Here is a 72,089-nt window from a genome sequence, read left to right as displayed (position 1 = left end):
TCTTGTGGCTAAGTACTTAATCTTTGATTATGTCAAAGTCACCCCATTCGTGGGTGTCCACGGCATAATTGGGGTTAAGCCACTTAGTCATGAAGGCAAGTGAATGCGCAACAAGGAATCTCTAATCCTCGATAAGAGAGGAAGAATACTCTAAGATATGATTCGGGAATCTTCGGCCGAAGTATCGAGTGTAATAAAGGAAAGCGTTCCTATACGACTCAATTGAATCATATAAGAAGGAATAATCACATTAGGGGTTTGACACAATATATCCATACCCTAGTAATGTGATTAAGAGTATTGTTTTAGAGAAGGATTGAATTACATTGTAATTCCAACTGAATAGGTTCTCCGAACAACTTCTACATTAGCTTGGGTAGCTATGATATATGGTTAGATGTCACTCATAGCTTGTGAGTTCTTCTAGATGATTAAATGTAGTCATCAAAGAAGAAGGTGAATTAAAAGGAAGTTTAAGTGATTGAATTAAATATAATCAATTGGATTGATGTCAATCACCTTACTACCTTGCTAATTAGAACCTAAAATGATTGTACACCGATACACTCTTGTGAGTAATTAATGGACGATGGAAATAATTAATTGGATTAATTAAGTGTTTTGATTAATTTAGAAAGTCTAAAGAAATCATAAAAGCGATAAAAGATCGTTTTGGGCTTAAAGAAACGTTCGGGTTTAATTGGGCCCATTGGGCCTAAACCCATTGGGCTTTTATTCAAGCATTGGATGACTAGAAATAAATAAAAGCCCAAAGCCCAAACCAACACAAAGGGGCCGGCCATTTAAAGTGGAGAGGGAGAGATATTAAGTCAAGTTGTTGACTAGGTTTCTTTTTGTCTATATAAGGAACTTTATAGAGATTTATTCCTAAGGGTTTTTGTGTGTTTAAAACAACAAAGAGGCAAAAGAAATATCTCTCTAAAACTACACAAAGGCCGGCCACCTTAAGGGTGATTTAGCTAATCCTTTTTCACTCTTTTGGTTATTCCTCCATCCATCTCACTACACTAGTGGGTGTGGATCTTTAGAGGTCTTCTCCTTTGGAGACTAAAGGAGAACCTAGGAGCACTCTTACCAACAAAGTGGAGGAGGCAAGGAGGGAGGCTAGGCTCAAGGAGTTCAAGGAGCAAAGGGCTTGGAGGTGGTCCATCCTTGGTCTAAAATCTAGATCAAGAGGTATAGATCTATTCCTTCACTTTGTTCTTAACTTAAATGCTTTAGATGCATTATATATAAACCTATGAACCTTGAAAGGGATTTGCATGACTATAACTTTGATATTATTTGATAACATGCTTCTGTTGCTTATGTATATTAATTTTGAATTGTATATGCATGCTAGTCATTTCGAAATCCCATATTAATCTCTAAGATTTCCCTTCAATTGGTATCAGAGCCAAAGGTTTATGTATAATGTGTCCTTTTGGATTTTATGCATATGGGTATTAATATTATGTATGACATAATTATTGCTTCATTCAAAATATGTTTATCTTTTGTTTTTCAATAGTTGAAAAATGTTAGTCAATAGTTGAGAAGGATATGTATGCAAAAGATGTTTTGTATGCATGAATGAAAATTGAGTTTTGAACTAGTTTGACATATTATTTCTTCATTTAAAGTATGTTTATCTTTTGTTTTTCAATGGTTGAAAAATATAAATCAAGAGTTGAAAAAGATATGCATGTAAAAGGTGTTTTGGATGCATGAATGAAGAGTAAGTTTTGAACAAAATTTGGGGTTTTGTCCCTTGTGGTAGGCACGGCATTAAGGGGGTTTTTTGGGCATGTGTTTGTGTTTTATTGTAAGACACTCACACATCATTTTAAAGCTAGAATGTAGAGCCCTTGTCACTTTAGTTTTTGGGTTTGAAAAATCACCAAGAATACACAAATCTTGAAAAAGTGTTCATGGTTTTGTTCTTGGTGTTCATGGTTTGTTTTTGGGTGAAAATGGTTTTATTTGGTTTTAATAAATTGTTTTATGGTTTTGGATGATATACTTATCATCCATAGCCTTCCCAAATTTTTTTAAATCCTAGACTTGACTAGGAAATTTCCATCACCCTTTTCACCTAAGTTTTAATGACAAAACCAAGTGACAAGCAAATTTGGTTTTTTCTACCTTGCATTGAATTAAAGCAAGATGGGTGAGACTTCCCATCTCCCCTTAATGTGGCCGGCCACCCTAGTGGATTTATCCACTTGTGGGGTTTTTTGTAATTTGGAAAAAGATATTTTATACTTTTGAGTATTTACGGTTTGACCCCTAACGTTTTCATATTTGCATTTAGGCCCCTACTAACTAGAAAGTTAAAATATTTGATTTTAATTTTGTTAGTTGTTTAAACTCATAATACTATTATGCCCATATGCACTAAATCTAATTGTTTATGTTGCATTCCATTTGATTATTTAATGTGATTAAGTAGTTAGAAAAATGGGTGACTATGGACTTATGCCTTAAACGATAATTGAGCTATGAGATAAGGCGCTAAAATCAAATTGTTTGAACCTTGGGAATGTGTTTTAATTATTGTTTTAATTGGACCTTGTCACGTTTGACATTAATCTATCTCTCCCTCTTAGTATGTGTAATTTGTAGGAATTTGTACAAATCGGTTTGTAATTCTTATTATTTCTTAATCTCTTTTAGTTAGTTGATTCCCTCTAGTGCTAGACTAGAGTTTCTTTAACTATTGGTAAGGAGACATAACTAAAAGAGGGTTTTGACATGAGATTAAAGATTAAATGGGTCCTATGCCCTAATTAGCAATGAATGATTGTCTTTCATTTCTAATGGCTCAATGAAAATGTTTTAATTGGATTGAAAAGCACGTAATTAAATTGACACAACCTCCCCGAGTTTATATTCAACAATGTTGGCTCGTTGTTGCAATAACGTAATAAGTTCATGGTCATCCAAGAGCCTAAGATAACTATAAAGTCTAATTTCAAAGGAATGCAAAAACCTTAGTAGTAGTAGTTACTTCCAATATTTGAAAAATTCGTTTTTGATATTGATTTGTTTTTCTTAAAATAAATAGTGGGAGTATCATACGCTACTAAACTATAATGAATACAATTAGTAGTTATATATATCTCCAATATTTTGAAAAATATTTTGATATTGATTTGTTTTATGAAAACGAATAGTGGGGATATCATATGCTACTAATTTCATTAACTTTGGACTAGTAGTTGTAATAGGACATTATTTATTTGAATGTGATTAAATAAATAAAATTGATGAGACCTTAAAATCCCTCAACCAACATACAATATTAAGTTGAAAGCGTAAGAGTGCTTTGAACACTTTTTCGTGGCCTTCCACCGTGGTAGGCTCCAATCGTTTATGACTTGTACACCGCCTTCACCCTATCATGGGGGAGTGAAAAGTGCATGTTTATACTCAGGAGGAGTTTATTTAAAACATTTGATGAGGTTAAGGTAGGCAACGAGTGTGGCCAACATCGTATCATCGTGAGGTCATGATTGAACCCCTATCTAAACCGGCATGGTGGGAAAGAACTTAACTAAGAAAAATGATGCCAACATCGTATCACTGTGAGCCATTGTTCTCTAGAGGCCAAAAAGATGGGTAATCACAAGAGGTTGTTGTGAATAGGTAAGTGTACCCTCTCATTATTATTTTTGCTAGCCAACATCGTATCATCGTGAGGTGGGCTTGGTAATAGTGAGCCTCCCATAACCCGCTAGGAGATTTCTTTGAAAACTCCCGGATTCCATCTTGAGGGATATGGAATTTGCCAAAAATGGTGGGTGGTGTCATTCGGTTTAAAGACCCGAATCATTTGACTTAATCGACAATCAAACTAATTATTTTATTGTTTATGTATTTAGATATGGTTGGAAGCACACTCGCGAAAATACTCGACAAACATTGCCTAGAGGGGCACAATTTCCCATCGTGGTATCGTAATGTCAAGATTCTCCTAACATTGGAGAAGATTGTTTACGTACTAGACAAGGCTCCACCTCACATACCTCTCGGCCCTGAGCTACTGAGGATGAACGTGCTAAGTATGACAAGCACGTTGAGGATGACACACAAGCCAAGTGCTATCTGTTGGCTTCCATGAATGAGGAGCTACAGAGACAGCACGAGGGCATGGACAGTGCATCTTCCATAATACTCCATCTTACGGAGTTATATGGTGAAGGGACGTGCAACCGTCGCTTTAGCACTGTCTGTGAGCTTGTGAAGACCAAGATGGTCAAGGGGGCTCCAGTACACCAACATGTACTGAAGATGATAGGATTCATTGAACAATTGGAGAACCTTGGTACTCCACTTGACGGGGAATTGGCCCAGGACTTCGTATTGACTTCTCTTTCTGATTCATTCGCGCAGTTCGTAATGAACTACAATATGAATAAGATGGATAGTACTCTCTCTGAGTTACTAAATATGTTAGTAACTGCCGAGAAGACTATGAAGAAAGAGAATGTTGTAGGGACTTCTGCAGTAGCCTACAATAAGCCATCATAGTCCAAGGCCAAGCCGCAAGGCAAAGACAAAGGGAAGGAGAAGAAGTCACCCGCTCCTAAGCCGAAAGGAGGAGTGAAGAAAAAGAAGGCAATGGAACCCAAGGGGACTTGCCACCACTGTGGAAAGGAGGGGCATTGGAAGAGGAATTGCAGGTTATACCTTGCAACTCTTAAGGATAAGCCACAAGGTATGGTTTATGTTCTTATCTTCAATTCTAAATGTTAGATCTTCTAAATATTTATATTTGATATAAAGGGCTAATCACTTGTATAATTGTATATAGGTGGAGGAGCCAAGTAGAAGAGGAACAAGCAAGGAAAAATGTGGAGAAGGGTTCGGCCACTATGTTTTTTGCTCACTACTTAGGAAGTTTGTTAGGCATTAAAGATTGTCTTTAAACTTTCTTATTTTGATAAGAACTTATTATGTGGCTTCATATGATGGAATACCACTATTAGTGCCTAAATGTATAAAGGTATTTAAATTAGTCTCTAAATGTATAGAGCTAATATTTTTTGTATTAAACATTATGAATGTTTGAATTATCATATTAATGTAATGTGAAGAATGCCTTTTTAATATACTATTTCCTTAAAGTAGTGTTATGAATTGAAAATTGTCTTGTTGTATCCTAGATGAGATACAAGAGTTATATCACTTATTGTAATGTGATAACCAAACTTTAGATTTATCAATCATGGATAGATCTCACATGTAGGACATAAAAGGATACAATGAATCTTTAGATTTGGTTCCATTTGTCTACCTATGAGTTCTATATGAATTGACAAAAGTCTAGAGAATCCTTTCTTGAAGAAAAGGAAGATCACATTATAATGATATAAGTAATAAGAAAAACGTTTCTTATATGGTTATCACTTGAAACACAATGATCAAGATCACTCTTGATTCAATTAGTAGTTTTGAACAACTAATTGGGCATTCTTTAAAAGGTTTTAAAATGTCAATTGTGTTAGTGATTAAACCAAGAAAGAAGTGTCTAAATCTATAAAATGTTTAAAGACTTTAGTCACTTAATAACAAGACATTAACTTAGTGAAGATTGAAACAAATAAGCTTGAAATGTTTTAAAGCTACTAAACAATGTCTTCTTCCAATATACTCCACTTTTATACATTTTGAATGTATGAAATGATTTCTCATTAAAGTCATGAGAAATAGTGGGAGGTGTGAAAATGGATATAAACTTGAATGTGATTGGTTTATAGTTGTCTAAAGAATAATAGTACTTGACTATTATTAAAAGTTTGTAATTTTAATTGTTAAATGGACTGAAGCTCTTCAAACGTTAAAATTCTATGTTGTGTGACATTCTAAAGAATAGTCTTTGAATGTTGGTTTCGTCAACCTAGCATAAAATGGTTATATGTTGGGAGTTGTCCATCATTCTCTTTTATGAGAACAAGCTAAATAACTAAGCATATGGACAAGTTGATGAAACAAAAGGGAAATAGTTTCAAAATGAGTCACAACATATGGTTTAACAACAAGACAATCCAAATTCAACATCTCATGTAACTATAACGCTCTATGTAGTTTTGATAAAGAATTATATCAACCACCTAGAAGGAATGGTTGAGTTTCTATATCCTTAGTAGGAGCCATGCTTCCACTAAAGACTTGGATAATTCTTATATGACTACATTAAAGGTCTTAGTATGACTAAAACTTGAAGTATGGTGTATGACACCATATAATTTAAATGAATAGACTTAATGAAACAAGTCACACATTTCAAATGGAATTACTTGAGAAGGAATTCTTTTGTGTATGATTCATTTAAGTTAAGTGGGAGCAATATGCATTCAAATCAAGAAAATATAATTGTTATTTTTGAATGAATGCTAAGTTACAACAAGGCCAGTGGGAGTGATGTCATAATTTGAGTAACAAGATGTGAATAAAGTCTATTTGATAGACTTGATAAAACATAGATGTTACTCGAGAAATGACAAAACATGACACGGTCAATTTTGAAGTATAGACTTGAAATTGGACTTATTGATATAGCAAGGCTATCTCAAGGATATTAAATAGGGAAATTAAATCTCAAATGTTGTAGATTTAAGAAAGCATTTTCCTATGTGATAGGAAATCACTTTCACAACCCTTATAATGAATGTGTCACAAAATCACAAAAGGGACACATGTATGGACTTGTGAAGTAGATATCCAAAAGTGAAGAACCACAGAGGTTGTCACTATAAGATATTACTAAATCCCAGGATCAGAACCAAAGCAACTGAAAGAGTATTATTGCCTTTAAAGAAAGAAACATCAGAGTGGGACTCTGGAAGCGTGCATTCACTTAGGTTGTTAACCAAAGTGAAAATAAGCCATTTTAACAAATGGAACTTCATAATGGATGAAGTACTAATCATATGAATGAATTGTTAGTATTGTACTACAATGGTCTCAAGGTTGGAGCAAAGTTTGTATAAAGTATACAAACGAAATATATGACGATATATTGTTTTAGAAACTGCTTCAAAAAGGTGTTTTGAATGAAGGGGTTCTTATAGAACCAATGATTGAATCCAAACCATAAGGTCGTTAGTAGGATACTACGACGTAATAGGGCGATAGCTCAAGCCATGGAATCAAGGTCTCATCAAAGTATTCAAACACAAGAAAGAGACATCATCAAATGTTTTGGAAACATTTGATAAGTAAATCCCTTTTAAATAATAAAAGGGATTAATACATAACCGAGTTAACCTACGAGCATAAGCTCTCTCAACTAGCATGTATAAGATACACTAGTGATTGACTTTAGTGCAAGTGGGAGATTGTTGGAAATATGCCCTGAAAGTCAATCTTTGGAAGAAACCTTTCAGGACAAATGAATGGATGTATAGATGATTCTTATACATCAAATGGCAAAGATATTAATTAGGACTATCTCAATAAATGATATATGTCCTAAATAGTGAATCCATGGACAATGGATTGATTGAAGAAGTAATCTAATGATGTTAGACTACAGAGACCTTCTTCACATAACCATAATGTCCAAAAAGGTTCCTGGTCATTGGATTGTCGGAGGGATACTGACAATGCTTAGACCGGTACATACTGTGTCTGCTTCAAATGGAAGGATGGAAAGTCTCATCCCATTCGTGTGGTGACACTAAGACAAGTATGTAGGTGCTCATTAAGGGAATGAGTTCACTGAAAACAATCGAACAAGAGTACTTGCATGGAGGTCTACTCACATGTCAAGCAAGTAACTCTAATGGTTGGAATAATGTAAGTAATCCTTTGACCTGAGGCATCGTCGTTGTCTTGTGGCTAAGTACTTAATCTTTGATTATGTCAAAGTCACCCCATTCGTGGGTGTCCACGGCATAATTGGGGTTAAGCCACTTAGTCATGAAGGCAAGTGAATGCACAACAAGGAATCTCTAATCCTCGATAAGAGAGGAAGAATACTCTAAGATATGATTCGGGAATCTTCGGCCGAAGTATCGAGTGTAATAAAAGAAAGCGTTCCTATACGACTCAATTGAATCATATAAGAAGGAATAATCACATTAGGGGTTTGACACAATATATCCATACCCTAGTAATGTGATTGAGAGTATTGTTTTAGAGAATGATCAAATTACATTGTAATTCCAACTGAATAGGTTCTCCGAACAACTTCTATATTAGCTTGGGTAGCTATGATATATGGTTAGATGTCACTCATAACTTGTGAGTTCTTCTAGATGATTAAATGTAGTCATCAAAGAAGAAGGTGAATTAAAAGGAAGTTTTAATTCACTAAGTGATTGAATTAAATATAATCAATTGGATTGATGTCAATCACCTTACTACCTTGCTAATTAGAACCTAAAATGATTGTACACCGATACACTCTTGTGGTGAGTAATTAATGGATGATGGAAATAATTAATTGGATTAATTAAGTGTTGTGATTAATTTAGAAAGTATAAAGAAATCATAAAAGCGATAAAAGATCGTTTTGGGTTTAAAGAAACGTTCGGGTTTAATTGGGCCCATTGGGCCTAAACCCATTGGGCTTTTATTCAAGCATTGGATGACTAGAAATAAATAAAAGCCCAAAGCCCAAACCAACACAAAGGGGCCGGCCATTTAAAGTGGAGAGGGAGAGATATTAAGTCAAGTTGTTGACTAGGTTTCTTTTTGTCTATATAAGGAACTTTATAGAGATTTATTCCTAAGGGTTTTTGTGTGTTTAAAACAACAAAGAGGCAAAAGAAATATCTCTCTAAAACTACACAAAGGCCGGCCACCTTAAGGGTGATTTAGCTAATCATTTTTCACTCTTTTGGTTATTCCTCCATCCATCTCACTACACTAGTGGGTGTGGATCTTTAGAGGTCTTCTCCTTTGGAGACTAAAGGAGAACCTAGGAGCACTCTTACCAACAAAGTGGAGGAGGCAATGAGGGAGGTTAGGCTCAAGGAGTTCAAGGAGCAAAGGGCTTGGAGGTGGTCCATCCTTGGTCTAAAATCTAGATCAAGAGGTATAGATCTATTCCTTCACTTTGTTCTTAACTTAAATGTTTTAGATGTATTATATATAAACCTATGAACCTTGAAGGGGATTTGTATGACTATAGCTTTGATATTATTTGATAACATGCTTCCGTTGCTTATGTATATTAATTTTGAATTGTATATGCATGCTAGTCATTTCGAAATCCCATATTAATCTCTAAGATTTCCCTTCAACGATACCTTCTTCTAAGCTTGGATAGGGCCCATAGCATGGAATTGATCCTTGAATGGAAGGTGATACTTGACGTGATCCGGCAATGGTTTAAATTCTAATGTAGGTGCCTGAATCATCAAAATCAGCAAGTTAGTATAAAATAAAATCGAAGTTTGAGAAGATGGCTTACTTGCTTGCTCCGACACAAACTCAATTTCTAACACCACATCTTTGAAGGTTGCAGGGATATGGGACTTGGCCAGATTTGGTGTTTTGAGAGTTATGACTTGTCCGGTGTCATAAAATCCAACTTCTTTGGGATTTTTCGTCTTAAGTGTATCTTCTTTGATGAATTATAGACATTCCCCATCCACTTCTTGCTCTTGATTCTTTGGAAAGTTTCGAAGATGCCTTTCTTACCCTCTTCTTCCTTGGATTGCATGATCCTACAATGAATAAGGACATTTGGTGAAACGGGGTCAAGACAAATTGAATTTAGGCTTACCTTGGTTATAGTGGACGGCATAGAGGGCATATGGGGCTGCGGCAAGAGTGGTTCTTTCCTTGTCGTGGCCTTGTTATTCTCCTCTTCTTCGAGCAGCAGCTGTTCATCCATGTTTTGGCTTGGTTTGGATGTCTTGGGTTCACCTCCAACCTCCATAGCACTTCCCAAAGTGATAGCATCATGGATTTCAAAATCTTCCTTCAAATTTTCAATAGTTGAGTTGGAGAGTTCACTTTGCTCTTGAATTTGTGCCGTGAACTCCATAATCTCTCCAAGTTGATTTTTCAATTCGCTCATCTCCTTAGCTTGATTGAGCATTGTTTCATTTTGATTTTGCTACCCCTGCACCAAAGAGGTTAGTAATTGAAAATTTTGATCACTATCCGTGGACATACTTGAATTTGATTGGAATTGTTGTAGGGGAAGCTGTGGTGGCTACATAGGTTAAATAAAACTCCTCAGATTGCTGCCAATATCCATCTTGTTGAGCCGACTTGGCTTGATTTTGTGAGCCCTACACCAAAGAATTTATTTCATCAAAAATTCGATCATAATCTGTTGATGAACCTGAATTTGATTTAGCATATTGTATATGAGGTTGTGATGGCTGCATAGGTCTTGAATAGAACTCCTCTTCTTGTTGCCAATATCCATCTTGTTAGAATTGTTGAGGTTCTATGTAATCTGAATAATCTTTCCAATCCGAATTGTAAGCGTTGGAAAACATGTTGTCCCATGATTAGCTATGGCCTTGATAACCCCGAGCATCTTCATTCGTAGCGAATTGAGAATATTGCTGAGTTGGATATCCTTGCCTATAGGATACACCACATGTAAGGACACTTTGCATTGTGGTCCTTTCGGCATATTGTGACAATTAAGAAGTAAGTTCCGCCAATTGAGCTTGAATGGTAGCAAAATCCATGTCTTACTTCTCTAGTACCTGAAATCAAGGAAACAAAACTAAATCAAATATCAAAAGTAAAACAAAAGACATGAAAAAGAAACAACGGGGGATTTGCAAAGTTGCTAATCCTCGGCAATGGCGCCAAAAACTTGATGCACAAATTATCTTAACACACAAATTTAACCCTCTTTTGACAATTGTAGTACAAGTATAAGTAGGGATCGTTCTGGACTGGGGATTAGGAGGGCTTGCTAATAACCTCTAAAATGATTCAAAAACATAAAACTAAACTTAAAAACACTTAACAAAACTCACAAGACTCAAAGTAAACTTAAAATACTCAAAACAGCTTAAAACAACCAAATAAACTTAAACTAGACACTAGGAATGACTTTGGACGAAAATTGACTTTTACTTGAATCAAAACACTTAAAAACACAAACTAAAACAGATTTGAAACATTTTGAAACAAGAAACTAAAAGGGGGGGTTTGATTTGGATGAAGTTGAAACAAACAAACAAGTATGAAAAACTAGATAGATTGTAAAATAAATGTGAGAAATAAGATGATAGATGGGATAGCTAGAGGTTTTTTCTCCACACATGACATGTATGCAAATAACTCGATTTCCAGTTACTACTTCATTGAATTATGAATGACAATGCCCCAAATTAACCGTGACATCACTAGTTAACTCTCAGATTTTCCTTGTTTTATTGGATTGGATGACATCATTCGACAACCCAAAACATTCTTCAAAAGTTCCCTACATGACATCATAATAAAGATACAATCAAAGATCATTACGTTTAATGAATATCATAAGTATTGACAAAGCACTTGCAACTATGACATCATGTCACTTATACTAGGAATTGAACTTAACGCAATCGTTTATAAGCGACCTTCACTATATGTGAATATAAGTTTGTAACGATTTTGTGAAACTTCCTTATATTCTAGCAACGGATTTATGCATGTCAATTAAGTGTCGACCCTTAATTAACAAATGCAAATAAGTTATCAATCAAATAGTTAAGCCAATTGCATTCACGATTCAAGAGTTCATAACTGGAATTTATCAAATTATATTGCACATATAATTATGGCTTTAAAATCACCCATAGCCAAGAAGGGTTTAGTCACTTATATTTACAACAAAACGAAATGAAATGAATTTAAACATTAGAAACAAAAGAAAGAAAACACCTAAACACTCCAACGATCCAAGTTGGACAGCAAGCACGTCCAAGCACTTTCTTTCCCTTCCTTTGCTACGGCACAAGGTGTTGGTGAGTGTTTGAAGGTTTGTTTGTAATGGGGAATGGATGTGAAGATGAATGGATGTGTTTGGATGAAGGTTGTGTTGAAATGGGAGTGAATGATCTAACAAAGTATCCCCCCAATTTATGTTACACACACTTCCTTTTATAAAGGAAGTGCATGGCAATGGAGGGGAACATGGAGTGGTGTAGCAATTGAGTGCAATGATGCATGAAATCTGAAATGATAGAGGGAACAAGGAATGGTGTAGCAATTGAGTGCAATGATTCAATGTAATGATGCATGAAATCTGAAATGATGGAGGGAACAAGGAATGGTGTAGCAATTGAGTGCAATGATTCAATGTATGAATCTGAAATGATGGAGGGAACAAGGAATGGTGTAACAATTGAGTGCAATGATTCAATGTAATGATGCATGAAATCTGAAATGATGGAGGGAACAAGGAATGGTGGAGTGACATCCCTTTATGGCTGAGCTCTTTGTCTTTTTTACATTAATTCTTCTTTCTCTTTAACCCATTCCTAGCCTCTTTAGTCTTCAATTTCGTCCATCCACCTTGCTCCATGCATGTGCTATTCATTCCAAGCCCAAAACTGCTCCAAAATGCACCAAAATGCATCTTATTGCTTTATAAGGCCTATGAACCTACAAACACACGAAAATGGTTTAAAATACATAATTAACTAAGAAATAACAACATAAATGTATGAGAATAAGCTAACTCAGTCGCATAAATATGCTTCTATTACACATCCACCATCAAAGCTAGCAACACCCATTAAATTGTACCTGATCCGGACTGTAGCCCTAGCATCTACCCACAGAACAGTGTTTTTCATTTGAACTGCCATTAATGTTGCCATAAATTCCTTATTTTCCTTCCAATCCGTACTGAAATACCCATTAATAACCCCCATCAGATCGGGGATGGCTGTCCCATCCGAGACGCCGACAAAAGCAGACTGATTAGCAGCTACCTGCTCTTCGAACATCAGTAAATAACAGAGGCGCAACCCCCAGCTACATCCATACCTGTTCTCATTTACCATAGTTGAGATCATATTTACCATAGTTGAGAAACGTACCTCGATCTAGATTGCCGATTCGCAAAGACGTCAATCAAATAAATTACCCCCTATTTGACGGAGATCGACCTTCGCCTTCCTCCTGTTGACTATATCCTCAAGACTTTAATGCTCCAAGTAAAACTTTGTGAATCTGAGGGAGTGATACTTGATCCTTCAATCCACCAACCTGCCGAAGGTGTAGAAAATAATACCGAGGCCGAAAAGAGGAAAAGTTCAAAGGATCGAAGGAAAAGGCAACCACGCACCAAAAGAACCAATTAAGGAAACTAATAAAACGAGGCCCAGACTAATTAGAAGAGTTAAAGAAAGGATCCAAACTCAAAGATTCAGGCAACTCTCACCACGGAGAAAACACTCTCACTGAGTAGAGAACACTCTCATTAGTTGAGGAAAATTTTAGTGAGAAGCAACACCTGCCAATGGTAGACATCTTTGTAGAGTTGAATCTGATGCTACATGCAATGCCATGACCATAGATGTCATAAATGAAATGAATATAAGAGTTTGGTGTGTTGTTTTCTATAAACTATATTCTTCCCTTACACAGAAAAAGGTTTAAAATGAAATATGTACACAATTATGAACCAAATATATGTTCGTTTTTCACATTTCAGTTGTCGTGAAGCTAGTAAAAACTTGAAATTCTTATCCGGTCTAGCTTGTGTATACATGCATGTTTCAAGGAAAGAAGGAAAGAAACATTGCACTGTCAATTATTTACCACGTCTTAACATTCTGATTACAAACACTTTCTATCTGCTATATCGTCATATATTCTAATGAATGGCACGTACCATGCAGATTTTATTATCCATCTCGGGGGCGTCATGACATCCAATAATATAGTAATCAGAAATGCAGGCTTGTATCGGAACATGCATTTGAAACCATGACGATGCAGCATTTGAGTGGCCGATTGAGTGGCTTTCGGCTCCTGGAATTCCTAAAATTCATCGTCCTGTAGCCAATTCATCATGCTCAGGTGAATTACAAGTTTGATATGTTATGTGTCCACAATTTTGATCAACTTGTTTGCTTTTGCTCAGTACTTCTTTATAGTGACTAATTTCTCCACTTTTAGCATTGACGACCTCTTTCATGTAGGCCTATTTCAAAATGTGGAATGGAAACATAAACACATAAACGAAAATCACCTGTGTCAACTTTTTTTCCACGAACATATTCACGTCGAAGTGCCAATTCTTATTTTTTCTGACTGTTCGTTCTAGACTGCAAAATTAATGTTGTTATAAACTTGAATGAAGGCATTCAAATCTGTGTTTGATGAACCGAAAAGCAGGAGACTCTCTATTAGTTTAGGAGTATCAACTACTGTTCAATTAATTCAATCCCTTTAAGTTGTGTTGCCCTCAATTGTAATCATATTTCAAGTTTTGAAACTTTGAGTTTGATCAATGCAAACAAATATGTCAATGTTGTTATAAAGTATGATTATCTCCTTACAATTGATTTAGGTACATTATCGTCGTTTTAGGAGAATAATCAGTAAGAATTGTTAATAATTTTTATACTAGTTCTTTTACAACACCATCTGATTTGTAGGGCAAGAAGATTGTAGCTTCAGGGGCACAAAACGTGTGGAGCTAGTGAAAAATGAGATTGAGCTTAATACGTACGCTATCATATTCTCGATATGGCCCAAAAGATCTTTGGCCTGGTAATCCAACTATGTCCTCCAAGTTTTGTCACCAGAAAATCCCAAGTTTTGTCATCAGAAAATCCCAACTCACCTTCGGCCTGGTATATCCAACTACGTCCTCCAAGATTGTAGAATCCTTACAACTTTCAAATGTATTTTAAGGATTCTTATGGATTTTGATTAGAGACTTGAGAGGATTTCTTATGGACTTTGATAAAAGATTTGAATGAATTTTGAGAGATTCTCTTGTCATTTTCAAATTTATTTTTAAATAAAAAATAAGATTAAACTTGAAAATAAATGAAGAACTATACCCAGTTCATAATCATTCACTCATGAAACCGCATTCAACTTTTGACCTTTCTTTTCTAAAAGGTGATTCCTCTTATTCGCAAGAGAGAGAGAGAGAGAGAGAGAGAGAGAGAGAGAGAGAGAGAGAGAGAGAATGGATGCTGCAAAGGTAGGGAAAATGGAGGAGTCCATTAGCAAGTGCAAGTCAAACCCTTCAATTAGTCACACCCCTTCTATCGCCTTCTTCAAGTCCTATCTCCAAAGGTATCAACTTTGCTATCTTTGTATACGATTGTATACAATGGTATATTGATTGTATATTGAGAGGATGGGGTGGGTGGCTGAGACGCCAGAAGGATGGAAGGATGAGTTTTTTGAAGAAAAATGAGAGTGAGAAAGAAAGCTCAAGTTGCAGTGTGGGGGGATAGTGTAATACCCTGAAAATTTTAAATATATGAATATGTGGAGGAAATAAAAAATAAATTGATTTATGATTATGAAGAATTTAATCGAGAACTTTTAAAGTTTTGTTGTCAATAATTCTATTAATCAACGTATTGTATTTTTGAGCTTTTATATGATTTTTCAAGAATTTATAATAGTTTGTGTAAGTTTAGTTTTATATTAAACTAGTGACGAGGTTTAAAGTTTGGACCTTAATTAATTAAAATACGTAGACCTTTCAATGTCAAAATTTATATTTTTGAATAAAGCTCGACCTCACGAACGCGTAGGCGCAAATCGTTTGTGAAACGGAGTTAGAACGAAGAAGTTATTAACGTCGGGGATAAAATTGTAAATTTACCATTACTAGAATGCTCCAGATTTTTTGAGCCAAATTTGGAAGGCCACATGTGTGGCCCAGATTAAAAGTAAGAAAAGTTAGGCGGTGGAGATGGGAGGTAAAGGAGAGAAATGTTGGAAATGTGCCCTAAAACCAATCATATGATGATACTTTACGGACATTTCACAAGTTAAACTAATGTAGTTTAAATATAAAGGGCAAAGATTATTGTTTTAAGCCGTCTCATATAAATGTTATATGCTTAAACGATAAGTCCAAGGAATATGTGATTGGGAGAATGCAATCTAAAGAAGTTAGATTCATGAGACCATTCTTTCGTATACATATCCTAAACGTTCCTGATCATAGGATTGCCAATTGGGCATTGACAGTCCATTAAGATCAGTACGTGTTGTGTCTTCTCTCAGGGAGAGTGACTAGTCTCAAGTCATTGGTGTGTGTGACATCAAGACAAGTACGTAGGTGCTCAATAGAGAATGAGTTCACTGAACACGATCAACGAAGAGTTCTCATATTCATGTCACATGAGAACTCATGGTTGGGATAATGCAAAGTAGTCCTTTGACCTGAGGCATCATAGTTGTCTTGTGGTTAAGTCCTTGATCTTTGATTATGTCAAAAGTCACTCCAAAAGGAGGGTGTCCACGGCATAGTTGGGGTTAAGCCACTTAGCCATGGAGGCAAGTGAATGCGCAACAAGAGATCTCTAACCTTCAAACCGTTTGGGGGAGAATACTCTATGATATGATTAAGAATCTCTGGCCAGAGTATGAATGAGATTTAGGAAGTCGTTCCAAATCACATTCAAGGTAATCATATAAGCACACGAATTACATTGGATAGTAGACATGAATAAACTATCAAACCAAACAATGTGGTCAAGAGTATTGTATTAGAGAAAGATCGTATTGCATTTGTAATCCTAAACTGAATAGGTTCTCTACCTCTTCTGATTAGCTTGGGTAACCATGATATGCTGCTAGGTGTCACTCATGGTTTGTGGAAGCCCTAAACGTGTATAATCACTAAAGGGAGAATTCAAAGTAAGTTTCAATTCACAATCGATTTGAAAGAGTTCTAATCGCCCACTGCCTCGCTAAAAGGAACCTAATGGATCGTACACCGTGTAAGGTGGAGATTGAAGAAACAATGGAGATGAGTAAGAATAATTAAATGGTTTAATTGTTTATGGCAAGGATTAATTAATATGTTAACTAATCAAACGAATAAGTTCGTTAAAGACCTCGGGATAGTTTTGGACCTTAAGGCCCAATGGGTTTCGAACGTCAAGCCCATTGACTTAAGTTGTATGACAATTTAATGAATAAAGATTCACAAAGGCCCAAAAGCCCAAATCCCTTATGTGGCCAGCCATGTGTGTTGAATTAGTGTTTTTGGTTCTTTAGGTCATTTAAAGAAGTGACTATATAAAGAACTTTATAGCCCAAAATTCATTAAGGGTTTCTTTTAGGAAATTGGAGAAAACACAAAGCTCTCCTTTCTCTCTAAAGAGGCCGGCCCCCTTGGAGGGATTAGCTAGCAATCCCACTCCTCCAAGGTCACTCATTTCTTCTCCAATCTAACCTTGGTGTAGACACTTAGAGGTTCTCAATTTTGGGAACTTGGAGAACCATATTCTTCCATCCAAAACCATGGATCTAAAAAGCAAGGAATGAAGGCCCTCTCTTTGGGTGATTAGCCTTTGCTTATGCAAAGAGGAATCTACAAAGGTATAAATTTCTCAACTCACTTTGATTTGAGTTGAGTCTTGGTTCACCAATCTACTAGGCTTTGAATTTCATGGGTAATGTTTTGTTTTTGAATGCATGCAAGCATGATTTGGCCTTTTAATTGTTAAATGCATGCTATAGATGTTATTCAAATGAACATGTTTTCACAAAATCATCCTTCAAGAAAGGAGGGAGAGAGGAGCCAATCAGAAAAGGGGAGGATGAGAGGTGACCAATGAGAGAAGAGAGAAATGAGGAGAAAGGAGAGAAGAGAGACACGGGGGATCGGGACCTGGGTCTTGGTGACCCGACCCAATCAGCGCCATGCACATTTTCGATGGGGTTTCACCCCTTTTTCTGGTGAATTGCATCAAATCACCACTTGGAAACCTCGCCACGATCTTCCCTCTTCCTATTACACCCCAAAAGTCATGTAATTTGGTCTTGAAATTTGGGAAACAACACATCGGTGCCGCGACCTTCTTTGCTCGAAATCCATCAAAATCTGAAACATTTTGGTTAAATTACAACCACCTATAGACTCCTTTTGAGTTCTAGAACAAAGCCCAAGTCTTGGTTGGAGCGGCGGAGTACCGGAGATAACAAATCGGGGACACCCAAATTCTAGGGTTCCGACGGGTTGGAGGCAAATTGGAGCCTTTCCAAGCCAAATTGGGCTTCCGCCACAGGTATAAAGTTTGCTCTACTCTTTGAGATCTTCAATTCTGTATTTTTTGAGAATTTTTAGAAATAGTTGGAATTTCATAATTAATTGAATTTGAATTGGTGAACTACGAATGGCTTGATCTCTATTGAGGGTACGTAGGCAGTCTAATAAAACGTTAAATGCAACCATAAAATTAAATGTGTTTAAGTATTCGAGAATTAGTATATAGATGGATCTTGATCTAAGAGACAGAAATAGTTCTAATTTGGAAGCAAGATTATATATCTCGGTAAATGAATATTATTATCCAATATATGCAGGATGAAGAGAATGATTTGGAGAACGATGACTAATAATAGTGATTTTAGTTGTTAAATTAAAGGTATGTTTGGCATTTAAGAAAATATGGATAACTTGTAATAGTAAGTAATTTGGACTTAGAGGGATGTTATGAAAGAAAATAAATTAGCTATGTTAATTTTAGTTAGGTCTACTATGATTATTTGCCGAAATATATAAAATAAAAAATTCGGGGCAGGGGCGTTACAGATAGAGAAAGAAAGTGAGGGTTGAAAAGAAATCCTAGGGGTGAGGTAAGATTTTGTTATGCTTACAATCCTTCTCAAATCGTATAAAATCTCTTATTGAAATAAATCTTTCAAAATCTATGAATTTTTTAATACGTATAGATTTGCATGGGTTCCATGGTATAAAATATCGATGATATTGGAAATATCGGTAGTCCAAAAACATGGAAATTTCAATGGAAATATCGGGATATTATCAATATCGATAAAAATTGAATAAAAACCATGGAAATTGTAAGAAAAACTTGGAAATTTTTATTGAAACTTTGGATAATGTTTATTTAGTCAATTATCTATTAGTTTAACAAAAAAAAAAAATTAGAAGGAAATGCATTACATGATGGATTTAACTGATTTAAGTTAATTATACAGCGAGCTGGCAAACACTGTGAGTGTAGAAAATATGTAGTAATTAATGAAAAAAAAAATTAAACACACCATAATCATTTATATATAATGATTTACTACAATATTTTACACTTTATACATTGCATGGTAAGATACATGAATGATTTAGTAACACATAAAGTTCGTATGAGGTTCAAAATTTTCACTATCTTCATCATCTCTATGTGTAGAGTAAGTTTTTTGTGAAGAGTATTCATCAAATGATAAATCCCCAAAATAGTTTTACATGTAATTGTTAACATGCCACTTATATAAATATAAATATTTTAGCACATTATCACTAAAACATAAGTGATATATGGTGGTTACGGTGTTGGAGGAGTAAAATAGGAGGGGTTCAAATCCCCTTTGTGTTTTTTTTCCCTTTTTTTTCTTCTTTTTCTTTTTTTTTCCTTCCTTTACATCGATATTTTCGATATTTTAGCCTTTTTTTTTTCCTTCCTTTACATCAATATTTTCGATATTTTAGCGATATTACACCGATATTTTGACAAAATATTGCTCAAGTGTGAGTGAAATTATCGACATCAATATTTTCCGATATTATCGTCGATATTGTCGATATTTGTACGATATGTACATGGATATATTCCGAAATATCTGTGATTCGAAAAAACCGAAATATCCTCGATATTTCGTCGATATTATCAATATTTCAGACTATGATGGGTTCTATAGAAATTTTTTTAAATTCTAGTTGACTACACCATGATTCTAAAGTATTTTAAAATCCTTTAAATGATTACCCCTGTATTTGAATTGACCCTTGTTTGTACCATACTTGACCAATCCCGAAACTACTGAGCATCGGTCAACGTTATACCGTCAAGGATCCAGAAGAGTTTCCATCCAACCAGGAGGCCAATCACAGCGCGACACGTGTCGACATCAGAAGCCAATCATAGCGCGACACGTGTCAACATCAGAAGCCAATCACAACATGACACTTGTCAATGTCAGAATGAAATTAGAAACTCTCTTCTATAAATAGAGATCATTCTCTCACAATATTTCCTAATGTCATTTGTACTACATCATTCACTTGTACTCACTAAAGGAGAGCTTGAACCTATGTACTTGTGTAAACCCTTCACAATTAATAAGAACTCCTCTACTCCGTGGACGTAGCCAATCTGGGTGAATCACGTACATCTTGTGTTTGCTTCCCTATCTCTATCCATTTACATACTTATCCATACTAGTGACTGGAATAATCTAGCGAAGGTCACAAACTTAACACTTTCTATTATACCAAAGTCCTCACTAATTTTGTGCATCAACATTTGGCACCGTCTGTGGGAAACAACACTTATTCTCACTCTCTTCAGCTTTGCCAAGCTGGTTTCCACCATTCGTACACTCTCTTTTGACCAGGCATCTCTCTCCAACATGGGGAGCAAAGGAAGCCACAACACATAGAATGACACCTCTCTTGCACCTAGTGCGAAGCAACGAAAGAATGAAGGAAAGAGGGTTGCTCTTCAAGCTAAAGTTGATTAGCTAGAAGCTCAGAACAACAAGATAGCAATGAAGAATAAGGTTATCTAAGAGCAGTATGAGAAGCTCTTTGAGACGCTCCACGAAACTAGGCGTACTCAAACACGCGAGCTCGTTTCTCCTGTGGACATCAACCATCATCTGGGTGCCCCCTAACACGGAGGGTCACCTCCCTTCGACATGGGTATCCCTGATGAGAAGCGAGCTAATCATCAAAACATTGATCAACATGAGACTTCTCTCAACCCAGATGCTTTGACTCGAAGCATGAGAAGTGGAGGAAGACACCTCCTTGCAGAAGGGTTGGAAGGATCGAAAGCCGTTTATCGTGACTGCCAAGGCTTCCTAAAGCAACATCAAGATAATCCCCTCCACATATGCTCGAAGATCAATGACCCAAGGGTTTCTGAAAGAATTAGTCTCATCCCACGACCCAGGTCAGTTGCCAATCTAGGGAAAGAACGACAGGTCGCAGAGGAACATGAAGGTACATGGGACATTGAAGTATTCTGACAGACTCACCCTAGAAGTCAGTACAGCGACTCCAAGGAAAAACCACACGCCCTTGCTCAAACTTTCCTACTTCCAAGAGGCGATGAAGACTTACGAAAGAAAATTCTAGTGGTACATGACTCCACTCAGGACCCTCTTGTCCTACAGCTCCTTGAGGAAGTAAATAAGTTAAAGGCCGAACGTCAGGCCGAGATACCTGACTGGAACTAACCCAAGCTTGGCCCTCTCATAAGGAGGATTATCGACACCCCTTCAAGTTAAGACAAAACAAAAGCTTGGTTTACAACTCTATACTGGAAGGGAGGACCCAATTGAACACCTTAACCTCTTTGAGTCCACCGTGGTATATCAGATACACACCGATGAAGAGCGATGTCTTCTCTTCCTCTCCACCCTCTCTGGCGGAGCTCTAAACTAGTATTGTCGTCTTCCACCTGAGACAGTAGACTCGTTTGAGGAATTAAGGAAACTATTTGTCTCTCAACATATCTTCCAGACCGATCGCTTGCACTCTGCATGTGACTTGTACACTATTCGTCAGAAGTCGGATGAGTCACTATGAGAGTATACCGGTCGCTTTAGCCATGAGCATTCTCGCTGCGCTGAGGCAGATGACAAGACCGCCCCAAGGCTTTCACGGTAGGCCTACGTGATTGTTTCTTTAAGTACATGATCAATACCAACACTTGGAAGATTTACTCTGAGGTGATGGTACATGCTTACAACCACGCCCCCGCCGAAGTAAGGACATACCAAGGGAACCCCCATATGGTTAACCCCTATCAACAAGTGGGAAGTGGAAGTCAAGTTCTACCAAGTGAGGAGATCTTGGCCATTCAGACCCTCATTGCATCATCTCCTGCCTCATTTAGCTACTCGTTAAGTCACCAAACGTATATGTCTCTTGGTAAGAGGAATGATTTTTACTCTCAGCAAGCCCATTACAACAAGAGGGATAAAAGTTCGTATCAAGACAACCAAGGGTGAACGTACCATCGACTATTATGACTATGGGGCCAAGCCTCACTCTTTTAAAGTGGAGGACTAGGTACTGAAAGAAATGTTATTATAAGAAGGCATACACATAACAAATGTTTTGGACTCTCAACCGCTTGAAATCTTTTGTCACACAAGCCATTCAACAAATATTTAAAGAAGAGGGAACTCAGACAACTTCTTCTGAGTCTTTTGCGTTCATAACACTGGAACACTTGGTCTACGCCGACCTACCCTTATACTCCAACTCAGAGCTTCAACATGCGTACTTTGACACAAAGTATGTGATACTAAGTGTTACAACCAACATGGTTCACATATCAAAAGCATGGATCCCTTCATGCATAACAAAACATTCGTAAGTTTCACTCATATCAATCAACATAAACATTATACATTCCAACACATCCATACATAAGCCAACTGTGCTTCGAAAGGGTTCAACATATTTTGTGTCTTCGACACTTGCTACAATGTTCCTCGACACCTTGCCCTTATTCTCACCAACCAGGTGATGAAATGTGAAGAATGAACTCATCTTCATGCCACTAACCAGGTGATGAAATGTACAACCCGTACTCTAATATCATTTGGCAACTTACCACTCATGCCACCAACCAGGTGAAGAAGGAACTCATCTTCATGCCACAAACCAGGTGATGAAATGTACAACCCGTACTCTAATATCATTTGGCAACTTGCCACTCATGCTACCAACTAGGTGAAGAAGGAACTTATCTTTGTGCCACCAACCAGGTGATGAAATGTACAACCTGTACTCTAATATCATTTGGCAACTTGCCACTCATGCCACTAACCAGGTGAATAAGGAACTCATCTTCATGCCACAAACCAGGTGATGAAATGTACAACCCGTACTCTCCTTCATGCCACCAACCAAGTGATGAAATGTACAACCAGTACTCTAATATCATTTGGCAACTTGCCACTCTTGCCACCAACCAAGTGAAGAAGGAACTCATATTCATGCCACCAACCAAGTGATGAAATGTACAACCCGTACTTTAATATCATTTGGCAACTTGCCATTCATGCCACCAACCAGGTGATGAAATGTGATGAAAGGTGATGAAGGAACTCACATTCGTACCACTAACCAAGTGATGAAAGCAACTCACTATTCATTCCACCTACTAGAAGACGAGTGGTACAACTTGTACATGTGAACTCCTAGCATTCACAAATAATCAAAAACCCTCAAGTTTGACAACTCAACTAAGGGAGCACTTATGCCTAACAAGAGTTATAGTCACCAACAAAGTCTTATTGCAAGCCAATAACAACTTCAGTGCATGGCAGACGAAGATCAAGTTATTCAGCCCTCTTGCATTTGCTTCAAACATTTCCCCTCTGTAACAATGCAAACACTACAATTCTCAAAAGTTTCACACACTTTTAATCAAGACAGTATGAAGCAAAACCAATTTATGGTGCCAATAAGAGCTTCATCAATAGAGGGCAACCACAATTCTCAAAAGCTTCACACACTTTTGATCAAGATAGTGTGAAGCAAAACCAATTTATGGTGCCAACAAGAGCTTCATCAATGGAGGGCAACCACAATTCTCAAAAACTTCACACACTCTTGCTTAAGATAGTGTGAAGCAAAACCAATTTATGGTGCCAACAAGAGCTTCATCAAAGGAGTTCAACCACAATTCTCAAAAGTTTCACACACTCTTGATCAAGACAATGTGAAGCAAAACCAATTTATGGTGCCAACAAGAGCTTGATCAATGGAGGGCAACCATAATTCTCAAAAGCTTCATACACTCTTGATCAAGACAGTGTGAAGCAAAACCAATTTATGGTGCCAACAAAAGCTTCATCAATGGAGGGCAACTACAATTCTCAAACCTTCGAAGCAAATTCAATTTATATGGTTCATCCAAACCTTCGACTACTACAAGGTGTGGCTTGCATCACAATCTCTTGCTCAACAGTATGGAAGCAAAATTTGTATATGTTGTCTCTTCCACATTTTCAAATTTCTAGTTTTCCAAAAAAAATAAATAAATAAATAAAAGGGAAATTCAACAAAGCTTCATCAATGGAGGACAACTACAAATTCTCAAAAGCTTCACACTATCTTGATCAAGATAGTGTGAAGCAAAATCAATTCATGGTACCCAACAAAAGCTTCAACTCCAAAGCTTCACCAACAAAAGCTTCAACTCCAAAGCTTCACCTACAAAGCTTCAACTCCAAAGCTTCACCTATAAAGCTTCACCAACAAAAGCTTCATCAATGGAGGACAACTACAAATTCTCAAAAGCTTCACACTATCTTGATCAAGATAGTGTGAAGCATAATCAATTAATGGTACCCAACAAAAGCTTCAACTCCAAAGCTTCACCTACAAAGCTTCAACTCCAAAGCTTCACTTACAAAAGCTTTAACACAAAAGTTTCACCCATAAAAGCTTCACCAACAAAAGCTTCACCAACAAAAGCTTCATCAATTGAGGACAACTACAAATTCTCAAAAGCTTCACACTATCTTAATCAAGATAGTGTGAAGCAAATCAATTCATGGTACCCAACAAAAGCATCAACTCCAAAGCTTCACCTACAAAGCTTCAACACCAAAGCTTCACCTACAAAAGCTTCAACACAAAAGCTTCACCCACAAAAGCTTCAACACAAAAGCTTCAACTCCAAAGCTTGACCTACAAAAGCTTCACCCACAAAAACTTGACCCACAAAAGCTTCACCCACAAAAGCTTCACCTACAAAAGCTTCACCCACAAAAGCCTACAAAAGCTTGACCCACAAAAGCTTGACCCACAAAAGCTTGACCCACAAAAGCTTCACCAACAAAAGCTTGACCCACAAAAGCTTCACCTATAAAGCTTCAACACAAAAACTTCATCTACAAAAGCTTCACACTATCTTGATCAAGATAGTGTGAAGCAAAATCAATTCATGGTGCCCAACAAAGGTTCACCTACAAAGATTCAACACCAAAGTTTCACCTACAAAGCTTTAACACCAAAGCTTCACCTACAAAGCTTTAATATATATATATATATATATTTTTTTTTTTCGGAAATTCTAAAATTTAAAAATTCAAAAATTCGAAAATTCAAAAATTCAAAAAATCGAAAAAAAAAAATTGCCTAAGCCTCATCTTCTTTGGTCCTAACAACTTTCATAACAAATATATATGAAGAAGGAGTTTTAGGCTACCACTTAGAAAAGAAATGCCTCATTCGTCAATTCCCTTGACCGGAGATTTGGGGGACTCCTACCATATGCTACTGCACCTTAATACTCGGAAGTCTCACAACCACTCAGTGACTTGGATTTTTCAAGTCTCCAAACGAGAAGTTTTCCTCACTCGGGAAATTAAGGGAGCACTACCTCAACCTACATACTTCACTCACAAAGCTTCAACATACAAGCTTCAACAAAAGAAAAAATTCAAAGAACTTAGTGAAGGTCTTGGTGTATTTAACACAATATGTTGAAATGAAGCAAAGCTTGTTTATTGATATCTCCGATAAGTTACAAATATGTACATATACATGAATCAAAATAAACAAACAAGAGGGAGCCTTCACAAAGGTTACTCAGGAGAAGTCTCAGCAGTCAGCAGAGCCCCAGAACGAAGAGGCACTAGAGGGTGATTATTCGGAGCCTTAGTACTAGGCAGAACCCCAGAAGGAGGAGGCACCGAAGGTTGATCATTTGGAGCAGCCCCAGAAGACGAAGGCAATAAATGCCTTTGGAACAAACCCACAAACCTCTGATGATCAAGTAAAATCTGACCATCAGATTCCTGCAGCTGGTCGAGCTTTCTCTTCATTTCTGTAGCATAGTCATATGCGAGCCAGTGCAACTATTTATTCTCATGCTTGAGCCCTTTGATCTCCTGTTTAAGACTTATCATTTTAACCACCAATGATTCAACTTGGTAGGTTTGAGCAAATAGGCGTTGGGCAATATTAGGCACAGAACCTGCACACTGAACACTGAAAGTCAGAGAATCTTTAACAGCCAACTCATCAGACCGTTTGGAAAGTAGTCTATTATCTTTGGGAGTGAGAAGGTTCCTGGCCACCACCGCAGCGGTCATATCATTCTTCATCACATAGTCTCCAATGGTAAGAGGACCAATAAAGGATAAGAAGAATGGGCGCCATATGTTGTCTTGAGAAGGCATGGCTGCCTCTTTACCAAAGTTCAAGTCAAAACGACGGTCGGATGGGCCAGACATTCTCAGAAATGATGAAGGAGAAATGAGGTGCAATAAATCTCTGAAGTAAGGAGAAAATTCCTACAAGCAATAACTCTCTAAATGTACTCCTTGCACACAATTGGTGCCCTTATAAAAAAAACGGCAACATGGCCGTTGGTTCAAAAATCGAAGAGGCACCACTCTCCGGATTTCGAAGAGGCACCACTTTCCACACGCAACATCAGCTCATTGGGTACCACATATAACTTTTCCAAAGATCTCTGACAAAGTTTAGGCACATAAATTTTGAAGGTCCAGCTACCCTACTATTACCCACAAGGGTAAACGAACAGCACCACTATTTGATAACTAGAAAGTCCCAATGTGTGTCAACCTCCGTGCTCCGTGGCAAGGCAAACTGGCAAAAATGCCCAACCTTTACTCACATTCGAGAAAACACTCCCAACAAGATTGCTTGCTAAAAAATCGAAGATGAACCACTCTCCGAATCTCGAGAGCCAGACTCCCAACAGGATTACTTTCTTAAAAATTGAAGAGACATTGCTCTCCGAATCTCAAGAGTCAGACTCCCAACAGGATTGCTTTCTCAAAAATTGAAGAGGCATTGTTCTCTGAATCTCAAGAGCCAGATCCTCGACATGATTACTTGTTCAAAAATCGAAGAGGCATCGCTCTCCAAACTTCGAGAGCCAGATTTCCTTGGATAAACTTGTCTGCAATCTTTACACGCAACATCACCTTTCCAGATACCACAGACCACTTTTTCAAAGTGCTCTGACAAAGTTAAAACGTGTGAAGCTTGTAGCTCCAACTACATTACTATGACCAAGAAGGGTAAAGGAATAGCATTATTACTTGCTAAAAAATCGAAAAGGCACCGCCCTCCGAATCTAAAAAGCCAGACTCCCAACAGGATTACTTTCTCAAAAATCGAAGAGGCACCGCTTTCCGAATCTCAAGAGCCAGACTCCCAATGGGATTGCTTTTTCAAAAATCGAAAAGGCACTGCTCTCCAAATCTCGAAAGCCAGATCCCCGACATGATTGCTTGTTCAAAAACCGAAGAGGCATCGCTCTCCGAACTTCGAGAGCCAGATTTCCTTGGATAAAGCTTGTCTACAATCTTCACACGCAACATCAGCTTTCCATATACCACATACCACTTTTTCAAAGTGCTCTGACAAAGTTAAAACATGTGAAGCTTGCAGCTCCCACTGCATTGCTACGACCAAAAAGGGTAAAGGAATAGCATTACTACTTGTTGTTAGGGAGACTCCTATATATGTCGACCTTCATCCTCCACGGACAGGCAGACCTGCAAAAATGCTCAACCCTTCCTCATATCTGAGAGGGCATTCCCAACGAAACCTCTCGAAATACTCAGTTTTCTTCCCCCCAATAATACCTATGCAAACCAGCCACACCAGAGTAAGAGTATCTCATATCATCAGGGTCAAAAGCAAGAATATCCCATATCATGCTTTTTCCCTGTCTTTTCCTTTGCCCTTGTTCTTACCTACAAGACAAGGAGAAAAAGAGCAATCAGTTAGCACTTGGAATCAAGCTTCCAGTTAGGAACTGACTGCCTGGAACCCCTTGCTCGATTACTTACTTGGCATTGCTCTCGAGTACTCATCTTCAACATCTTATGCTTCTAGAAAAGATACCACATCTGCTTGAGGAACAGATAAGGCAAGTGAGAAGGATACAAGGAATCATGGGGAGACAAGCGCAACAGAACACGTGCCGATACATCCATTACTTTGTCAACAGCAATATCCCATATCATCAAGGTCGAATGTACTTTAAATTTGATGGATTTGTTTTGACCCTCAAATTCTTTAGTCAGCCTTATACTTTGGAGGAAACCAGAAAACCCTCTAGTCTAGTTCAAGAATAAGCCTGTGGAAAGTTACTTCTTTAAAAGCAAAAGTATCTCATATCATCTCTTCTCCATTTGCTTCTCCTTATCCTTGTTGCTGTTTACGACACAAGGAGAAGGAGAACAATTAACCGGAAGTCGAAGTCGAACCTCTGATCCAGGTTGATTTCTTGGAAGTCTGATTGCTTACCATGTCTGTTTCCTCTTTCAGTAAATCTTCTAGCTCGGCGACTTGGGGGACTTCTACTATAGGGTTGTATCGCACTTGACTAAGCCCGAAACTACAAGTAAGTTTCAAGTGAAATTGATACATTACCTTTTGCATCTTCATCGATTAAAGACACCACCCCTGGATGAAGGAAAAGTACTTCTAGAGAAGATGCCACATCTACATATGAGACAGATAAGGCAAGTGAAAATGATACCACACTTCGGTACTTAGAAGTTTCGTGATTACTCAATAGCTTGGATCTTGCAAGTCCCCAATCGATGAGCTTCCCTCACTCGGGAACTTAGGGGAGCACTGTTTATACCATACTTGATCAATCCGGAAACTACTGAGCATCGGTCAATGTTATACCGTTAAGGACCCAGAAGAGTTTCCCTCCAACCAGGAGGCCAATCACAGCGTGACACGTGTCGACATCAGAAGCCAATCATAGTGCGACACGTGTCAACATCAGAAGCCAATCACAACACGACACGTGTCAATGTCAGAATGAAACTAGAAACTCTCTTCTATAAATAGAGATCATTCTCTCACAATATTTCCTAATGTCATTTATACTAAATCATTCACTTGTACTCACTAAAGGAGAGCTTGAACCTATGTACTTGTGTAAACCCTTCACAATTAATGAAAACTCCTCTACTCTGTGGACGTAGCCAATCTGGGTGAACCACGTACATCTTGTGTTTGCTTCCTTATCTCTATCCATTTACATACTTATCCATACTAGTGACCGGAGCAATCTAGCGAATGTCACAAACTTAACACTTTCTGTTGTACCAAAGTCCTCACTGATTTTGTGCATCAACAACCCTTTTAAAATCTAATAAAATCGTAGTTGATTACCTTAGGATTCTAAAGTCTTTTAAAATCCTTATATGACTACACCACTTAGTGTTTGACTTTTATTACGCATTTTAATGTGGTCTTTCTGTTGAAACTCTTTCAATAATTTTGTTAGTGTGCAATTGTGACACACATAAAAACATATTTCCAATAACTCTATAATTACCTTAATAATTAAGTTTAATTTCCACAATACATATCTTTTATTTTCAATCATGATATAATTACCACTTAGTATTAGGGTCTAATGCTATTCATTTTTCCTTGTGAACCACATTAAGTTTGATTCTTACAAAAAACGAATTTGAATCATATTAATGCTAGCATATTGTAATATTTTGTCCATTCTCACCCGCTTAGCATAAAATTATAAATAATATTATATTCAGTGTTGGGTAGCATCGGAGAAAAATTGATGAAAAAGACGAAGTTTTGGACACAGGGCCAAGCGGTGGAAGCAGAAAGCCAGGGAGAATTCCGTAATTTCGCCATTTTCCCACCAGAAAGCCACAGCCACTATGAATCTATGGTCATATCGTGAAGGAATGCCGTCTGTCTGCTGGCTGCTGCCCAGTGTAACTCAAGTGATGATAGCTAAACTCTTCTACTTTCTGCTCATCTCCGCCGTCGCTCTACCGACTAAGGCGGAAGAAGGTTGCCATCAGCTACGGTCCACCGCACCGTTCAAGATCGCTCTGTTTGCCGACCTGCATTTCGGAGAGGACGCGTGGACCCATTGGGGTCCACTCCAGGATGTGAAGTCTATCAAGGTCATGTCCTCCGTTCTCGACGATGAAACCCCAGGTGAAGTCATCCATTTTCTCTTTTCATTTCTCATGTGTTGACTTTTGTATGTAGTTTTATATTTAGCTTCCATTTCTTTTGAGACTACAATATCGAGTATCATGTTCGGCTAAGTCACACAATAAGTCAGTAATAATTTAGCGTTGGACTCGTTATTTATGAAAGTCGAGTCTAAGACTTGCCGTTTACAAATGGAGAGGAATTCCAGTAGAGGGCAGTGCTAGTATAAACATGTTCAGGAAAACATGGAGAAAAATGATTTAAACTTGTGGGTGTGTGTTGGTGCTCTATTGTTATTAGAGTATGTCCAGGATTGCTAATGATCCTTTTCATACTAATTGAGATTGATAATCAAAATCTTAACCTTAAATTTTAAGCATATTGTTGCCCTGTGACATGAAATTGGTATTTTGGAAATTGGAAAACAGTGTTAATGTTCAAAATTCGCCTAATCTCGGCCTAGATTTTGGGCACTTTGTTTAGTTTAAACCAACCTAAAGAATGGGCGTTCATTAGGTTAAGTTAATGTTAATCAACATGCGAAGGGCTATCGTTTTCCGGTTTCGTAAAGTTGAATTTGATGATACATATCATCAAGTATATTGTATATTATACAAGATCTTGGTCTGTTCTTTTCCATTTTCTTTGAACCAAATTTATGTTCTTTTTTATGTTTCACATTTCTGGTTGTTGTCTTGAAGCTGGTAGAGTATGAAATTTGTTATTTAATCTAGCCTGTAAACCTGCCTGTCTTACTATGTATTCCCGTTGCTGTGTCGTTATAGATTCTAAGGAATGAAAAGTAAATTGCAGATTTCGTTATCTATCTCGGAGATGTCATCACAGCCAACAATATAGCGATTAAAAATGCAAGCTTGTACTGGGATCAGGCAGTTTCTCCAACAAGAGCTAGGGGTATTCCTTGGGCAAGTGTGTTTGGAAACCACGATGATGCAGCATTTGTGTGGCCAATTGAGTGGTTTTCATCCCCTGGAATTCCTGAAATTCGTTGCCGTGTAGCCAATTCATCATGCTCAGGTGGATGAGAAGTTTTATCTATTATGTTGTTAATTTGATCAATACAGTGAGAAAAACATTTGGATACTAGTTAGTCTAACACAAGGCTGTCTGTTATGAAGGAGAAGAAGAGTGTCGCTTTGAGGGCACACAACGTCTGGGGTTAATGAAAAATGAGATTGAGCGTAACACGCTATCATACTCTCGATATGGTCCTAAAGAACTTTGGCCTAGTATATCCAACTATGTCCTCCAACTTTTGTCGTCCGACAATCCCAAGTCACCTGTGGCATTTTTGTACTTCCTAGATTCTGGTGGTGGTTCCTACCCAGAAATTATATCCAGTGCCCAAGCAGAATGGTTCCGCCAGAAAGCTCTAGAGATGAACCCTGATTCAAGGTAGAAAATTGTGGAACGAACATCATTTTATCCCTTTTTTTTTCACCTTATTGACAAGAGGAACATGGCTTAGCATCAGATTTTTCCTGAGTACAAGTACATATCTCATACCAGAATTTAGAATTTCGACTTTTTTTATTTTGTGCCTGTGCTGAAAGAGATTTACCTGACTGCTTGCCGAGATTTATTGTTCTTCTCTTATTTCTTGTCAATCAAAGAATCCTTATTTGGCAGGGTGCCAGAGATAATCTTTTGGCATATACCAAGTCGTGCTTATAAGAAGGCGGCTCCATGGTTCAGTATACACAAGCCTTGTGTGGGTTCAATTAACAAGGAGAGAGTAGCAACTCAAGAAGCTGAAATGGGTATCATGAAACTTTTGGTTGAAAGGCCTTCTGCCAAGGTGAGTTAGGTCAAATGCTTATCCCTGTTAAAATTTGGCATGCATTCGTGTAGGGCACATCCACCATCATTAGATTACATGTATAATGAAGTTATTAAATATTAACAAACATGAATGTTTAACCGTATCATAAGCTAGGTTTAGTCTTATGAACTTAAATATCAGAAGCTCATAAAGATTTTTTAAATTCAATATTTTCTAAACAAGCTTTGCAACTGCAATATATAAAATCAGGGGCTTCTCGACCCGTTGTGATTTGGTTGAATGCTCTTATTTTAACATTATACCTGAATGTGAGAACCACCTTAGTCACAGATTCTCCATGTTACTGACTTGATATAATTCATGAACATGTTTGGTTAAGTCTTGCCATACATGAGAGTTGTGTTATGTAAAAATTCCAGATGTTAGGTTGGATAGATGCACTGGCCCTAAAGCCTATAGTTTGAGTACCAAACAAGAAGCTAGATTGCTTCTTCCTTGCCACCGTATTTCAAAGTCAATACCCATGGGGCTTGGAAACCTCGTACGTAAGTGGTCATTGGAGTAAAATCAGATGCTAAACCATGTTCCTTATTCTTAACAAAGGCGGTGTCTTGATAGATGTTGAACATTCCCACCTTAACCAATCCTCCTCTGGGGAAGTGGAAGTGGAAGCTGAGGCAATCTTTGTTGGCCTCAATTTAGTGAGTGATACTAGGGTTCTTAATTTGGTTGTGGAAAGTGATTTGAAGTCGTGATTGATTTCATCTCTCGCAAGTCAATCAGGGGCCCTTGGAGAAATTTTCCAATCGTTGAAGCTATCTGGAGGAAAGCTGCATCTTTTACCAAGTGTGATGGAATTCACCGTGAGGCAAATCAAGCAGCTCATGTGGCAGCATCATTGGGAATCAAGAGGGTGAGTTGTCAGTTGTCACCATTGGGCCTCAAGGCCACCTCCCTCTCTTTTGTTGGTTCTGTCTCGAGGTGGCTTGCCATGTCTACCTGTTTAAATCTGTTGTAGAATGGAAGATGGAGTGTAATTCCTCTTCCCTTTTCTTTTGGTTGCCTTTTGGCATAGGTAGTTGATGTTAGTGATCTGTTGGTGTCGTCAGTGACTAGACTGGGCATCACTAGCACGTTCTTTTTTATTGTATCTCCTCCCTGCTCTTTGCTTGACTATGTTTGCCAGATTTATGAAATATTTCCATTGACAGAAAAAAAAAGGTGGGGCGGTGAAGCATCAACACTTACATAAAATGGGTGTAGCGGAGATGAGAATGCTTCGTTGGATGAGAATGCTTCGTTGAAGGAAAGATGAGAGAAAATCGATTACGGTGGTTTGGACATGTGAAACGAAGGCCTACTGACGCTCCGGTTAGAAGATGTAAAGGGACGAAGGGTAAGAGGAAGACCTAGGAAGATTTTGGAAGACTCTAAGAAAAGACGTAGAGTATTTGGATCTAACGGAAGACGTGACACAGAACCGAGTGCAATGGCGTTCTAGGATTCATATAGCCAACCCCATTTAGTGGGAAAAGGCTTTGTTGTTGTTGTTGACCAAAAAAAGAGGTTTAGGTTGGATGTTCCAACCTTAACATCCTTCTGCAAATAGAGGAACATCGAAAGAGAAAAAATGAATACTGAAGAGGGAGCAGCCAACTGAAATGCTCCTATGTAGCATCCAACAGGTCAACTACATGTATTCCTGTGGGGATTGGCATTATGGAATGGACTAGTTGAGTGATCGCTTAGGAAAATCAACTGGATCTGTATTAGTTCCTAAGAAATATAACTAAACCGTTGCTTTAAACTAATTGATGGAGCTCAGGAATAAAAACCAATACACCCCCATTTCAGAGATGATGGGAGGGATGGAGAGTTCTAATTTCACAATCAGACTGCCAAACATTGTCAAATGATAACCAAGATACATTGACTGAGTGTACCACTGGTAGTGAAAAAAACATGGCAAGCGACTTGCATCCAAAGGTATTAGTGCTTAGGTTTAAATTTTCTGTTCAAATCCTAGTTGGTTCTTGGCAATTCTAGAGTCTACAGATTCATGGTTTGCTTTGTACTGACGTTTTTGGTCGAACCATAACTTTCATCATAAGTTTTTGCATGCTGGAGAAGGTGATATCCATCTGTTCTCTAGTGACTTGCGCTGAATTCTCTTTCTTGCTCGACTTGTCTGATATATGTAAATGATAACAGTCTTTGCTTATTGTGTAAAATGCAGCAGTGCAACTATCGTAGCAACCAATTGATTTTCCTATCATGAGAAAACAACGGAACAATTTGGGATAGTTCTATTCAGACACACACACACACCCCTCCCAATTCTATGACAATTTCCTTTAGCCTTTAGGAAACGAATATTTGTTAATAAGTTATTAGTGATAGAAGCATATCAAATTGATGATTCCTAAAGTTAATGTTCTGTACTATTCTATTCTGAATTTCCGACAAACTCAGTCGTGATCCTTCCAGTTGACAATCGTACATTGCAAAAGCATGAAACTTGCAATCTTCTTGCAGTCTTCCTGAAGTCAATGTTGTGTTTCTTTCTGTGTCTTGACTTAGCTTTGCCCCTTAAATTTTATTTATATGATACTCTATATGTTTCTATTTGTTCCCACCTTGAATTACTGTCTGAATCAAGTCACCGAAAATTTATAGAATGGCGAAACGTACCATAGGATACAGTCAGATGATATACTTTTATGTTAAATTGATCTATTCATTTTCTTTGGGTTGTTGCAGGCAATATTTGTAGGACACAACCATGGATTAGACTGGTGTTGCCCCTACGAAAAACTGTGGCTATGTTTTGCTCGGCATACCGGTTATGGTGGGTACGGAAACTGGGACAGAGGAGCTAGAATTGTGGAAATCACCGAGCAGCCTTTCTCTGTTAAATCTTGGATAAGAATGGAGGATGGTAGTGTACATAGTGAAGTTGTCTTGAGTCCTTGAAAACTATTCCCTTTTAACTACCAACAGAAAGAGTAAAAATCTTGAAAAAAAATAATACATGTATATTTACGAAAACCATATTTGTATGTACTTGTATATAAATCAATGTATTAAAAGCGTGAGGTGTGGGTGAGGCGTCCGAGGTGAAGCCCGGCCTAGGCGTGAGGCGAAGCCTTACGGGATTAAATTTTTTTATATATATATGATTTATATATTATACATTAATGTGTAAAAAAATAATACTTTGTAAAATAAACATCCATTCTCAATTTATCATTCAAATCCATAGTCATTCAAAAGATAATATCATCTAAATTTATCATTCAAACGTAATATCATCTAAATTCATCATTCAAAATGTAATACAAACAAAGAAATCAATCATTCATTCAAAAGGTAATTTCTCACCAACAATTTATTAATTTATACACCAACCATTCTGAGTCAAATGTTGCCCCAGATTTATGGCACTAGACAGTTGGAGTCAGAAGCACTTTTCAAGAACTTACCCGGTACAGATGGTGAGAGCAGGTTTATTTCAGTAAAATTATTTAAAGTTTAAAAAGAAATAAAAGAATTAAAAGACCTGCCTTTATCCTTGACTGTTCCATATCTCATACCCAAAACTACTACATTGTAGTATCGCACCTAACCCTATCCCAGAATGCTCCCTCTTTCCTACCCCTACCCCAAATTGCTCCTCAACTCCCATATCAAGCCAAAAGTATTACATCACGACTCATAGTTCACACCAGTGTTTGACGGCGGCGTGGCAACCGTTGCTGCTCCAAGCGGGCGGCGACTGCTGTTTTGGTGCGCTAAAGAAGAGGGTGAAGAAAGCAGAGGATGATCGAAGGTATGTATGGTCCTTGTATGGTGGATTTCTGGAATTAAAACTCAAAACCCTTACCCAAACGACGTTGTTTTGGGTTTGGGTGGTTTAAAATAAAAAAATAAAAAATAAAAAATAAAAAGGGCAAACAAGGCACCTAGACGCCTTGAGGCGCGCCTCCGCTGCCTCAGCGTCTCCAACGAAGCCTTTTGCCCATTCCATCAAAACTGAGGTGTTAGCCTTCACGCCCAGAGGCCCCCTAGGCGCGCCCCAGAGGCTAGTTTTTTAAAACATTGATATAAACTATATTCATCTTTTTTTTTGTGTGTATATATATCAGTGCTTCAATTCAAGTGTATTATTTTACCTTTTTGTTTTCCATTTCAGTATTTTTTGTAGTAAAAAATACCTGCTTTGTATTAAGGGTGATGCTAGGGAGACTAATTTGTAGATCATATATTGTAAACCAAATGACATGAAAGTTTATGATTGGATTATTACTTAATTGTTGATTAACATGCTTATTTTTTATTGATGACATATTATTTAGTTTGTAATTTAATCTACAAATTTCGTCTACATAGTATTACTCTTGTATTAAACCAAAGAATTAGTGGACCACTTGCATAATTGGTTCACATGTACAAAATATTTAAAGGGAACTTTAATGAAAAACTTCCGATATTTGTTCATTTTAACGAAAAACCATATTTTTACACTAAAAAGTCAATCATGGTACTATTCACTTTACCCTTTATTTTGTCTTTATTATTAAAACTCAAACTTTTCAAGCTCTTTTCATTAGTTTTTCTAATATTTAAACCCAATTAGCCAAAAGTTTAATTAGAAAACAACATAAAAAGATAAAGAAAAAGTAGCTTATGTTGCAATCCTATTAGATTAGAAATGTGATTGTGTAAATCCTAGTATATCTTGGAAATATTCCTATTAGGAGTTGATTGCCTATTAAATGTTGTAATCCTAAAGAGAAAGGTCTTTACCTATCCTACTACTATAAATAAAGGCACAATGAGATGGAATAGAACACACCCACAATTACACATCTCTCTCTTCTTCTTCTCCATTGCCGCACATTTTTCTCTCTCTATCGCCTCCATAATTGTTCAGTAAATTATGCCTACAACACGTTATCAGCACGCTCTTGATGTTGTGCTAAAGAGAGTTTGATCTTCAATCAGGGGAGTATTACGTTTTAATCATTCTTTTTATGATTAATTTATTATTTTATTGAATTGAACTACATGCTATTGATTCAATTTAATTTTTCTGTGTTGAACGTGATACAACACTTTGGAGATGCAATTCCGACTTTCCAAGAAGAATCTTCTACAAATTCAAAGGCTTTTGTTGTTTTCTGCCAATCAGGTACGCTTAAAATAAAGTAAGATATTTGAAACGACCTTGAAGCATGAAAACATTCCTGATGATGCATGAACCCCCTATATTTATATTTTTCTTCCGATATATATATATATATATATATATATATATATATATATATATATATATGTCAATATATATATTTGTTTCATGCATTACGTAATTAAATCGCTATGAGGAATTTGTGAGTCAAAGAATCGAAATAAAATAGAAGCAATTAGGGTTTTTCAAACCCTAGATTTTGAAAAAAAAAAAAAAAGGAAAATCGTTGAGCCGCGCCTAGCTAGCCTGAAGCCAAGCCAACTCAGCAGCTCCATTTTTTTTGGGTTTTTCTGTGCACGACACGATGGGCTTTTTTTACTTGACAAACTTGCAGCCTTAGGCTCGCATATCACAAGTCTGCTGCTTCTGATTTTTTACTTTTATTTTGGCTTGCATCCCAGCCTGTCCTGGGTTACACAGCCAGCAACCTAATACTGCTGGGCTACTCCTCTTTTCCTTGGCCTGTGATTGCAGTAATCCTGCAATCTAACTTTTGCAATTTGTTAGGCTGCCTGCAGCAGCCTTACACGGCCCACTTTCTTATTGCAAGCCTGCAGCTTGCACACGCTGACTGGGCTGCCTTTCTTTTTCCTAGGATTTTGGTAGTATGGACCACTAGTCCCCAGAGTGAAAAACTCTAGCAATTCGCTGGGCTGCCTTCTATTACAACCCAAGCCCAGGTTAGGCTTCCTTTTTGTCACGGCTCACAACCCAGTTTGCTAGGGTTGTTATTTATTTAACCCGAGCCCAATTTGGGCCTTATAATTTATTTGTGAGGCCTACAGCCAACATTAAATAATTAATGGGCCTAGACAAATTTTATTTTTTGCTTCTACAATCGACCTCGAATGGTACCGATCTATTGAATTAATTAAAAATGACCTGCAATCCATTAATCTGATAATTAATCCAAAATTATTGACCTGAATATCACTTTTGGACATTAACGATTCAATAATTTATTTTTATACTTTGAATCGTTGACTTACTTTCGTAGTCCTGAAGCATTCACACTTGAGTTCCCGAAGAACCTCAAATCCACTACACTTAGTTGTATATTGCATTATGTGTTCTTGCAAGAACCTCTCTTTTATGAACTAAACGTTCATAAACTAAATTGAACCTATAGTTTAAAATTTAGTGCATTTGAAACCCGAAGTTTTCATAAAACAATACACCCATGAAAACCTGACGTTTGTTTCATGAAAACCATGTCTTAGAACTTGAATGTTCTAACTTTGATGCTTATGGATGATTCATTCCCATAGCACCAATCACAATCTTGTTCCCTCCAATTCAGTGGATTGTCGAATTGTCATAAGTTTGATTTTCTAGAATTGGACATTTTCTATTAGAAACCACTTTATGTGGGGTACAAGACGTGAATCTCCACTTGACTATCAAGAAGCTGAGAAACCATTGAAGCCAACAATGGCATGGAAGAGCTAAATAAGCTTCCGTCATGATCTTCATTCGAAGACTTATGCTCAAAGCATTACAAATGGAAATACCTCCCGATCGAGGATTCCATGGCTCTTTGGCTCGCTTCTACGGACCGTCTAATCATGAAGGACATTGCCTGAAGCACACCATGATTATGTCCATGAATGAATACAATTCTGAAGTTTATAAATCCGATCAATTTTTTTACTAAAGAAAACTTTTCTTGTCCTTCCATGTTTCTAACTCACCCTTGAAGCAGCAATGTAGAAAACGAAAGTTTACCAAATTCTCGGATCTGATTACTACCACAAACGTGAGAAAAAGGTATGGATCCAGTTCGGCTGGAGTCTACCGAATTGCTCGACCCAGTTTGATCAAAGCTTATCGAATGGTGATACACTGCTTTGGCAGGGATACACCGAATGACATATTCTCTCACAACCAATTTCGAGTTTGTTTTTACAACATATGGTAGAATCAGGGCCTACCAAGGTGTGGCATCATGCCCGAAGCATCATCCTTGGTACCTAAGACCTAAAACTTCAAGAATAAGGGAAAATATTGTCGAACCTTAACCCTGCAGAATCTACTTCCTTCTGAATGGAATAGATCATTAGTTATGCACCTGTTCGTGCCCTTACCAATGTTGTTAAGGAGTACCATTCTAATAGTCAATATGTGAGACTAATTTTGCTCCACCAAACACTGTTGGAATAGCAGAATTTTGACATGGATAGCCTTGTTGGCCGAATCCCCCTTAGTAAACCATTTAATTTGTGAACATTTTTTCATGGTCTTGGATTCACGTTTGGTGTATGTTTTACTTATGAATAATCTTATTGATATTGCCAATTAAACACGTGATTAGGTAGGAATGTGGGAAAGTTAGTTGTTTGGATGAATGCGTACTACGCACACTAACTTTACACCTAAATCAAATCTCTAACAACGACTTCAAGTCTATCCAACCTGATTAAGAGCATTGGCACGCTCCTCGTTGTATGAATGGTACTGCATCACCATTTAAGGGACCTTAAATTCTCCCTGACGTTGAGTTTTTAAGGATATTTGAGATGACAATAATCATAAATGAAATCACTAAAGAAAATAGAGTGAAATATCTTTGCACCACCTCCAAAAATAAGCCTAAAGCTTTGATTTGGGGCCAATGGGTTGTCTCCCAACTGGGTATACACCACATGTGGCCAGCTTGGAGTTGGGTGATTGAGCAATTTACTTGTTTTAGCACTACCTTTTGGGACACTTAGGTCGAACAATGATACTACGACGCATCTTCTTACCCGAAGTAAAGATCTTATGCCTACAAGCACACTTTGCCAAGCCTGCTCATTAGGGAAATTGATTTTCTATATCATTTCTTGCAAAGATACGAAATCACCTTTTTTTTTTCACAATGGATTCAAGGGAATATATGTTGACTAATATAACCAAAACGCGGACCATACAAATACTTATGGTTTTGGTTGATGAATCGACAAACTGGTCACATGTTTGTCCACACACATTGCTGCTAAACCTCCTGGCTGATTAAGGGTCCACCACCCTACTTATCCCTTAAGGTCCGGGAGACTGGATAATGCCAGAGAATTTATATCAACGGTTTTCGATAAAATATTGCATGTCGTTTTGGGTTTATAATTGAACATTGAAATTCCCATGTTCACCTCAAATAGCCTTGCCTAACGATCATAAAGCGCAATTTGAATGATCGCCCGAATTTTGGTAAACATACCAAGTCTTCAGTTTCTGCCTAGGGCTATGCAATCCTTGTACATAGTTATGTTGGTCCGTCTTGAGGCCCATTGCCACCCAACCTATATGACATTACAGTTGGTTACTGGGTACGAACCTGACGATTTTCATATTTACGTATTTAGGTGTGCATTCCATGTGCCAAGTTGTGCCGCCGCAACGTACCACCATGGGTCCTAAAAAAAGGATGTGTTTCTTTTGTCGATCATGATTCTCCTTCACACTAGCTCTCTTAGAGCCCTTGCATGCGATCTCTTTACCGCTCATTTGCGAGTTGTCACTTTAATGAGACAGTCTTCCCGCCGTTAGGGGGAGATTAAAATGTCAACGTTCCTAAAGAACGGTACGAATTTACGTGGACGTTGCCCACTATGTCTCATCTTGATCCCCGTACCGCACAAGTATGATAAGCAAGTGCGAAAAATTCTAGATTTTAGAATGTTGCTCCAGGCGCATTCCTTTGATCTAACTAAAGTGACGAGATCATATACCAGCTGCAAACATGATTGCAAGGATAGACGTATTTAACGGACGTTAACTCAACATCCCCGGAGGGTATACTACCTTTGTTGGACGGTTTGGACTCCCCTGTTGGACGGTCCGGTACACTGGCAGATAGCCAATCAATCTGTCTTGGCTTGGAGCACGACAAATCATTTGGTTTATAGGATTTACTTCCCTAGAAGAGGAAAATACGGCACAATAATGAATCTAAACTCGGTCACTGTCTCAAATCATTTCCATCTCATGAGATTAATCCGGATTTCTCCCGAGACTTAAAGTTCTTAGTCCAGTATACTAGTTTGGATGAGCTAAATGGAATTGAAATGAGATTATCATCGATGACGTTTTTACTTATATGGTAGCTACCGACATAAATGAAAAGCGACGATATCGAACCGTGTTCCGTTGATTAAGTGACAATGTAGAACTAATTGGACAACTGAAATTACAATCCAGGTCAAATTCCTTACCAAAGTGTGTACTGGACCTGTTGTCTCTACACTGCCCAAGATAACCTTGTTGTGTTACAAGTGGGAAAGGAAGCATTATGAGATGAATGAAATAATGCAATATGATACACGCCTTACGACACAAGGTTTCTCTCAAAACGTCATGTGATTGATAGCAGCATGATGAAATGTGGTTAGTGTTTTCTCCATGGGGATATAGATACAAAGATTTACATGTAAGTTCCCAAAGAATTACATGGGCTGGTTTAAATAGTTCCAAAACCATGGAACACCCTCTTAACTTATTTGAGGCGTTCACTTACAATCCGACGGATGTGGTATACCCGTCTAAGTGATTATTTGATCAGTCAGGGATATGAATTATGCCTTTGCGTGTTAAACTATGAAGTCTTATTCCAAATTGCTAGAGTTACAGTTTATGTCGTCGACACGAATCTCACTAAGACTCCGGAAGAGCTTAAGAAAACTGCCTCGCACCTGAAGATGGAATTTGAGATGAAAGATCTTGGGAAAACTCCTTTATGCCTTGACTTGAAGTTGAAGCATGGTTCTGACAGTATTTTGGTCTACCAGTCGAACTACACCTCGAATGTGTTACCTTTAAGTATACCTATGATCGTCTATACGTTATATGCAAATGAGACCTTTGAAGAGATTATGGAATCTGAAATTCCATATCTAAAGTTCAACTTTGCGCTTCGTTGTACTTAGCTCATTGTATTTAGACAGGACATCTCATTTGCTGTTCATCTTGGTAAAGATGCAGCATCGCGCTTACACATAACCACTGAATTGGTATTAAAGATGTACCTTGAAGGTACTACGAGGGCAAATCCCAACACATCTCAGCGGATCCAACCCCCCTGATCCTAAAAATGATGTTTGCCTTGTTTGTTATGCTGACGCAAGTTACTTATCAAACTCGCACAAGGCAAAATCCCAAAATGATTATGTCTTTACCGTTAGGGATATCACAATATCTTGGAGGTCCATGATATGACCTTAGTTGCAAAATATTCGAATCGTTCCAAGACTCACCTTGCTTCACTATGCCACAAGTGAGACATGGTTAGGAGTTCTTGTTGAGCATATTCGAAGTAATTGCTGTGTTTTCATCCATCGTTGAGTCCCAACGACGATCCATGAAGATTATGCTGCATGTGTCAACCCGACCAAGCCATGATACATCAACAAAGTCAACACCAAGACATATTATGTCTACATCTACATTAGCACAACATCAAGAGATTGAAGTCATGCAAGCCGATCCCAGACAACCTTGCTGACCTCTACATGATGTTACTGCCGAAGTCAACCTTCTAGAAGCTTGTCCGAGGAATTGGTATGCTTAACTATCCTATGCAATGCTTGTAGTTCTCATTTGGAAGTTATGTCAAACTCAGGGAGAGTATCCAGAAGTATACTCACTTGATCTTAATGTACTCTTTTTCCCTATGATTAGGAGCATTTTTTCCACTAGTTTTTTGCTACCTAACTAGGTTTTAATGAGGCACCCATTCTGGGTTGATCATACCCTTGATAGCTCTTCTACTTGCATCCAAATAACGTATAGTTTTGACTTAATGCAACTTCTCACTTTTCTCCTTAGTTTATGGGTTTTTCTCCCACCTTGGGTTTTACCATAGCGAAGTTTTGTGAGTTTTACTTTTTATGCATTCTTCCGTTGATTTGAGACTCGCATTTACTCATTGTGTCGATGACTTCATCAATTGTACTTGCTTCATCACTGAAGACCTGATGCGCCATTTACTTGAGTATTTACACACTCAAGGGGGAGTGTTGCAGTCCTATTAGATTAGGAATGTGATTGTGTAAATCCTAGTATATATTGGAATATCTCTTATATTCCTATTAGGAGTTGATTACCTATTAAATGTTGTAATCCTAAAGGGAAAGGTTTTTACCTATCCTACTACTATAAATAAAGGCACAATGAGGTGGAATAGAACACACCCACAATTACACATCTCTCTCTTCTTCTTCTCCATTGCCGCACCTTTTTCTCTCTCTATCGCCTCCATAATTTTTCAGTAAATTATGCCTACAACAGCTTAAATATATTGTTGGTTCTCTTATTTCTTTTCTGTCCGTTAAGCTGAAAGCATAAAGCAAAGGAAAGAGATCCTCTCCGGATCTCTTCCATTAAGGCCATCGGATTAAATGATTTGGACCTTCCAAATTTCATCCAACGACCAAGAATTATCATAGCTTTTAAGAGGTCAAAACAGGTGGATCATTAGATGAAATTTGGAAGGTTTGGAATACTTGATTCGGTAGCCTTGATGGAAGAGATTCGGAGATGATCTCTTTCCGAAAGCAAATGCTCAATATTGTGTGGTTAACATTATTTTAAATTGCCACTCAAAGTTTGAAAATTCAGGAAAGAAGAAATGCATGCATCAATATTGTGGGCATGTTTCATTCTTTTCTCCTTTTAGGTAACTGAACAAGTGAGATAAAACATAATTTTTTAAATTCGAGGATACTGGATATCTAATCTAATTAGATTATGAAAACGATAAATTTGAATTTTAGTGCAAATAGTAATACACTGCTCTAAATAACTCTGATGTAAAAAACTAAAAAAAGGAAAATGCATATTCATTTGAATATTTATATGCTTACATTCCATGGGTCAACCTCTTAAAAGTTAAAACCGATGATTAGTTTGACTCGTGTTCCCAAATCTTATCATGTATATACAACAAAGCTTCCCTAAAGGATACATAAATATTAGCAGCAGTTCGATTTTAACATGGGCTACTTATCTTTTCTCAAAAGCAACAGTCGTCGAGAATAAAATTGGGGAAATCAAATACCAAAAATATATCAATGATCGAGGCAATTAATAATCTCTTAGAGCAATTTTACCCCAAGTAAATTATCAAAGCAAATATTGTCCAGAGCATTGAACTAAAACAATTTCTGCTTTATTGAACAGTAACTGCTTAAGCAATTTCCTTAGGACGGAGTTGCTCTTAGATTATTAGGAGTTGGGACAACTCATTGAATCTAAGCACAAGTTGCAAAAAGTTCCGCACATTGATAAAAATCTTAAAACATGGAAAATTGAACAGCTCAAGAGGTATTTTAGTCTCACTTTTGCCCGCCGGGGACAATTGAGAGGATTAGGATTGTGACGAAAGTTGTCATTTGACAAGTCAAAACTCACACACACATGTATATAGTGTCACATTACTGGCAGAATTAAATAGAAGGAGAGGGAGACCAATCTTAATCAGGGTGGTGCTGTTCACACTATTTTTTATTTATACACTCTTTTCATTTTTGATCGTCAGATCGAATTAATTAAAGAAGATTTAATTGACAAAAATTAACATATAATGTGTTAAAGATAAAAATAGGTATGTAGATAGCATCACTTTTTAATTATATTTAATCACAGACTTTATTGGTGCAATTTGTATATCATTGTCGTGAAAATACTCGGTCCCTTCTGCCGACCAAAAGCCTTCCAAGCTCTGTAAAATTGATAAAACAAACTCTTTTTGAAATTGATATAGAAAAAGACGTATGGTTATGAGGAAGTATTAAACCATCTCCAATGGTGACCTAAAACCTAAAAATAATTAGCTTAGAAAATTTAGGTTTTAGCCCAGAAACAAAATTCTATGGAGTCAAGTTCTTCGAGTTAGCTCAAGTGGTGGTGAAAGAAGACGGCATAATGAGTTAAACTAGATAATAGGGAGGTGGGTTTATCACAAAACTTTTAGTGCAATTAGAAGTAGAATCATTTAATATAAGTCAAATTTTGTTTTGTATATCTTCCGATACAGGATTCTTGTATGTCCAACAATATCGATGCAGCTAAAGGTTGAACTTATTCTTAGCCAGGTTTGCCACTATATAGTAACAGTTGAGTTTATCTTAGAATGCAAGAGATTAAAAGAGGAGCACGTAATATTAAGTTTTAACGATTATTTACCATGCAATGCAATATATATAGAGTATCCAGGTTCTACTTATAAGTGGACCAAACCAAAACATGATTATTTTGGCCTCGCACTTGTTAGACATTCTTAACATGATTACAACTAGTGTTAGGGTAATTTCACGAAAGCAGACATTTGGACTCGTCAATGGTGGTTGATGAATTGACGGTTGATGATGGAGAGCAAGCAAGGGCCCCTGTCAAGTTAAGCAGACTCCTTAAACCATCACACCAGCTGCTGTCATGAGTCTTCAGTCATCCCAAACTAAGTACGTACCTGCAGCAGGAGCCATTAAACTAGAAAGAGTAATCTCTCTCTCTCTCTCTCTCGTTCATTTTTGTGCTTCAAGGCTTAAAGCAAAGAAACCATGGAAAACCTATATATATGGAGTATCAAGATTCATGCATGACGATGATTGAAGTTGTTTTTAATAGGTTTTGGACATTGGAGTGTAGTTCTTCGTCTAGATTAATCTGTCAAGTGCATACGGACCTTAATATACATATGAATAAATAACATATGTATAAAGTAATACAGTAGTTCAAGCGAGTGGTTAGCACCTGAAAAATAAACGACATTGCTTAACATCGTAATAGATTAAGATTCAAGATGGTCTTAGTACAATGATGTGCCGGATTTGCCCTTGCTATCCAGGTGTCCATGATGGGTGGAGTCTTTCTTTTGGTCTGTTCATCGTTTTTTTGAACCCAACTATGGCGAAGGTTATGCACATGTCGGTCATTCAACTTTCTCTCTAAGAGCAACTCCAGCCATTCTTGTTGCTCGGGGGACAGGCTCTAGGAAAGGGCCCGAGGGCCGGTGGGAGGAGGTCCAGCGGTGAAGGGCCCGAGTGAGGGTGGGAGCCCGAGTTGCAGGCCCGTGGAAAATTAACAGGCCTGGTCCCCGAGCCTTGTGACGTCACGCTGATGCAAGGGCTGGGTCCGGCCTTTTTTTTATATTTTTTTTGTGTCAGGCGCGTGCCCCTCACTCGCGAGTAGGGGCACATCGCCCGACAGGATTTCAGGGGGGAGGGCCCGCGCGCTCAGACATCCCAGTTATCGTTGGGAAGCCACGTGGCTTCCCACGGTCCGTTCGATCCCAACGGTTCTTTAATAAGAACCGTCTGATTTGCAACGGTAATAAAAAAAAAAAAGCTGATTTTATATCAACCGTTCGATTTGAGATCAACGGTTGATATTAATCTGCTTTATAAATTAAAAAAAAATAGTTTTAAAATTAAGAAAAGTTACTGTTGTGACACATGGCACAATCTAGAGTGTTGGAATTCAAAAATTTTTAAATCCAATGGCAGAGATTAATTATTCGAATAAAAATTTAAAAAAAATTGTAAAAAATCCGAAAAAATTGTAAAAAATCTAAAAAAAAATTTGTAAAAAATTGTTTTTACTTTTCTATAAATACCACTTCTTCTCCATCTACTTTACACCACAATTTCATATTTTCTCAACTACTTTCAATCAAATTCCTATCTTTCTCTCAAAGTTTCAATCCAATTATTTTTCCACAAAATGACTACTGATGCAGGTACGAATTGGTCGCTTCTTGAAGATGTTGCGTTGTGCACTAGCTGGGTTGAAGTTACTCATAATTCCCTTACGGGTAATGAGATGCAGTTGTGAGAAATGTGGAGTTTAATTCATACCAAATTTCTTGAGCAAATAGGTGGGAAAAAAACCAAAGAATCGATGTCCAGTCGTTGGAAAATACTTTGCCATTCCTTTAGTACGTGGAGAGATGCCTTGACACAAGCTAATAGTAATGTTTGAAGTGGGGCAAATTATGCGGATGAGGTAAGAATATATTATAATTATTTGTTTATATTACTATTTTGTTACCTAATTTGATTATAATTATTTGTTTGTATTATTTATTTGTTACCTAATTTCATTATTATTATTTGTTTGTATTATTTATTTGTGACCTAATTTCATTAATATTATTTGTTTGTATTATTTATTAGTTACCTAATAATTTCATTAGTATTATTTGTTTGTATTATTTATTTGTTACCTAATAATTTCATTATTATTATTTGTTCGTATTAATTATTTGTTACCTAATAATTTCATTATTATTATTTGTTTGTATTATTTATTTGTTACCTAATAATAATTTCATTATTATTATTTGTTTGTATTATTTATTTGTTACCTAATAATTTCATTATTATTCATTTGTTTGTATTATTTATTTGTTACCTAATAATTTCATTATTATTATTTGTTTGTATTATTTATTTGTTACCTAATAATTTTATTATTATTATTTGTTTGTATTATTTATTTGTTACCTAATAATTTCATTATTATTATTTGTTTGTATTATTTATTTGTTACCTAATAATTTCATTATTATTCGTTTGTAGCAACTTCAAGCACAAGCATGCTGCCAAAATCAAATCAAGAAACAAATCATTCCACCGGTGGGAATGTTGGAATATTGTTAAAGATTGTCCTAAATTCAAAGTTGTGCCTGTTGGTCCAGAAGTATGCATGAACAGCACCCCTCTACACAGCACCTTTGTACACAACACCCCTCCACACTCTACACCCGATCATGGCTCCTATGTTGATGAAGAAGATGGAAAAGAAATGCCTGAAACGCCCATTCTTGAACAAGCGTCGGGGTCGACCCGTTATCCAATTAGGCCTCTAGGTAAGAAGGCTTCAAAGAGGAAAGGGAGTGCTTCCAAGAATGATTATGGAAAGTACATGCAAGAACTTGCTCGTCAAGGTGAATTGATGTTGGCATGGGAATTGGCAAAATATGAGGCTGAAAAGGCTAGAGATGAGGCAAAAGCTGCAGCTATTCAACAAGCATTTCAAGCTGAACAGAGGGAAAGAGAGCTACTTAGGCAAGAAAGGGAGTTGCTTAAAGAAGAAAGAATTGCACAACGAGATCGTGACATTATGAACACGCGTTTAGAAGGGATGTCTCCAAATTCTAAATATTTTTGGCAATCGGAGAAAGCGGATGTGGTGCAAAGGAGGCGTGCAAGAGAAGCGAGATCAAGACAAGATGGTCCTAGCACAACAAGACAAGATGATCCTAGCACCATAGATTGGCTAAGTGGTGATGAATAGGGTACTTTTTGTAATTGGAGCCCATAGTTTTCCAATAACTTTGGGTTGTAATTTATTATTTATATTGTTTCCAATTTATTGAAGTTAGTACTTTATTTAAAGTGAGAGTACATTTATTTAATTTCGTAATATATTTATCCTAATAATAGAATATTTATTCATCAAATTGTTCACGTATAATGAAATTATAAAACACACCAAATAAAACTTAAAAACTCACCAATTGGAATTACATAAACACACCAAATAAAATTACATAAAAATACGAAATAATAAAAAACTCACTACAAAAAACACACCAAATAAAATTACATAATCATACGAAATAATAAAAAACTCACTACAAAAAACACACCAAATAAAATTACATAAACACACCAAATACAAACAAACATACTAAATAAACTTAAGTATCTTCAGCTTGTTTCAATGCCCACTGGTGCTCTATCAAGTCAATTTGCCGATCATTGTGCATAGATGACCTTTGAAGTGCAGTATATCGTTGAATGACCCTTTCATTGTAACGTCCATCCCTTTCTAATGGCTCGTGTTGCTCGAGTTCTTCGGTGGCATCATGCACACAATGTATCCGTGTTCTTGAATTGTTCATCGTGTCTGGCTCTGGCTCATATTCATCAACCGCATCATAATCGAACTCATCTTCCACAATCATGTTGTAAAGAATGACGCACGTCATCATGATGGATCAAAGTGACTCTACATCGAACATTCTGGTAGCACCCCTGACGATCGCCCAACGAGCTTGAAGGATACCAAAACAACGTTCCACATCCTTCCTGCACCCTTCTTGACAGCTTGCAAAGTGTTTTTCCTTTGCACTTCGCGGACGTGGCACTGTTTTGACAAATGTTTCCCACCGTGGGTAAATGCCATCAGCTAGGTAGTATGGCCTGTCATACCTACGTCTGTTGACGACGTACGTGACTTTTGGTGCCTTTCCTTGCAGGACGTCGTTGAACACTGGGGATTGGGCAAGGACGTTGAGATCATTTTGAGCCCCCGGAACCCCGAAAAAGGCGTGCCATATCCATGTATCAAAAGATACCACTGCCTCTAAAATGATAGATTTTGATCATTTTCTGTCCCCATATGCGCCTTGCCATGCACTTGGACAGTTTTTCCACTTCCAGTGCATACAATTGATGCTTCCTATCATCCCAGGAAAACCTCGCATCTCGCCCTTCTTCAGAAGCCTTTGCAAGTCCATGCGAGTAGGTTTTCGGAGGTACTCTGCGGTGTACAAAGATTCGACTGCTTCGCAAAACCTCATCAGGGCCTCAAGAATGGTTGATTTCCCCATCCTCGTTATCTCATCCACTTGGTCTGCAGATGCTCCATACGCAAGCATCCGCAACGCAGCAATGATTTTTTGCTGAGGCATGAGACCTATAACACCACAAGCATCCTTCTTTTGCACAAAGTAAGAATCATGGTTGCAAACATCAGTCATGATTCTGTTGAACAAATGTCGTTCCATTCTAAAATGGCGTCTGAAGTACGTATCAGGAAATGCACTGTTATGGACAAAGTAATCGTCCAACAGCTCTTCACCCTGTCGTTGTCTGCTTCTATCAAGGTTTCTTGAACGATTGGGCCTGCATATCTGAGCAACAGTCTGGATGACTCGACGGGAATGTGATGCTCTGGCCATTCTTGTTTCGTCATTTCTCCTTCTACGCTCCTCATCCTCTTCCATCTCATTTTCGGCTATCTGATGGTTGAACATTCCTTCAGATTGGTTAAACAATTCTTCCTCTTGTTGATCGATTTCCCACATCATCCTTGATGAAGAAGAAGACATTGTAAGGATGGATGGTGAAGAAGAAGCAGAAACTATGAATAATGAGATAGAGATGTTGAGAAAATTGGTGTGAGATTTGTGAGGATGGATGGTGGATTATATGGACGATTCAGAAAGGATCAGATTGTAGATGAGGCCACGTGGCATGCCGTCATTCGTTAAAAATATGATCGAAATCTATCCTCAAAGATTCTGAAAAGATAATGACATGTGGCACGATCGTATTGGATAAAAATCTTATCGAAATCAATCTCCAATAATTATCTTTTCGGATAATGACACGTGGCGCAATTTTGAACGAGTTAAAATCTGATCAAAATCTATCGTCAAAGATTCTCAAAAGATAATAACACGTGGCACGATGACATTGGATAAAAATCTTATCGAAATCGATATCCAATAATTATCTTTTCGGATAATGACACGTGGCGCAATTTTGAACGAGTTAAAATCTGATCGAAATCTATCGTCAAAGATTTTCAAAAGATAACGACATGTGGCATGATGACATTGGATAAAAATCTTATCGAAATCCATCGCTAAATAATTGTTTTTTTTTATAAAATGACACGTGGCGCAACGAGAATGATTTAAAAAATCTTTTCCGAAATTACAAATAATTTTATTTTGTATTATTTAAACAAACAAAAAAACTAATATTTTATTGCCTATTGCCAGAGGGGAGGGCTCCAAGGGTGGAGATGTAAATGACAATTACTGTTCATTAATGGTAGTTACTATTCATTAAAGGCAGTTACTGTTCAAAATGGTGGATTCAATAGTGGATTGCCAGGGGGGAGGGGTGGAGTTGCTCTAAGAAATCCCTCTCATTCAACTCTCTCTCTAAAAAAAAAAAAACCCAAAAATGGCTTTGGAGCACCAACGACGAATTAAAGTACGAGTGCTAAGATTTCAAGAAGCCCTTGGTCATGGCTATCAAGAGTCTGATTTATGAATCCCAGAGCAAGTGACATTTGGGTTTTTTAATTAATTTGCTAATTTAATTTTTGTCTTTTTAAGTTTGGGTTGTTAATATTCATGCTTAATGGTTAAATCTTTGCATGAATTTTTTTGTGGTCAACGAGTATTTTAGCTTCAAAGTATATGAGTTTGTGCTAATTTAACTCTTGGATTGTTAAGCATATATATATATTGTTTATCTCATTAGCTACTAATTATCCGCTAATTTTAGCTTCTGGGCTGTGAAATTTCTTATTCTTCAATTTTGGTGCTTATCTCCTCTGTCATCATCAATTTTGGTGGTTATGTTGGGCTTTCATTTTTCCACAGGACTTTAAGGATATCCTCAGGTCATTTGGTATCGTCTTCTTTGCGTGTCTCTCCCTCTCTTCGACAGCAACGCCTCTGATTTTTCTTGGTAATCGCTTTTGTGTTTTCTTGGTATTTAGGATCTAAGATTTTTGGTTTATGAAGAGCAGCTGCAGGCGAAGTATGAGGTACCCTTTTCTTTTTTCCGTATTTTTTGTTTAATTTCTATTTCATGCGTGGTGGATTTCTCTTTGGTAATCATTGAATTGCTTCTATATTTGCTTGGTATTTAGGATTTTTTTTTTGAGGTACTTTTCTTTTATTTTTATTTTCATTTTTTTTTAATTTTCTAATTTTTATGCAATATATGAAAAGATTGTATGAATCTCATGCATGATTATTACCAAATTTCTATATCTTTCGTTGAATAATATTGGTGATTATGATTTCATGCCTTTTATCATCACAGCTGCTGAAGAACTTGGACTCTATCGCAATGTTGTTTACTAGACCTTGGAATGTTTGGATTTTTATCCGGTTTCGTGTTCAACCAACTATTTGATGAATTTGTATTCCTACTAAAGATATGAGTGTTGGGAATGAAATAAATATGCAAGTTTTTGCATAAGTAATATACATTTTTGCCTTCCCTCTCACAGCTTTGTTCGTTGGCTTCCTCCATTGACCTCCACACCTACATCTCTCTTCGTTCGAATGTTAGATAAGGAGTACATCACTGACAACATGTTGCAACTAAGGTATATCATTGAAAAGTTTTTGCAACAATTTGAAAATTTAGCAAAGAAAAATGATTTCCCTCCTTTTTGTTTTGTTGTAGTAGTGATCCAATTTTTTCTAGGCTTTTAATTGAATAAATAAACTGAGAATCAAGCGACGGAAATATGAGAAGTGGATAATTACTTCGAAGAAGTGCAATCAAGATTGAAAATAAATGCCATGAAAGCATCGATTTAGTTGTTTAGAACACCAAACAGAGCCTTCTATTATCATTTTCTGTATTTGTTTCCTTCAGAAAACATAAAAAAATCTCTCTTCAAATGTACATAAAAACTAAAAACTGCGTATCTCACAAGCCTCTAATCTCTCAAATTAGTTTTGTAAAAACATTAGTACTGAAGCTATGCATCAGTCTAACAAATCTGGTTCACAGGATATTATGATACTATGAATCATAGATATGACAAATCAAAAGGTAATGATTTTTACACTCCTGTCATCTATTTTATTCAATCGCTTGATTCTTATCTAATTTATTCAATCCAAAAGGCTAATTCAGTTAAGATATTGTATTAATGTATGGTTTATTGTATTCTCTTAACTGAAGGAATTTTTATGAGGCGAGCTCAAAATCAAAGAAAGTTTTTTGGTTTATCTTATTTTCTTTTTATTCAATTTTCTTTTCTGGGAATAATATTAGTAAGACCATTTTGGTAAGCGAATTCGATTGTATAGGCATGGTTGCTTACAAGACAAAATATTTGTTCTTTGCTTTATGATTTCTAGGCTTTTAGATTAGAAATGGTAGCCTCAATACTTTGGTATATGATCGAGTACAAGATTGGGATATGGCATTTATAAAATATGGGGTTGTAATAATTAACTTTTTCTTTGTTCTTTATCATAGCACTATGGATTCGAATTGGATTGGGTGCTTGGTGCTGTACTTTCCATGGATATTTTGGAGGCGTCGTGTGATTTACAGCGTCTAGGCCGGCCTAGCTCACAGAGATCTTCGTTGATGGTAAACTATTAATCCCTGAGATATCTGTTTCTTTTTGTTCATTTCACATGCGTGGCTGTTTATTGAAAATTATCTGCCAAGAACCGGAGATGGTCTCGGGTTTTAGGTTAAAATTGAATCATCAGTGATTTTGAAAATATGGTATTTCTGCTGAAACCTATAACGATGGATGCATAGGTTATACATGCGGATTTTCACATTATCGTAGTTCTCTATTGATTTATGGAAGGTAGTCTTAACTCTTCATCTATGTACCAATTTTTTATTTTAGTGTTTAGGCAGAAATTACAGAGGAGCTTATTTGTTGGAGATTCGAGGAGGAAAACTTAGCACCGTGGCACCACTGGAAGTGGTAATTGCTAATCAGGTTTTCACTCTTTTTTCCACATACTTTGGTTCAAAGCATGTAGAAATGTCAAGTTTAGTTGGATGCTAGCAAGTGGTTTCCGTTTCCATCCTTTTGCAGCTGTCAATTTTAGTTTACCTATTGTATCATGCCTTCCAAACTTTTTATTCCTAGATTTTCATATCACATAGTCATTGAATTTAGAACCTCAGCCTCTGCCCCCTATGCTTACGAGAGAAAGGGGTGCCTGGGAAAATAAATCTAATTTATTTCAAATTTTGAATCATAAACCAAGAAGAAAACTGACTTGAAACACCAAGATCATAGCCAAAGAGAGAGCCTCCTAAAGCTGCAATGCAAGCAAAGACGAAATACCAAGTAATCCTATACTCATACTGATGAGCCCTTTTAGATACTGCTTCATCACCACCAAATCCTCCTGTGTCGATTTAAGACAATCAAGGCATAATCAGGAAAGTCTCTCACACCACTTACATTTACGTCGCGGCTGATATATTTTTTGCATCCAATTTTCCATTATCTACTCTTTAACTTACTTCTGTTATAGTTATTTCAATCAATTCTTTAACATATATACTCTTTTTAAGGAATTGTTGCTACACTTATTGTCCTTCAAAGAGCAGTATACCGGATCATAAAACAATTTTCAAGTGTAGTATTATTCAAAAGTGTAATGTCACTGTAAACACGGAATTTTCCTAAAACAAACGAGACAAGAACACGTGTACAAAATAATATTTGTATTTGATGATTTTGGGTTACAATCTCTCTCAAATTTGATCCTCTGATTTGATCTTCGTAAGGTGTTGATTTGTGGATGTGCGATTGATCTAAAGGGCCGTTGGGCTTGATCTAAGGATGAACGTTCTTCAAGGGCCGTGGGCTTGATCTTGAAGGTGGATTTGAGCGGATCTTCAAGGAGCCGTTGGGGCTTGATCTTGAGGATGAGCGTTTCTTCAAGGGCCGTTGAGGCTTGATCTTGAATAACGGTGATGAACGGATCTTCAAGGGCTTTTGGGCTTGATCTTGAAGAACAATGATTGACGGATCTTAAAGGGCTTTTGGGCTTGATCTTGAATAACGATGATGAGCGGACCTTCAAGGGCTTTTGGGTTTAATCTTGAAGAACAATGATTGACAGATCTTCAAGGGCTTTTGGGCTTGATCTTGAATAACGGTGATGAACGGTGAACACTTTCTTCAAGAGCCGTCGGGGCTTGATCTTGAATTGGTGGAAGTTCTTCAAGGGCCTTTGGGGCTTGATCTTGAATTGGTGGAAGTTCTTCAAAGGGCCGTCGGGGCTTGATCTTGAAGGTGGATGATTGTTGATCCAAGGGCTGTCAGGGCTTGATCTTGGAAGAACAATGAACGAAGAACGAAGAACGAAGAGGGCTTTCTTGATTCTTTGGGAACCTGGATGCTTGAGAGCTTCGGAGTTTCAGAGCTTCAGAGCTTCAAGGTTTTGGTGTAATATGAATTGGTTCTGAATTCCCCCCCCCCCCAAATGAATGCATTGGCTTCCTATTTATAGAATTTTCTAAGGCTTAATTTTGAATATAATATGCAGATGAAATAAATCGTTTTTGCCAGGTATTGACATGTGTCCTATTTGATGACTTTTTTGATTTATTTTGATTTTTCGTTTAGTCACACGCTACGTGTAAAATTTACGTGACATGTGAGCGTTGAAATTGTAACTATTGGTCAACATTTATTTCACCAAAATTTCAATGTCTACAAATACTCCCACTTCAAGGCGCATCGTATACACGTGCTTGTCACATGTAGGAGATGCGTTTTGAAGTCCCTTAGTGTAGATGTCGATCCAAGGGCCGTTGAGGCTTGATCTTGAATTAGGCTTGAGATTTCTTCAAGGGCCGTTGAGGCTTGATCTTGAATTGGGTTGAAAGTTTCTTCAAGGGTCGTTGAGTTTTGTTCTTGAACTTTGTTTGAAATTTCTTCAAGGGCCGTCGAGTCTTGATCTTGAAGGTTGAAATTGGACCACAAGGAGCTTTATGTGGTAGATGATCTTTGGCTTTGGTAGTGGATGAATTGGCACGTATTTGTTTTTGCGCTTGTTGACTTTCCATAGCTTTGATCTTGAACTGGGTTGGAGGATTTTCTGGATTCCTCAAATTGTTGACTTTCCACAGCTTATTCTTGAACTGGATTTGATTCAAGGGTGGTGGCCGCTTGATCTTGAATCAGACTCGTGATTTCCTCAAGGGCCGTCAAGGCTTGATCTTGAATTTGGCTGGAGATTTCTTCAAGGGCCGTTGAGGCTTGATTCTTAAAGGTTGACTCGAACACATGGCAAGTAGGCACGAGGTGAAGGTGACGACTTGTTGCTTTGTTCAATCTTTCTAATTCACACCTGAGCAGTTTGATCAACAGTATGATCTTCAAGATTGATGGGCTCTTCTTCCAGTTGGTTACTTGATCTTTAAGAATTTGATTCAAGGGTGGTGAATCGGCACGTGCGGCCCATAACGCCTAGCGAGTCGACCCAAGAATTTGAGAGTCAAAACGAGTCCTCCACCCAGAGTGATTGCAACCCTGATGATATGAGATACTTTTGATTTTGAAGAAGTAGCGGATGAATCGGCACGTGCTTTATTGTGCTTGTCTCCACATGCTTCAATGTATCATTTTCACTTCCTTTATTTGTTCCCCAGGTAGATGTGGCATTTTCTCGAGTTCCTCAACTCAGACTCCTTCTGCTGAGTTGACTGTGCAGGTTGCATTCTTCTCTGCTTGTTTCTTCTGCATGTTGTCTCCACATGCTGCAAGGTATCATTTTCATTTGCCTTATCTGTTCTCCAGGTAGATGTGGCAGCTTCTTTGGAAGTATAGCAGCAGTGGAAGACGAGTACTCGAGAGCAATACCATGTAAGCAACCAAGCAAAGGTTCCAGGTAGTCGATTCCTTACCCGAGTTTGAGTGGAGATTCCGCCATATTGCTTTCTTTATCCTTGTCTTTGCAGGTAAGAACAAGGACAAAGGAAAGGATAGGGAAAACGCATGATATGAGATACTCTTGCTTTCTACCCTGGTGATGTGAGATACTTTTGCTTTGGTGTCATTTGTTTATAGAGGTACCCCAAGGAATAAGGAATACTGAGTGACTCGAGAGGCTTCGTTGGGAAGGCATTCTCGGAGATAAAGAAAGGTTCTGTATGTCTGCCTTGCTATGGAGGGTAAAGGTTGACATTTATATGGATTAATAACCGGTACTGTTTTTTCACTCTTATCGGCAACCGTTGGATGATTGAACAGTAAACTTCACGTGCTTTCTACTTCACAAAAAATTTTCGACAAATTGCCCGTGATTTGCACAAAGCTGAGTGTGCATGTGACTGATGTTGACATGTCTGGAAAAGCAGATGCTTCTCTGATTTCTAAGCTTGCCTCTTCGAGTTCTGAGCTCCGTCGAGTGCAGAGGTTGCATGTAACAAGTACGGACAAATCTGGAAAAGAAGATTGGCCCGTGGTTTCTGAGCAAGCCCAGCTTTTGAGAAAGCTAGCACCTCTTCGATTTCTAAGTTCGCCTTTTCGATCTCTGAAATCCCGTCGAGTGCTGATTTTTATAGAGGTACGCAGGACATTTCAAAGCACACTTTAATTTCTGCCTGTAGAAACTCTTTTCTTGCACTTCTACGATCTTGACTTGTCTGACCTCTTCTTTCTTTCAACACCTTTGAAAATGTCTGGCCCCTCCGACCGTCGTTTTGACTTGAACCTTGGTGAAGGCAGTCCCGCCTTCTCCAGACAACATATGGCGCCTATCCTTCATATCCCCTACTGGTCCTCTTACCGTTAAGGATTCGGTGATGAAGAATGATATGACCGCTGCGGTGGTGGTCCGGAACCTTGTCACTCCTAAAGATAACAGACTGCTTTCCAAAAGGTCTGATGAGTTGGCTGTTAAGGATTCTCTAGCTCTCAGTGTACAGTGTGTAGGTTCTGTGTCTAATATGGCCCAACGTCTATTTGCTCGAACCCGTCAAGTTGAATCATTAGCGGCTGAAGTGATGAGTTTCAAACAGGATATTAGAGGGCTCAAGCATGAGAATAAATAGTTACACAGGCTCGCACATAACTATGCTACAAACATGAAGAGGAAGATTGACCAGATGCAGGAATCTGATGGTCAGATTTTACTTGATCATCAGAGGTTTGTGGGTTTGTTCCAACAGCATTTGCCTTCGTCTTCTGGGGCTGTACCGCGTAATGAAGCTTCAAATGATCAACCTTCGCCACTTGAGCAATGAAGACTCCCTCCCGTTTGTTTGCACAATTTTTTTTTTGTAATTTTTTTTCATGTAAACGTACGTTTCTGTAAAAAAAAAAAATTTAGAGAAATCAATAAACGAGCTTTGTTTCACTCAGTGTACATTTTTTTTTTCACATCGTGTTAAAAGCACCAAAGGACTCTATGATTACTATTTTTTTTTTCACATGGTGTCGTCCACCATCATTTTTTATTTTTTTATTTTTTTGCTTTCAGTGGTGCTCACACCCACCACCATCATGAACCTTTCAACTTTTATTTTTTTTATTATATATATATATATATTTTTTTTTTTCCGTCTGCTTTCGGTGCCAGATGCACCCCCTTTTTTTCACATGGTGCCAGCACCACTTTGCTCCACTATCTCATTTTTTTTATTATATTTTTTTGTATAAATTTTGATGATGGGCTGGGGAATTTGCAGGGAAGAGCTAGAGTTGACGGAGACGAAGCTTGAGGCAGAGCAAAGCGTCGAGCTTCACAACCGGCTAGTCGTTTGACAGCGATCCCTTTGAAAATCTTCACCGACTTTGACCATGGTGGCTAGATGATGCACTGGATGAGGAGGAAGACGGCGATGGCGACGAGGGTAGAGCCAGCAACGAACAGTTTGCGTCTTCAAGGATGTGGATGATCAAATACCGAACTATCCAAGCTAATATGTCTCCTTCACCATGTCATCTTGCATGCAGACACCGAAACAGACGAAGCTTATGCTCAGATGACACTTCTGCCCGTGTCATCGTTTGTCAAAGATGCCCTATTGAGATCAAACCTTGTGCTCAAGACAACTAAACCTCAACCAGAGTTTTATTTTATTTTATTTGACAGCAAGTGATACAAGCACTCATGGAGGTTTCTCAATGCCCTGACGTGTAGCAGAAAAGATTTCCCTCCTCTTGATGCAACCACCAATCAGGGAGACAGTCCAGGCGTGGAGCCAGGATACGGAGCAGTCGTGATCGAGTCGGTCGCGTGTAGCATAGAGAGTCAGGGGTGGCAGAGACAGAGCCTGTCCTCCAATGCTGACGACGAGAGAGCAGATGAATGCCACGTTGAAGATGTTCTATCTCGGATGCTGCTGCTCTACTATGGTTCAGAACGACGACGAGGTCGTAAGTTTGGAGACGTAGGTTTGCACAGAGGAGGAGCGGAGGATACGGCCTGGCGTTGAGGCCTTGTGTTCTCGAAGGTGTGGCTGCTGAGCTGCAGTTACATCGCAGGGGAAGATGAGGGCAGACGAGAGAAGACGAGATCAAGCTGTGGTGAGATGAGGGGCTAGGTGGCGTGCACGGTTGGTGGTGGAGGCTAACTTGTTCTGGGTGTGCGCACCATGTGTAGCAGGCGGGGTTTGGTGAAGTGAGGCAGCAGAGAGCGGCACAAAGACCGGTGAAGATGACGATAGATTTAGAGATGTCTTGGAGGGCATGACGAACGGAAATAGAAGCGTGGATGCCATTGCTGAGCGCTGAGCAACTGAGTCGGACCGCGTCGAAACCAGGCATGGCTGTCCGATTGAAGAGGGAGATGAAGGAAGAAGCAGAATGAGCCTCTTGCACGGCTCATGGCATCATCCAATCCTTGGGCTTCTGGGCCTGTAAAATGGAGGGAGGCCTGGGCTGAAGCAATTGCAAACTATAATTTTTTTTTTAAAATAGACAATAACATATGTATTCATTTTTTTTGTAATAAAATTGACTTTCTTTAATAAAACATTTATTTATTTATTTTGATGTGACTGAACTCAAAGTTGAATGTTCGATCTCCCTACGTACCCTTCCAAAGAAGAGATCAAGTCATAACGTAGTTCAAATACATTTTTTTTATTTGTGCCGTACGCAGTTTATACTCTTACGGGCTAGGAGCATTGATGTTGCCTTTTATGCTCATGCAGACCAGGAGCATTTGGTGCTGTTTGCAGTTTCAACTCATGCAGACGAGGAGCTTGGGTTATCGCCTTTTATGCTCGTGCAGACCAGGAGCGTTAGTGTTGCCTTTTATGCTCGTGTAGACCAGGAGCTTAGTGCCATGTAGTTTAGGCTCGTGCAGGCAAAGAGCAGTTGGTGTTGGTTCGTCAAGCGATCTGGGAGAGTCGTTCCTCGCAATCTTCATAGCAAGGAGCCTTGACTGAGTAGTTGAAGAAGTCTTCTGGGAAGATGTCACGCATCATGATGGGGATAGATGATCTTTGTGTCAAAGTTTCATTATCTCCAACACTTTCACATTGTTCTGGAGGTTGACAGGAGCTGCTTTGCCCCCTTTCCCATTGGTGAACTTGTGGAAGAGATGGTTGCTTCCTGGAGAGGCATTCCTCGCAATCTTTATAGCAAGGAGCCTTAACCGAGTAGCTAAATAATTTGCTGAGGAAGAAGAGATCGTGCATGGTCGATCTTTGTGTCGAAATTTCCTCATCTTCAACACTTTCACATCGCTTTGGAGGTTGGCGAAAGCTGCTTTGCCCCCTTTCCGATGGGTGAACTTGTGGATAAGACTTATGCTTCTTGTGCAGTTTCTTTGGAGTGACATAAGTCCATCCTTTAACTTCACTTGACTTGACTGTCATGGTTTTGGAGCATGCCCCCAACGGTTGAGGTGAAGATTTTGAGTCGAAAGAGCCAAAAATGACAGTGGTATAATTTAACTCCACCACATCATTAAGATCTAGCTCGATGATTCCTTTCTGAGCCAGCTTCATGATGAGGTATTTCAGCACGAAGCATTTTTCCTTTGGATGACTGATGAAATGGTGGAATTTACAGTATCTCGGACTATCAGTGCGATTCATCTCTTCCGGCCGTCTGCACTCAGGTAGGTCGATCACTTTTTTGTCAAGCAAGTATTTCAAAATGGTAACCACATCAGAGTCGGGGAATGGATAAGTCTTCTTCTCAAGCTCCTTCAACGTGCATTTACGCATCTCTTGATCACAAAAAGCTTCAGTTTGAATCGTCTTGCCTCGTGTAGAGATTTTGACGGGAGCTGTGTTGACCGTCATTGCTTCCTTGGTGGATTTCCACGCAGCCTTCTCCACTTTTATCCCAAGAACTTTTTCATTCTTGTAGTCGGCGATCGGTTCTTTCTTCCCATGATGGGCGATGCTCAACTCCATGTCATGGGCGTGGGTGGCTAACTCCTCGAATGTCCGTGGTTTGATGACTTGAAGGATGTAGTGTAATCCCCACTGCATGCCTTGAACACACATCTCGATCGAGGAGGTCTCCGAAAGTCTATTTTTGCAGTCAAGACTTAGAGTGCGTCATCGGTTGATGTAGTCCACGACTGGCTCATCTTTCCATTGCTTCGTACTTGTCAGCTCCAGCATGCTTACAGTGCGGCGGATGCCGTAGAAGCGATTAAGGAATTCTCTTTCCAATTGCTCCCAGTTGTTGATGGACTCAGGCTCTAAGTTCATGTACCACTCAAATGCGTTTCCTTTCAGCGAGCGCACAAACTGCTTGGTGAGGTAGTCTCCCTCCGTCCCCGCGTTGTTGCAAGTTTCGATGAAATGTGCAACGTGCTGCTTTGGGTTTCCTTTTCCATCAAACTGCATGAACTTTGGTGGTTGATAACCCCTTGGCATCTTCAGGGCATCAATCTTCTTGGAGTAAGGCTTCGAGTAGAACAAGGAGGTATGTGAGCTCATTTCGTACTGTGCCTTGATGGTGTTGGTGATCATCTCCTGTAGCTGCTGGATAAAAAATTATCCCATGAGTGCCGCTGCTTGGTCTGGCTCCGGCTTCACATCGATCTTCTCCACCGGAGGCTTCTCTTATTCGCCAGCTCCTCTCTTTAGTGGATCATCCTCTGGGTCGAGGTTCTCGCCATCCTGTGGCTCCAGTTGACTGACAAGTGCAGTGATTTGCAAGTCTTTTTCTTCCACAATCCGTGTTAGCCTTGCGATCGCTTCATTCATTTAAGCCAGTTGTTCTTTAATGGAGGTAACGCCGATGGTCATGACTTGTGCAACCAATAGACGTGACTTTCCTTTAGACATCCAGGATGCTGACAAAGAACGTTGTTGGCTGCTTTGGGATGTCATCTTGTGTGCCTTAGCAGCATGCTTCGGTGCCCCTAGTGAGGTCAGGTTGATGACAGACTCGCGCCTTTGATGCTCCCCTTGCTCCTTTAGTGATACCAACTTTGAAGCGGCATGTTGAGGAGTGTTTGTGGCTCCAATGGATTGTCCGTTCACGGCAGAAGTGCTCAGGATCCTTCCCTTGGTAGTTGCGAGAACGGCTTGTCCTTTGCTTGATGCCATTGATTTTGAGGTGTGATTAGATTTCTTGAACGGAGAAAGAGATGAGAGGAAGAGATTGTCCCACTGGGCGTGCCAAATTTTTAATCACGGAATTTTCCTTAAACAAATGAGACAAGAACACGTGTTCAAAATAATATTTGTATTTGATGATTTTGGGTTACAATCTCTCTCAAATTTGATCCTCTGATTCGATCTCCGTAAGGTGTTGATTTGTGGATGTGCAATTGATCCAAAGGGTCGTTGGGCTTGATCTAATGATGAACATTCTTCAAGGGCCGTGGGCTTGACCTTAAAGATGGATTTGAGCAGATCTTCAAGGAGCCGTTGGGGCTTGATCTATAGGATGAGCGTTTCTTCAACGGCCGTTGAGCCTTGATCTTGAATAACAGTGATGAACGGATCTTCAAGGGCTTTTGGGTTTGATCTTGAATAACGGTGATGAACGGACCTTCAAAGGCTTTTGGGCTTGATCTTGAAGAACAATGATTGACGGATCTTCAAGGGCTTTTGGGCTTGATCTTGAATAACGGTGATGAACGGTGAACACTTTCTTCAAGGGCCGTCGGGGCTTGATCTTGAATTGGTGGAAGTTCTTCAAAGGGCCGTCGGGGCTTGATCTTGGAAGAACGATGAACGAAGAACGAAGAAGGCTTTCTTGATTCTTCGGGAACCTGGATGCTTAAGAGCTTCGGAGTTTCAGAGCTTCAGAGCTTCGAGGTTTTGGTGTAATATGAATTGGTTAGGAATTGGTTATGAATTGGTTCTGAATTCCCCCCCCCCAAATGAATGCATTGGCTTCCTATTTATAGAATTTTCCAATGCCTAATTTTGAATATAATATGCAGAGGAAATAAATCGTTTCTGCCAGGTGTTAACATGTGTCATATTTGATGACTTTTTCAATTTATTCTGATTTTTCGTTTAGTCACACGCTACGTGTAAAATTTATGTGACACGTGAACGTTGAAATTGTAATTATTGGTCAACATTTATTTCACCGAAATTTCGATGTCTACAATCACATATAAAGATTTGTTGATGCACAAAACCGGAGCTTTTGGAACAACGTAAATCCGACCGTGAATCTGCATGAAAAGTAAATAACACAAGATGTATTGTGGTTCACCCTAATGTTTGGGCTATGTCCACACTGATTGTATTTCTCTGACCGTATGTATGGATTACAAGGATAAGGGGGAGTCCCCCAGAGAAAGAGAGTGTTGTTGTGTTTGTGCGGGTATTGCCCTCTGTTGGGTTCCCAGAGTCCCCTTTGTGAGGGGGATGAGTCCCCTTTTATAGAATAAGGGGCTCCTCCTTTTACATAATCATATGGGTTGGGTAATAAGGCCCAATGTATCAAAGTATGAGGCCCAATATGTGTGGTACCAACAGTAGTCCCCCAAGTCTTCAGTCAAGAGAATCTTTTGGCTGGAGACTTCAAATCCAATCCATGTACGGGCTGAAGTGGCTAGATGTCTTGAACCAATACTCGACCTAAGGCAATGCTCAACATAAAGCAATACTCGGCTAGAGGTATCACACGATACAAGACTGCTCAGCTGGAGGCTATGCTCGTTGCTGCTCGGCCAGAGGCTATGCTCGCGGCGAGGCGTTTGCTCTACTGGAGGCGATGCTCGTTGCGAGGCGGCTCGGTTAGAGGCTATGCTCGCTGCGAGGCGGCTCAGCTCCTAGTATTCCTCATTGCAAGTATCTATTTTATGTCGACATGCACTCAGTATAAGTTGATTCTTGACATGACTCAGGTCCACTTGTCGGGTTCGCATATTGGGTCTATGTGTCGGATCTGTGGATCGGGTCTGCAAGTCAGGTCTTTGAGTTAGGGCCATACGTAGGGTCATCAAGTTGGGGCTATATGTAGGGTCATCGAGTTGGATCCAGGCACATAGGTGTCCCAATAAGTGAATGTCCGAGCAAATGGGTGTCTGGTCAGACAAGAGATCACCATGAGCGCGTGGCTCATCAATCTATAAGTTGGAAGACTTCTTTAATCAGCAACAATGTTGATCAGTGGATCTAGTTGCTCAATAATTCCTGACAATAAATGACAGTATAAGTACGACCGTATAATGAATAAATCAAATTGACAAAGTTTGTCAAAGCAAAATATTGTACTATGTGCCTTCTATAAATAAATAATTTATTCTGGTGTGCGATAAATGACTTGTTGTATAAATGACATAGTTTAATGGCAATCATGTATTCTAGGTCATGAATATATATGTCACTAGGTAATGAATATTATATGTGTGTGTGTGTGTGTGTATATATATATATTATATTTTTAGGCAAGTTGTTAATATCCAATTTGGTCAAATGAGGTGATATATAATGTAAGGGTAATTTTATTTAAACCCATGCAACCTTTTTTTACACCCAACTTAAAATTTTGAATGTTAATTGTCTATTTTACCCTATTGCATAATTACTATTAAGTATAAAATGAAATTAATAATAAAACTTAAATTTATCAATAAACCCAAACATTATAATTAAACCCTACTAGCTAAAACCCTAGAAAACCGAAGAAGATGAAGCCAGTGTCTCTTCTCTTCCCCAGTGCTTGCACGTTTTGTAGAAGATAGAAGAAAAGAAGAAGAACCCAGGTACCAAATCCTGCTCACTTTTTTTTTTTATTGAATTGCATCTTTCTCTCTATTTTTTTGGTTAATTTGTTTATGCAGGTGCAGTGGAAGTGGTGACAACAAGGAAGTTCGCGGAGTTTAGTTCCATCTTCGTAGGCACAAAGGCAGATGCAACATTCCTAAGATTAACACAACTCACGTAATAAGCACACTTAGTGATTTGGTGTAGGGTTAATTTGGCAATGAGAAACTGAAACCCCGGATTTGGTGCCCCGGATCTTCATACACATGACTTGAAAGGCTCAATTGCTGAACAAGTACATGTATGAATTCCAGTTGGTAATACAAAAACCTATTTCAGCATGCCATTAAAAACAATTAACTATTTTATGGGACTTTCTAGTAAAAAGATATCAAGAATGTATCATGGAACTTACAGCATCCTCTGGGGAGAGAACATGTTCGGTAGGTGTAGTAGTGTCGCATTCATTCATTACTCCTCCAAAAGATTCTTGGATCTCACCATTAACTTTGTCAAAATCAGGTATCTTGCGGAACTTGTACTTTGGCAAACGATCAATCTCTTCCTTTGTCATGTAGTTCTGCAGCTCTGGGGTCTAGAACCCTGACGGATGGTGTACTGTCACCACAGAGACTTCCAAGCTTCTATCTCCACAGAGACTTCCTCGGCACCTCCACTTGCATGTCCTCGTGATGGCGTACTGTCACCACCCAATCACTCCTCTGAACTGCAAAAGGAAGCTCACAAACAAGAACAACGTCCTCGTCCTCAGGGTGGTTTCTTCGCCAAACTTCTAAAAATCAAATGGGTGTAAAAATAAATCCACATATTGAATTGGGTTTATGGGGGCATATTAGGTATTAAATTTGGGTTTAAAAAGATATTAATAGTTTAGTTAAAAATTAAATGGGTGCAAAGAGTAAGTTGGGTGTAGAAATAAGTTAGATGGGTTTAAATAAAATTTCCCATAATGTAAATGGTGTAGTGGGTGTACAGATTTTGCCACGTTTTACGGTAGTGGTCATAAAGTGATCAAAGTAATGATGATCGTTACAAACAATAATACTAATAAAGTAATAACAGTAAGAGTCTAAGGCCATGTGATCCGACATAATAAGCACATAAATGTAATCATGTAACTTTATTATAGTGACAATAGAGTACACAACTAACATATATATATATATATATATATATATATATATATATATAGTTTTGTGAGTGCTCCTTTTTCTACTTAGGATGACAACCTGTTTTAGTGCATAGTTTATGCGGCTAGATAGCAGCTAGCTAGTTAAAGCAGAGGCTAGCATGATTTCACGTAAACGACATTAAGTAATTTCAAGAACCGAGGTCCAGATTATAAGAGTTTGAGAGTATCTGATAATGATAAAATATTAAAAAAATAAACAAGTTGAGGAATTTAGAAGAACTTATCTTCTTCTTTATTAGTTTTTCCTCTAGACAGTGGAGATGGCAGTGCATGTGACCACAGTCGTAATCGTGCTTTTAGTGAAGGCTTTTTCAGCAAAGTGGGAACATGCACTCCCCCTTATCTGCACACTAGCAGTGGCCTGTGCGCGCCTTCCAAGTTCAAGACCCCATTGTAGGGTATGAAGTCCTTCAAAGCACTGATGCCTTCCCCAATTGCCAGATTAGCTATACTGATCTCCTGCGCCTTCTGTTTAGCCAGCTGGAAATCCTCCATGGGTGGAGGAATATTGTTGTACGACGTTGGCGTAGAGTTGGGGAACGATGACTTGATGGGGGTAAAAAAGCCGACGACTCTGCGGGGAGGGAACCAGAAGCAGCTTTGCAAGTTGAACTACGTCTTCTTGTCCCGAGACCAAGGTAAGGCAGAAGCTGCTTTACTACCGGTGTGATAACAATGTCAGCTCTTTCGCTCTCCAGTGAACTTGTGTTGTATACACAACGGGGTTCATAGTAAAGTGTATTTTTTTCCTTTTGCAGTGATGACAAGATATCCACATTCAGGGCGCTGCCAAGGATGACCTAGAACTGGCCCTACAGTGGCCTGAACTTTGACTGTAGAACCATTTCTTGCCTCAATAACAGAGCTCTGACCAGGTTATTGCTAAAAAGGGATCCAAAAAGGCCTTAGCATTTGGTGTAGCTACTACTCTAAGATTCGGGTACTTCTTAAAGATGAGCTTTAATGTCTTCGAATGGCAGTGATATCAAGGCTTTGGGTAATAAGCAAGCAATCAACTTCTAGAATATCACTTAGCAAGAAGTCAAAAGCTTCAATTGTTTGGGGGTTGCGCGGATGGGAGTGGCGGTGAAAGGAGAGAGTCACGAGAGTGAGCCGCCGTCGAGTCTGAGAAGTCCAGCCGTTTCGACGAAAAAGCCCTTGAACATCACTTTCGAAAATTGCGCTTCTACTAATGGCTGCGCCAGATTCGTTGCCTTGATGGTGGTGAAGGCGTCGAAGTCGTCGAAGTCATCCTTCAATTTCTGCTGCAACTTGGAGGAGGAAGAGACGCCGTCGTTAGGGTCGACGAAGCCCCAGTCGGCACCGTAGAGGACGCTGGTGGGTCGCACGTGGAAGGGGACGACAGAGTCCCCAGGCCGAAGATATCTTGATTACATTTTTTTCTTCTGCAATAAATGATGGGCTCGTACGGACATCGAGGGTTGTATCCGTTAAGATGGTGGAAGATAGGCCGTGTATCCCTGACACAGTTGTTTTCAGACAAAGACCATCCGTTTCTTGAGACTCAGGGTCTTCAAAAGAGGAAATTATTGGAGAGATAGAGATTTGGTTTCTTGGGTTTTGCAGATCCACGGTGGACATTGTGGTGAGGTTTCACGGTGGTGAAATGAAAAAATGAAAGAGAACCGACACAGCTTTTCGTGTCGTTTCCCATAGACGGTGCCAAATGTTGATGCACAAAACCAGAGGCCTTGGAACAATGTAAATTCGACCGTGAATCTGCATGAAATGTAAATAACATAAGATGTATAGTGGTTCACCCCAATGTTTGGGCTACGTCCACACTGATTGTATTTCTCTGACTGTATGTATGGATTACAAGGATAAGGGGGAGTCCCCCAGAGAAAGAGAGTGTTGTTGTGTTTGTGAGGGTATTGCCCTCTGTTGGGTTCCTAGAGTCCCATTTGTGAGGGGGAGAAGTCATCTTTTATAGAATAAGGGGCTCCTCCTTTTACATAATCATATGGGCTGGGTAATGAAGCCCAACGTATCAAAGTATGAGGCCCAATATGTGTGGTACCAACAAGATTTATAAAATTCGTTTTGATTATGCCCTCCATCGTCATCAGGGAAGTATTGCGAGTCTTTATTTGTACTATAAAAAGAAAGCCAATAAATGTCTAGAGGTGTAGTACTATATATCAATACCCTGGATACTCTACATCAATTATTTTGACATATATAATTACAGATCCACAAGTGCAGGCTCCCTATGCTATTGTTCATTGCCTATTTAGGCAATTTCCTACAACATTGAGTAAAATAAAATAAAATATTGTTAAAGTTCTCTATGATTAAGTGTAAGCATTAATATGTGTTTCATCCTTATATGCAATTTTTATTAGTGTCGTATCTTGAAAAGTTAGCATCTCAAGGGAATGGTATTTACCACTTCCCTTTTAAATGAATTTTAAAATCAGCTCCAGTCCATGTTTGTTTAATAATGTGGTTGTCACATCCCGGCTCAGGCCCCCACCATATCCCAGGCTCGACTCCACCGTAGCACGATAATGTCCGCTTTGAGCCCCGACCACGCCCTCACGGTTTTGTTTCTGGGAACTCACACAAGAACTTTCCAGTGGGTCACCCATCATGGGATTGCTCTCGCATGAACTCGCTTAACATCGAAGTTCCGATGGAACCCGAAGCCAGTGAGCTCCCAAAAAGCATCGTGCTAGGTAGAGATGAGAATATACATATAGGGCTTACAGGATTCACTCCCCTAGGCGATGTGGGATGTTACAATCCATCCCCTTTAGGGGCCCGACGTCCTCGTCGACATACTTCCGAGTAGGGATTGGCTCTGATACCAAATTGTCACATCCTGGCCCGAGCCCCCACCACATCCTGGGCTCGACTCCGCCGTAGCACGATATTGTCTGCTTTGGGCCTCGACCACACCCTTACGATTTTGTTTCTGGGAACTCACATGAGAACTTCCCAGTAGGTCACCCATCATAGGAATGCTCTGGCCCATTCTCGCTTAACTTCGGAGTTCCTACAGAATCTGAAGCCAGTGAGCTCCCAAAAGGCCTTGTGCTAGGTAAAAATGGGAATATACATATAATGCTTACATGATCCACTTCCTTGGGCGATGTGGGATGTCACAATCCACCCCCCTTAGGGGCCTGACTTTCTCGTCGGCACACTTCAGCCCAGGGATTGGCTCTGATACCAAATTGTCACATCTCGGCCCGGGCCCCCACCATACCCCGGGCTCGACTTTGCCGTAGCACGATATTGTCTGTTTTGGGCCCCGACCACGCTCTCACGGTTTTGTTTCTAGGAACTCACACGAAAACTTCCCAGTCGGTCACTCATCATGGGATTGCTCTGGCCTAAACTCGCTTAACTTCGGAGTTCCAATGGAACACGAAGCCAATAAGCTCCCAAAAGGCCTCGTTCTAGGTAGAGATGAGAATATACATATAAAGCTTACAAGATCCACTCCCTTGGGCGATGTGGGATGTTACAATGGTACCATCAATGTTTTAAAAGGCTCGCCCTAGGGTGCGCCTAGCCTTGAGGGTTGCCGCCTCTATTTTGAGAGAGTGGGCGGAAGGCATCGCCGGAGCCACCTAGGCACGCCTCAGGGGATTTTATTTTTATTTTTATTTTTTTTTACCCCAAACCCAAATTTTGGATAGGGTTTTAACTGCCTCATACCTCTTCCTTGCACTATCATCTCTCTGCCGTTTTTTTCTTCTGATTTTTATTTTTTTTATATAATGGATGTGTGTGTTGTATGCATGCATTGGTATATGTGTGCTCATTGTGCTTTTCATCCTCTATTATATATATATATATGTGTGTGTGTGTGTGTGTGTGTGTGTGTGTGTGTGTGTGTGTATTTATAATATATATGTGTGCTTAGGGTGATTATTGATTAATAATCTTTTTTTTAATGTAATGTATGTGTACGCTCAGTGTATATATTAAAAAATTTAGGTCCGGTGAGACTTCGTCTCACGCCTAGGTTGGGCTATCCCTCAGATGCCTCGCCCACGCCTCACGCTTTTAATACATTGGGTACCATTCATTATATAGTTTCACAAAGATCGTGCATAATTCTTGTTGAACTTGGTTTGGTTTTCTTTTGTTTAGGGATAGAGTGTGAAATCCCATTCCTAGATTTCATTATTATAATCTACGTATTGATATTATAGAGATTTTATATTATTTTTCCAGAAATTAATTATTTAAAATCTGTAGACCATTCGAGGTCACAATTTATATAGTTGAATAGATATCGAGATCACGAACGCATAGGCGAAAGTCGTTTGCGAGTCCGGATTATAACAGTATAGTTATAGACGTTTGAAGTTGTTACTAAAATAAAAAATAAAATAAAATAAAAAAAGGCCACGGGAGTGGCTAAGAAAGAAAATGATAGAAAGGAAGGGAGGGAAGAGAAAGCAGAGGGACGAATGGCAGAAAGAGAGAGGAAGAGTGAACAAATCATAAATGAAAGAAATGAGGGAAGGGAGAGAAGAGAGATGGAGAGGAACCGGCCAGATCCTATGACCCGGTTACCATTCTTCGACCTGACCCGACGGAAATAATGGTTTCCGAGGGTTTCTCCAGCCAATTTTAGGCTACTTACACCAAACTATCACTTGGGAACAAATCCCAAAACTTCCCTTTCCCTCTTACACCTAAAAATTGAAGCAATTTGGCTAGATTTCACAATGAACCACACCGGTGGGTGCGGTGGTTCCATGGCGGAGATCCGTTAAGTCTGAAGCTAACTCCTTCAATTAACACCACTAAAACACTCCCACCGAGTCCTGGAACGAAGCCCAAACAATTTTAGTGGCGTCGGAGCTGCTATGGAGTCGAATCGAGGACACCCAAATTCTAGGGTTTTGGCGATTTTGTGGCAAATTGAGGCTTTTTCAGGCCAAATTGAACTTGGCCACAGGTATAAAGTTTGCTCTAATCCTTAAGATCTTCATTTTTTGTAAATTTTGGTAATTTTTAAAAATAGTTGAATTTTATGGCGAGTCAGGGCGGCAAACCACCACCCGCGGCGGCTCATGTGACAACGCGTGGCCAGTGGGCTGACAATGTCTTTCTAAGTTCAATTAGATGCCCTAATTTCATAATTGATATCTGTATGACGTAATTTGATTGTTTGGACTTAGTTTCATTACGATACCTTACTTGGTCAAAATATGAATCAACGATCCGACCGTTGGATCGTTACCAAACCTTAATGCGTGATAGAACATAATATTTGTGGATCATAGAAATTTATGGATTGGGAATACGACGTACGGATCTTCCCTATTTGGATTTCTAAGTTTGTAAAATATATTGTTGACTGCCACTTAATTCTAGTAGTTGGCGGAGATCCGACCGTTGGATCGCGATGGGATTTTAGTATGTTGTTCTTTGAGCATAATGTGGACCTTTGGAAGTTACAGATCTGGAATCCGATGTGCGGATCTACTGGATCAAATGATGTAGCGTTGTGGATCCTACTGTTGATTGAGAATTGACTTCTAGTCAACATGTCTCGAAATGTTCTAAATAATAAAATTAGTACTATGGAAGGCTAAGTAAAATCTAGTGGGACCACATTGGTTTGAGAGTGAATTGAATATGTGTGATATAGCTATTACCTTGATTTCTTATATTAATATCATCTATGAATATGATATGGGTTATAAATGAAATTCTATTGAAATGTGAATTATATATACACATATATATATACACATACATACTATAGACCTATGTTTATTGAATGTGAATTCTATTGAAGTGTTATTTTTATTTCTGGCCATCGATCTATTTTCATTAAGTATGATTTGACTTGTGCTTTGGAAATATGGTTTGTATTGTATGATTGGATTGATGTGATGAAATGTGAGGGCTAGTAGTGGATCGTTAACCTATTGTCATGGGGTTTGTTACTTAGACACTTGTTTCACATCTTGTTTCCTTATTTCACTTTTTGTGTCATTTAGCCCTTCTAAATT

The 72,089-nt window shown here is 38.5% G+C and overlaps 2 protein-coding genes and 2 long non-coding RNA genes across 4 annotated transcripts; 3 read left to right on the top strand and 1 right to left on the bottom strand.

The window, feature by feature from the left end:
- Positions 1-29,753: 29,753 nt before the first annotated feature.
- On the top strand, positions 29,754-35,009 carry LOC103420079 (probable inactive purple acid phosphatase 16). Its single transcript, XM_070809788.1, has 5 exons — positions 29,754-30,157; positions 30,971-31,195; positions 31,297-31,573; positions 31,808-31,976; positions 34,722-35,009. Exons 1-5 carry the CDS (start codon positions 29,872-29,874, stop codon positions 34,932-34,934), a joined length of 1,170 nt encoding a protein of 389 aa, XP_070665889.1. The 5' UTR covers positions 29,754-29,871; the 3' UTR covers positions 34,935-35,009.
- Positions 32,543-33,681, top strand: LOC139190072 (uncharacterized). Its single transcript, XR_011574061.1, has 2 exons — positions 32,543-32,874; positions 33,173-33,681. It is a non-coding gene; the product is annotated as an uncharacterized lncRNA (long non-coding RNA).
- A 6,932-nt stretch (positions 35,010-41,941) lies between the features above and the next one.
- Positions 41,942-48,578, top strand: LOC139190083 (uncharacterized). The gene is made up of 3 exons (XM_070809813.1): positions 41,942-45,678; positions 46,919-47,184; positions 47,760-48,578. The coding sequence occupies exons 2-3, from the start codon at positions 47,153-47,155 to the stop codon at positions 48,475-48,477; spliced, it is 750 nt and encodes a 249-aa protein (XP_070665914.1). The 5' UTR covers positions 41,942-45,678; positions 46,919-47,152; the 3' UTR covers positions 48,478-48,578.
- Positions 48,579-64,998: 16,420 nt separating this feature from the next.
- LOC139189969 (uncharacterized) lies at positions 64,999-65,436 on the bottom strand. Its single transcript, XR_011573829.1, has 2 exons — positions 65,287-65,436; positions 64,999-65,028 (listed from the first exon to the last, which is right to left on the bottom strand). It is a non-coding gene; the product is annotated as an uncharacterized lncRNA (long non-coding RNA).
- Between the last annotated feature and the right edge of the window lie 6,653 nt (positions 65,437-72,089).

This window comes from Malus domestica, chromosome 12 (genome assembly GCF_042453785.1).
Source record: "Malus domestica chromosome 12, GDT2T_hap1".
Classification (NCBI taxonomy): domain Eukaryota; kingdom Viridiplantae; phylum Streptophyta; class Magnoliopsida; order Rosales; family Rosaceae; genus Malus; species Malus domestica.
This window is presented reverse-complemented; position numbering and strand designations above follow the sequence as displayed.

What these genes read in the sequence shown, in the direction of transcription:
- LOC103420079 (XM_070809788.1), top strand. Translation starts at nt 29,872, where the DNA reads ATGAATCTATGGTCATATCGTGAAGGAATGCCGTCTGTCTGCTGGCTG. An exon ending in TCTCGACGATGAAACCCCAG is followed by an intron (nt 30,158 to 30,970) that starts GTGAAGTCATCC and finishes AGTAAATTGCAG; the next exon opens with ATTTCGTTATCTATCTCGGA. An exon ending in TTGAAAGGCCTTCTGCCAAG is followed by an intron (nt 31,977 to 34,721) that starts GTGAGTTAGGTC and finishes GGGTTGTTGCAG; the next exon opens with GCAATATTTGTAGGACACAA.
- LOC139190083 (XM_070809813.1), top strand. Translation starts at nt 47,153, where the DNA reads ATGTTTGAAGTGGGGCAAATTATGCGGATGAG. An exon ending in GGGCAAATTATGCGGATGAG is followed by an intron (nt 47,185 to 47,759) that starts GTAAGAATATAT and finishes ATTCGTTTGTAG; the next exon opens with CAACTTCAAGCACAAGCATG.